The 69,897-nt window shown below is 57.0% G+C and overlaps 1 protein-coding gene and 1 long non-coding RNA gene across 4 annotated transcripts; one reads left to right on the plus strand and one right to left on the minus strand.

Annotated features, from left to right (window-relative positions):
- The first annotated feature begins 9,409 nt into the window (after window positions 1-9,409).
- Window positions 9,410-44,074, plus strand: NOVA2 (NOVA alternative splicing regulator 2). 3 transcript variants are annotated; one of them, XM_039510619.1, is made up of 4 exons: window positions 9,410-9,622; window positions 23,090-23,233; window positions 38,413-38,579; window positions 42,839-44,074. In XM_039510619.1, the coding sequence occupies exons 1-4, from the start codon at window positions 9,451-9,453 to the stop codon at window positions 43,853-43,855; spliced, it is 1,500 nt and encodes a 499-aa protein (XP_039366553.1). In that variant the 5' UTR covers window positions 9,410-9,450; the 3' UTR covers window positions 43,856-44,074. The 3 variants fall into 3 exon arrangements, with proteins under 3 accessions (XP_039366553.1, XP_039366555.1, XP_039366554.1); XM_039510621.1 differs by lacking the exons at window positions 9,410-9,622; window positions 23,090-23,233 and adding an exon at window positions 35,713-35,801; XM_039510620.1 differs by lacking the exons at window positions 9,410-9,622; window positions 23,090-23,233 and adding an exon at window positions 38,027-38,321.
- Window positions 44,075-47,683: 3,609 nt separating this feature from the next.
- On the minus strand, window positions 47,684-57,142 carry LOC120388887. The gene is made up of 3 exons (XR_005590663.1): window positions 56,771-57,142; window positions 55,308-55,467; window positions 47,684-47,928 (listed from the first exon to the last, which is right to left on the minus strand). It is a non-coding gene; the product is annotated as an uncharacterized LOC120388887 (long non-coding RNA).
- Between the last annotated feature and the right edge of the window lie 12,755 nt (window positions 57,143-69,897).

Below are 69,897 nucleotides of genomic sequence, written 5' to 3' on the forward strand. Positions count from 1 at the left end.
CAGGGTTGGTCGCTCTAGCTCCACCTCTCCAGGGTGTGGATGTTTCGCACCGCCTGAGTGACACAGCTATGTCAGTGTAAGTGCCCAGTGTAGACCCTCCCTAAGATGGGCACACTCGTCCCATCTGGCCTTGGGACCTGTGAGTCTATGACCCACAGGAGTGGCAGCCGCTGGCGATCACAGGGCAGAGAGAAGAGATTAGTGACACTGCACAGAGGCAAGAGACTGGAAGGTCTTTGCGGGGAGGATGGGGGACTGTGTCCTCCAGTGCGAGGGGCCCAGAACCCTGAGCCCAGGGAGCGGGAGAAGGGGAGACACACGGGATATTCCCTGACTTGGGCTGCAAGCGGCTTTGTTCCCATAAGCTACATTAAGCAGCTTTGCATCTGGCCACGGGAGCTTTCCAAGAAAAATCCTGAGGACTGACAAAATGGGTTGAATTTCCCAGTAAGCGGGGCTGTTAATATTACCCATAATGCCCCAGTGCGGCCCTAGGGGGTGCTGAGCTGCAGGGACCAGGCTGCAAGGAACTCAGCAGGGGGCGCTCTCCCCTCGCAGTCACTGCTGGCCCCAGTGTGGTGCTAGGGGGCGCTGTGCTGCAGGGACCGGGGTGGGAGGGGTTCAGTGGGGGCTCTCCCTCGCAGTCACTGCTGGCCCCAGTGTGGTGCTAGGGGGCGCTGTGCTGCTGGGCCCGGGGTGGGAGGGGTTCAGTGGGGGCTCTCCCCTCACAGTCATTGCTGGCCCCAGTGTGGCGCTAGGGGGCGCTGTGCTGCAGGGACTGGGGTGTGGGGGGGTCAGTAGGGGGCTCTCCCCTCGCAGTCATTGCTGGCCCCAGTGTGGCGCTAGGGGGCGCTGTGCTGCAGGGACCGGGGTGGGAGGGGTTCAGTGGGGGCTCTCCCTCGCAGTCATTGCTGGCCCCAGTGTGGCGCTAGGGGGCGCTGTGCTGCAGGGACCGGGGTGGGAGGGGTCAGTAGGGGGCTCTCCCCTCACAGTCAGTGCTGGCCCCAGTGTGGTGCTAGGGGGCGCTGTGCTGCAGGGACTGGGGTGTGGGGTGGTCAGTATGGGGCGCTCTCCCTCGCAGTCACTGCTGGCCCCAGTGCGGTGCTAGGGGGCACCCCCCACCCCTGTGCACTTTCCCCCAGGCCCCTCTCCCTCCAGCGATGGCTGTGATTACAGGGTGGCCCTGAGGAAGCGAGGGGCTCCCTGCCCACTCGGTGCCCCACGGGCGAGACCCTTTGGCAGCCTGGCCCTGGTACCAGGACACAAAGGGGGCAGGAGGGGGTGTCTGTGTCCCTGGAGGCCGTGCGGTGGGGGAGGGGTGCGCGGAGTCCAGATGTGGCGGCCGTGGACAATAGCCGCGCGGGAAGGGACAGATGGGGCGGCGCACACAATGCGGGAGCCGTTTAGCATTCAGGAGCCGTGCTCGGCCGCCTCCCCTCCTCCCCCGACGCTATTGAGCCCAGCCAAAGGCTGCAGCTCTGCCTGGCAGGATGAAAGGGCCCATCTGCTCCCAGCTTCCTCCGTTCGGCCCAGGCCGGGACACCTGGGAGGCTCCCAGTGCCCGGCCGGACCCGGCCGCAGCCGTACAAGTGGGCCCTTTCCCTGCCCTCAGACCCACTGCAGGGGGGGCCAGGGAAGGTTTGCCCCTCCCTGGGGTTTCCCCCAGAATCCATTCCAGCGAGGGGCATGGAGCCACTCCGGCTCTTCTCCTCCTGCACCCCAGGATCTATCCCCCGAGGAGTCCGGGGCCGCTTTGCCTCTCCTCAGCTCCCCGGGAACTGGCGTTCCTGTGCGGCACGACCCTCGCCGAGTGTCGGCAGCTCTGCAGGGTGGCACCGACCCAGCAGCTGGCTGGCTGGACTTGTCCCAGGTGGCAGGGGCCCATTGGCACTGGCTTCCCCCAGCCAGGACACTGGGAACTGTAGCGGGGAGCCAGGGCCCTTCCATAAACCCTTGTGTATCCAGCTGCTAGAGCAAAGCCCCCCCCCCTGGCTTTATTTTGAGCTGTTATTTCACGATCGCCCCCTTGCTTCCTCTTCCTCCCTAGATGCTGCTCTAACCCCCAGCCCATGCTCCCTCTCGTTGCTAGGAATAGAACCCAGGAATCCTGAGGCCCCAACCTTCGCTGCGCTAACCCCACAGCTGGGGAAAGATCCCACGAGTCCTTCCGCCCAGCCCTGCCACTCCCACCATCAGAGCCACTCCCCTCCCAGAGCTGGGAGAGAACCCAGGATGGAGTCCTGGTTCCCAACCCCCTCGCTCTAACCACTAGACCCCACTCCGCTCCCAGAGCTGGGGAAAGAACCCAAGAGTCCTGGCTCCCATCCCCCCTGCTCTAACCACTAGACCCCACTTCCCTCCCAGAGCTGGGATAGGACCCAGGAGTCCTGGCTCCCAGACCCCACTCTAACCACCAGACCCCCACTCCTCTCCCAGAGCCGAAAAGAGAACCCAGGAGTCCTGTGCCTAAAACCCACAATGCCCCCCCCAAAACATTTCTGTATCGAACTACCCCCGTACCCACCCATCCAAGCCGAACGTCACTGCGTGATCGCCCTGCCTCACAGCCCAGATTGTCCGACAGAAGCTGCTTGTGGCTGAGTCGACCCTCCTGCAGGGTGAGATGTTGCAACTAGAAACATCCCCCGGGGTGGGGGTGGGGGGCCTCTGCCTCCCTGCTGGCCTGTGGGCCCACACCCCAGCCTCTCACCCCTGGGGGGGCACTGGAGACAGCCGGGAGTGGCTGCAGCCGCGGGGAGTTCCCTCCCTCTGCGAGTCCCATCCTTGCTGCTCTGAAGGACCCCTCGCCACGTCCCACCTGCATGGGTGGGGGGTATAGGAGGTCAGGGGGCGGCTTGGGGCTAGCCAGCCAGTGGCCTGGGGGCCAGGATGGCACTCTGGGGCTGGCCGGTGGCCTGGGGGTTGGTCGGGCAGGCCGGCAGCTGGGGGGCTGGGCTGGTGCTCGAGGCCAGAAAGCAGCCCGGGGGTCGCGGTGGTTTGGCCAGGGCTCGTCCAGTCATGGAGGGCTCGGCCGAAGGGGCAGGGCCAGGTGGGTCTAGCCTCCCCTAAGGGGGCATTCAAGTGCCGCCCATGGCCACCTGCCAGCGGGCAGCGTCTGTCAGCAAAGGTGCAGCCCAGGCCTGAGATGTGAAACACCCGCAGAGTGATAGAGTTTCAGGCCAGAAGGGACCCAGTAGCCTACCTCCCTGGATAGCCCAGGTCATTCCAATCCCCCAGCTCCTCTGTACTGGAGCCGTCAAGAGATGGAGACCCCACCACTTCTCCGGGCCGCTTGTTCCGAGGGCTGATCACCCACATCATTACCAGGCTGAGCCTATATTTCTCCTGGGGATTCACCTGGCCACAGCTGCCGACAAACCTGGGTGCAGCACGCCCTGATCCACCACCGAGCCTGCTCTGTAAGGGGGAAAGAAGGATGTTTTGAAGGATGGTTTTGCACCAGGTGAATTAGAAAAACACCAGGTGGTTCTGTCTATTGCACGCAGCCCTAACACACGCCCCTGTGAGCCTCCGTTTCCCCATCCGTACAATGTCCCTGCGGCCCGTGCTTTGAGATCCGCCCGACGACGGGAGCTAGGGATGGTTCCTGCCGGAGTTGTTGCTCTTGTCTTTGGGCCCGCGGCTAGAGGGGAAGGTGGCCTGCAATTCCTCCAGCACACGGGCGGTCAATGACTGCCAGATGTCAGCTGAAAGCTGGGGATCAGGGATTGCGGCCTGTGTCCCGGGAGGGCAGTGTGGTGGAGTGGTCATAGATGAGGGGGGCAGGCCACTCATCTAGAGAGCAGGGCCAGGGCTAGGTGGCTGCAAACTCGCTAGCATTTCAACTCAGCGTGCCGCCCCTTAGGGTTGCAGGGGTCTCCAGGGCAAGCTTAGGGCTGGGGTAATTGCTGGAAACACGGTGGCAAGACCAAGTCCTGTTGACACCAGTGGAGTTAATCCGGATTCACACCTGGGTCAGTGAGAGGGGAATCAATCCCGCTGACACCAGCTGAGTTAATCCGGATTCACACCTGGGTCAGTGAGAGGGGAATCAGTCCCGCTGACACTAGCGGAGTTAATCCAGATTCACACCTGGGTCAGTGAGAGGGGAATCAGTCCCGCTGACACTAGCGGAGTTAATCCGGATTCACACCTGGGTCAGTGAGAGGGGAATCAGTCCTGCTGACACCAGCGGAGTTAATCCGGATTCACACCTGGGTCAGTGAGAGGGGAATCAGTCCTGCTGACACCAGCGGAGTTAATCCGGATTCACACCTGGGTCAGTGAGAGGGGAATCAGTCCCGCTGACATCAGCGGAGTTAATCCGGATTCACACCTGGGTCAGTGAGAGAGGAATCAGTCCCGCTGACACCAGTGGAGTTATTCCAGATTCACACCTGAGTGAGTGACAGGGGAGCCAAGCTCACCACAGATGATCTTTCCCTGAAAACTCCAGAGCAGGGTTCACAAAATGATGCTGGTTGAAAAATTTAAGTTTTGAAGAAATTGAGGATGGGGGAGGTGGAGTTTAACCGAAAAAGGCTTTTTTGACCAAATGGAAATTTTCACTGATCACGTCCAGGTTTGCCAGAAATGTTTGGTTTTTTGTAGACAAATGAATGGACATGACATGCCGGCCTACTGCAGCATGCCTCCACTAGGCCAACAGGTGTGTTCTGCCTGCTGCTTTACCTAACACAAGGTAACATCACACAACGCTTATCCAGGACTCCTCCAGTTTGCCCTACTGTGCTAGGGAGTCTCAGCTGTATGGGAGCCGATAGGACCGTGCTCCTGCTTGAAAGGGTTCCCTGGATGAGGCGCCAAACAGACACTAACGATACCTGAGATCGTTAAAAGGGGAAATCGATTAAAATCCAGTTCGCTTGCCTTCATTTCCCTTTCACTTTTTACTGTCATTAGCACTTTCCATACCAAAGTTTCATTCCTACCTACACCTGTCACCTATAGAAGACCCATTTGTGCTCAGCTGCTACTTCGACTCCAAAGATGCCAGCCTTCTAAAACCTACCACCCCTGGTGTGAAGCTGTCTGCCATTTCCCCCACAGTGACAGGGTTCCCCATATTTTATTTCACCAGGCCATTGATGTTGGAGGATCAGGCCTTTTTCAAAAAGGAGTTACCACACACACATGGCAGTGACTGATCAGCTGAGCCTTTCCCATGGCAACAGCGTGTTTATGGTCAGTTTCACCTTCAGGGTCCTTATTACTGCACGAGATGGGTGTCCGGCACTCCAGGGGATGGGTGTTTTCACTCCTGGGGATGGGTGTCAGGAACTCCCAGGGATGGGTGTCCAGCACTCAATGGATGAGTGTTGTCACTCCAGGAGATGGGTGCCAGGCACTCCAGGGGATGGGTGTTGTTGTTCCAGGAGATGGGTGCCAGGCACTCCAGTGGATGGGTGTTGTTGTTCCAGAAGATGGGTGTTGTCACTCCCAGGGATGGGTATTGTCACTCCAGGAGTTGGGTGTCAGGAACTCCCAGGGATGGGTGTCCAGCACTCAATGGATGGGTGTTGTCACTCCAGGGGATGGGTGTTGTCACTCCACGGAATGGGTGTCTGGCACTCCCAGGGATGGGTGTCCGGCACTCCAGGAGATGGGTGTCTGGCACTCCAGGGGATGGGTGTCGGTCACTCCAGGGGATGGGTGTCAGGCACTCCTGGGGATGGGTGTCCGGCACTCCAGGGGATGGGTATCTGGCATTCCAGGGGATGGGTGTTGTCACTCCAGGAGATGGGTGTCAGGCACTCCCAGGGGATGGGTGTCAGGAACTCCCAGGAGATGGGTGTCAGACATTCCCAGGGATGGGTGTCAGGCACTCCAGGAGATGGGTGTCAGACATTCCCAGGGATGGGTGTCAGGAACTCCCAGGAGATGGGTATCAGGCACTCCAGGAGATGGGTGTCAGGCACTCCAGGGGATGGGTGTTGTCACTCCCAGGTATGGGTGTCAGGCACTCCAGGGGATGAGTGTCAGGGATTCCCAGGGTATGGGTGCTGTCACTTCAGGGATGGCTGTTGTCAATCCAGGGGATGGCTGTTTTAAGATACATCAGTTTTAAGACATTGGTTTTTCACAGGTTTTGGTTTCTTGGTTTGTTTTTTCTTTTTCTTTTGTTTTTAAATTGTGGCAATATTTCCTACTAGGCTCAGATTATATAAACAACATTAAATGCTTGCTGGCATGTATTTTATCAGAGCCCCCGAATTAGAGAAAGAGCTTGGGGAGGCACTGGCCAGCCAGCCAGAGAGAGAGACCTGAAGAAGACCTTGAAAACTTCTCTCTCTCGTGAACAGAAGAGGGTCAAATAAAAGATATTTCTTCACCCACCTTGTGTGTCTAATATCCTGGGACCAACATGGCTACAGCAACACTGTGTAGATAGCTTGATGCAGAGTGTATAGGGCTGGATAGATAGATTGGGGTGTTTGGGGATAGATCGATCGATTGATAGATGCATGGATAGAGATGTGTATAGCAATAGATGGGTGAGTATGAAGGACAGATCAATCGACAGATAGATTGATGGGTGTCTGTGGGGATGGATAGATGGATCAGGACTAGGGGGACAGGCAGATGTGTAGGAAGGGATAGATCAATGGATAGATAGACAGATAGGCGGGTGTTATGGGGATAGATAGATAGATAGATAGATAGATAGATAGATAGATAGATAGATAGATAGATAGATAGATAGATTTGTGTGGGGCCAGGCAGATGTGTAGGAAGGGACAGATGGGGATGTATAGATGGATCAGGGTGTGCGGGGCCAGGCAGATGTGTAGGGATGGATGGATGGATGGACAGATGGTTGGATGGAAGGGGGTCTATGGGGATGGATCGGGGTGAGTAGGGGCAGACAGGTGGGTAGGGAGGGGCAGATGGATGGATAGATGGGGGTGTATGGGGATGGATCGGGGTGTGTGGGGGCAGACAGGTGTGTGTGGAGGGGCAGATGGATGGATGGAAGGGGGTCTATGGGGATGGATCGGGGTGAGTGGGGGCAGACAGGTGTGTGTGGAGGGGCAGATGGATGGATAGATGGGGGTCTATGGGGATGGATCGAGGTGTGTGGGGGCAGACAGGTGGGTAGGGAGGGGCAGATGGATGGATAGATGGGGGTATATTGGGATGGATCAGGGTGAGTGGGGGCAGACAGGTGTGTGGGGAGGGACAGATCGATGGGTAGATGGGGGTATATTGGGATGGATCGGGGTGTGTGGGGGCAGACAGGTGTGAGGGGGAGGGACAGATGGATGGATGGAAGGGGGTCTATGGGGATGGATCGGGGTGAGTGGGGGCAGACAGGTGTGTGGGGAGGGACAGATCGATGGTTAGATGGGGGTATATTGGGATGGATCGGTGTGTGGGGCAGACAGGTGTGAGGGGAGGGCCAGATGGATGGATGGAGGGGGTCTTTGGGGATGGATCAGGGTGTGTGGGGGCAGACAGGTGTGTGGGGAGGGACAGATGGATGGATGGAAGGGGGTCTATGGGGATGGATCAGGGTGAGTGGGGGCAGATAGGTGCGAGGGGAGGGACAGATGGATGGATGGAAGGGGGTCTATGGGGATGGATCAGGGTGAGTGGGGGCAGATAGGTGTGAGGGGAGGGACAGATGGATGGATGGAAGGGGGTCTATGGGGATGGATCGGGGTGAGTGGGGGCAGACAGGTGTGAGGGGAGGGACAGATGGATGGATGGAAGGGGGTCTATGGGGATGGATCAGGGTGAGTGGGGACAGACAGGTGTGAGGGGAGGGACAGATGGATGGATGGAAGGGGGTCTATGGGGATGGATCAGGGTGAGTGGGGGCAGATAGGTGCGAGGGGAGGGACAGATGGATGGATGGAAGGGGGTCTATGGGGATGGATCAGGGTGAGTGGGGGCAGACAGGTGGGTGGGGAGGGACAGATCGATGGGTAGATGGGGGTATATTGGGATGGATCGGGGTGTGTGAGGGCAGACAGGTGTGAGGGGAGGGACAGATGGATGGATGGAAGGGGGTCCTTGGGGATGGATCAGGGTGAGTGGGGGCAGATAGGTGTGAGGGGAGGGACAGATGGATGGATAGATGGGGGTCTATGGGGATGGATCGGGGTGAGTGGGGGCAGATAGGTGCGAGGGGACAGATCGATGGGTAGATGGGGGTATATTGGGATGGATCGGGGTGTGTGAGGGCAGATAGGTGCGAGGGGAGGGACAGATGGATGGATGGAAGGGGGTCTATGGGGATGGATCAGGGTGAGTGGGGGCAGACAGGTGCGAGGGGAGGGACAGAAGGATCGATGGAAGAGGGTCTATGGGGATGGATCAGGGTGAGTGGGGGCAGATAGGTGCGAGGGGAGGGGCAGATGGATGGATGGAAGGGGGTCTATGGGGATGGATCAGGGTGAGTGGGGGCAGACAGGTGTGTGGGGAGGGGCAGACAGGTCTGTTGGGGAGGGGGTGTAGCGGGATAGACAGATGACAGTAGCCCACGCCCAAATCCACCCCCTTCTTGCCCCCCTCTGCCAGCCCCGCCCCCTCCCCTGACACGTCCCCCCACCTGCCCCCCGGCTCCGCGCGGCCCGAGGCAGCTGGGCCGGGCTGGCAGCCAATGTGCTGGGGGCGGGGGGAGGGGCGGGGGCGTCGCTCCGACGTCAGGGCTGGGCTCGGCCGAGCCGGCAGCTGGGGCGAGGATGCTGCACTGGGGACCGGCGGCCGCGCTCTCCGCCTCGGGCTGCAGCGATCGCGGGAGGCTTTAGCCCTTCGCCTGTGCCCGCGGCCGGCCCCGCCGCCCCAGCTCCCGCCAGAGCCGCTCAACCCTTCCGCCGCCTTTCCCCCCACCTCCCACCGGGGGGCAGCCCGCGGAGCCCTTCTGCCCGGGGGGAGCGCAGGGTCCTTTGCGCCTCCATCCCTCTCTTCCTGCCTCCTTTGTGCTCGTTCCTCCCCAAGCCCCCGCCGCCCGCCCCCGTGGGGGGAGGGGGCGAGAGGGAAGCGGGGGGGGGGCTGGTATTACCCCCTGAGCCCGGCTGCTCGAGCTGCCCTCCTTTGTCAATTGCATCTGGAGGCTCCCCTCCTGCGGTGCCCCCCCCGTGCACCCTCTCAGCCCCCCCACCCGTGCCCCCCTCTTCCCCCTCTGCCCCCCACTCCGTGCACCCCTAGGCTCTGCCCCACGCCCGTGCACCCCTCTGTCCTCCGCTCCGTGCACCCCCTTTGCCCCACCCGTGCACCCCTCTGTCCTCCGCTCCGTGCACCCCTTTGCCCCCACCCCGTGCACCCCTCTGTCCCTACCTCAGTGCACCCTGCCCCCATCCCGTGCAGCCCACCTCCCCTCCCTCCTCTACTCCCGCCCCGTGCCTGTGCATCCTCCTCCTTCCTCCTCCTCCTCCTGGCGAGGCGGCCGGATCCCGAGCAGGGGGTGGGAGATTCGCCCTGAGGATGAAGATGATGGCAGGCGGCTCGGTGCACCAGAACGGCATCTTCTCGGCCTCCCACCAGCAGCCCCAGCAGCCGCCGCCCCCCCACATGGAATCGGACCCCCCCGACTCCAGAAAGAGGCCCCTGGAGACCCCCACCGCGGCCATCAGCACCAAGCGCAGCAACACAGGAGGGGAGCGGGGTGGGGGGAGGGGGGAGTCTGCAGCACCCCACTTCCCACTGCGGGGACCTGTGCTGCCAGGGCAGATTCTCCATCCCCCCGCCCCCCGAACGCCAGCCTGCCCCCCCGCTCCACCCCCAACCCCTGCCCCAAGGGCAGGGGGGTCTCCTGCTCCACCCCACCCCCCGCTCCCCACGCCAACCCAATCTACCCCCCCCGACTATCCCCTTCCCTGCTTCCAGCCCACCACACCTGAGGGGGATCCCCACCCCCATCCCACCTCCTCCCGGATGGTGATCCCCTCATCCTGCCCTGCCCCTCCCACAGATGGGGATGTGCCCCATCCTGCCTCCCACAGATGGGGATCCCACCCCATCCTGCCCCCACCCCACATATGGAGATTTCCCCTCCATCTTGCACACACACCCCACCCCAAGGATAGACAATTGCCCCCATCCTGCCTCCCACCCTATAGATGGGGAACCCACCTCTCCATCCTGCCCCCACCCCATGGATGGAAATTTCCCTTCCATCCCCCCCCCAACAGGCTCCCCCCATCTAGCATGTAAACCCTATTGCTTGGATTCCCCACCTGGGACTGAACACAACACCCCCCCCGCCCACAATCCTAGCGTTAAAAAATAATAATCCGATTGCTGTGAAACGCTGGGCACTGGCAAGCATCTGCAGCCTTCGGCGGGGGGGGGGGAGAGATGTCAAATCCCAGCCCTCTCCTCCCTTTACCCTGTGTGCCCCCACCCCACACCAAAAATAATCGCAACAGACAGATCTATATCCAGCTGCAGTGTCAAAATGGAGGCGAGAATAACTGTCCATTTGATAGCGGCTTGGTGGGGGAAGACGGGAGGGGGTGTGTGTGACACACAAACACACACACAAACACACACGCAGGATGGCAAAGCTGTCACCTCTTCCCAGCCTTTGCTGGAGGATGTGAAGGGGGCAGAGGGCAGGAAGGAAGCAGTGTGGATGCCGGCAGAGGGCGAGGGAGGGTGGCAGCTGGGGTATTTGAAAGACACTGCGTGCGTGGGGCGGGGGATGGCTCGGCAAACAATACGTCTACAGCGAGAACCTTGCAAAGGGCCAAGATGCCGGAGCTGTCTGTCTTCCCCCACCAGGGCCCGAACGCAAACAGTAAGCGGCCCGGCCGCATCCAGCGGGCCACTAGCCCCATGCGAACGGGCCCTTTCTCCAAAGCCGCCCGGAGCCCTGTTTTCCGAAGCGAAGGTGGAAACTGGCGGGGGTTGAAATCCTCTGCACCAGGTGGAGGACGGCGCTGAAATTTCAGGCGCCGAGGGCCACTGCTCTGGGTCTCGGCCTTGGCATGTCTTTGTTGCCCGGGATGGGGCCGGTGTGCGGGTGTGAACTGGCGGCCGCGCTCGCCCACCATCACCCTCATGATGTAATTAACATTTAGAGCTGTTTGCATTTGGCCTTTTGGCGAGGAGCGATAAATAGTGCAGCTGAACGCAGATTCCTCCAGGGAATCGGCCCGGCGGATTATCATCGCTGTACTGATGGGGCTAATGTACCGGCAGGGAGGAGATTTCCAAAAGCGAGGCATAAATTAGAGCGATAAAAGACCAGACACCGGGATAAAAGAACTGGGGCATCTTAGCTCTGTGGGAAGGGCTGGAATGAGGGGCCGAGGGAAATGACACTGAAGCAAGGATCTGGGCTGTTACCCGGATATTTGGCCGTTGGTTTTTCGGTCCCGGTTGCATTTTGTGGTGTCTCTGTTTTTTCACCGAGGATGGACGTGGGGGGGGGGGGGTCGGATTGATCTCGGCGGTGCTGAGGTGTGTGTGGGGGGATCTCTGATTGGGGGCCGTGATGGAGAGATGGGTCGGGTTGTTGGAATCCGGCCTGCATTGGCAAAAGGAGGCCGGTTGCCAGGGCAATGCGCAAGAGCAGACGTGGGGTGGGGGAGGGATCCCGGTCAAAGCGCCAAGCCAGCTGGGATGGGGGATGCAAGGGGCGCTGGGGAGTCCTAGGTCTGAGTGGGAAAAGATCGGGGGCAGGGGAGAGTGGAAATGGGGTGGGCTTTGGTGTTGTAAAGCCCCAGCCTGTTTGAAGAGAGGGGTCCCCTGCAAACCCAGGCTCCATCTTAGCTGAACCCCTCAAAGCTCCTGGTCCGAGCTGCTGCCAGGGGATGGGGCAGCAGGATGCCCTCTGGCCCGAGGGTCCTTCCCCTCCGGCGTGGCTGTCTCTCACTGGCAGCCCCCGTGCATGCTGGGGCAGGGATCTTGGCCTGGTTTGCAGCGAGGCGGTGGGTTCGGCTGGTGATCCTGGGCAAGGAGGACCGAAGCCAAGGGCAGGAAGGTGAGCGAGGCTGGCACGGGGCCCTGGAGCCAGGCTGGAGCAAGGCTCCAGTTGGGATCAGCCAGAGCTCCCGGTTCCCATCCCCTCAGCCCACAGAACCATCATCAAGGGCAGCCTTGAGCGTGGGTCCATCCAGACTGGCTGGGGGGTCCATGGGGCCCAGCTGGGCCATGCTCTCCAATGATGCGCTTGGGGAATTTCCCAAAAGTCTTTGCTTCGGGGCCCTGCCCAGCAGCGAGGCTGGTCTGACTGCTCCCCCCAGGATGGGCTGGGCGGTTTCCCTCAGCCCACGCAGTGCGGGCAGCGGTGCTGGGCACTGGAGGGGTGGCAGGATTCCTGGCGTGCACTGGCACAGCCGTGGCGGCACAGGCCCTCCAGAAGGGGGTTGACGTATAACATGGACAGAGCCCAGGACTGGGTCTGCCTGTCTGTCCCAGCAGATAGCAGTGAGTCAGGGGGACCCTCTGGTGGGGATTTGTAGGGCTCTGATCTCGGTCACTGTGTGTCTGGGCAGCACCTGGCGTGAAGGGCCCCGATCTCGGTCACTGTGTGTCTGGCAGCGCCCGGCCTGACGGGGCCCTGATCTCGGTCACTGTGTGTCTGGCAGCGCCCGGCCTGATGGGGCCCTGATCTCGGTCACTGTGTGTCTGGGCAGCACCCGGCATGACGGGGCCCTGATCTCGGTCGCTGTGTGTCTGTGCAGCGCCTGGCGCGACAGGGCCCTGATCTCAGTCGCTGTGTGTCTGGGCAGCGCCCGGCGAGACGGGGCCCTGATCTCGGTCACCGTGTGTCTGGGCAGTGCCCGGCGCGACGGGGCCCTGATCTCTCGTGTGTGTCTGGGCAGCGCCCGGCCCTGATCTCAGTCACTGTGTGTCTGGGCAGCGCCCGGCCCGACGGGGCCCTGATCTCGGTCACTGTGTGTCTGTGCAGCGCCCCGCGTGACAGGGCCCTGATCTCGGTCACTATGTGTCTGGGCAGCGCCCGGCCCGACGGGGCCCTGATCTCGGTCACCGTGTGTCTGGGCAGCGCCCGGCGCGACGGGGCCCTGATCTCGGTCACTATGTGTCTGGGCGGCGCCCGGCCCGACGGGGCCCCGATCTCGGTCACTGTGTGTCTGGGCAGCGCCCGGCGAGACGGGGCCCTGATCTCGGTCACTGTGTGTCTGGGCAGCGCCCGGCCCGACGGGGCCCTGATCTCGGTCACTGTGTGTCTGTGCAGCGCCCCGCGTGACAGGGCCCTGATCTCGGTCACTGTGTGTCTGGGCAGCGCCCGGCCCGACGGGGCCCTGATCTCGGTCACTGTGTGTCTGGGCAGCGCCCGGCCTGATGGGGCCCCGATCTCGGTCACTGTGTGTCTGGGCAGCGCCCGGCCCGACAGGGCCCTGATCTCGGTCACTGTGTGTCTAGGCAGCACCCGGCCCGACGGGGCCCTGATCTCGGTTCCTGCAGGGCCGCTGGAACAATTTGTATCGTGGGGGTGCTGAGAGCCATTGACCCAAACTATAAACCCTGGATATAATGGAAAGCACTTCAAGCCTGGCCATGCAGCAGCACCCCCAGCACCCCTGGTTCCAGCTCCTGTGGGTTACTGTGTGTCTGGGCAGTGCCTGACACTAGGGGCCCTGAGCCCTAGGAGCTCCTGTAATAGCCCTATTCATGATGAGCAGAAACCCCAACCCGCCTCCCCACACACCCATGCACTTCCCCCCGTGTAAACGCAATATGGTGTCTTTGCCTAAAACGAATTGAGGGGGGCTGAAAAATATCAGGGGTGCCCGACCACCTGCACAGTGGCAGGGAATAGGACCTAGGCGTCCTCACTCCCAGTCCCCCTGGCTCTAACCACTGGCCCCGACTCCCCTCTCGGGGCTGGGAGTAGGGCCCAGGAGTCCTGATGTGAAAGTTCCTTCTTGGGATGTACCTTGCACACCCAGAGGGGTGCGGGCCCATGCCTTAAAGGGACAGTGGCCCATATCTGTCTCCCCTGCCTCCATCCTGCCTCTGGGGCTAAGCGTTGGGTTTCTGTGCTGAGTGGTGGTTCTGAGGTCCGCTCCCTCCAACTGGGCCGGGGTCAGTGCTCTCCACAGGCGAGGGCTGGCGCCCAACAATATTGACCTAGGATCCTTGACCTGACATAGCAGAACCCCAATCAGGAGGCCCCTAAATCCTGGGGGAGGGGCGGATTCAGGTTAAAATCTCCCAGGGATCAGGGTGCCCCTTGATGTAGAGCGGGGGGTCCCGGTCGGTGGCCAGGGCTCTGGCGGAGGCAGATGCTCCGCGCGGATCGGCTTGGAATCCATTGCCTCCTGTAATGACTTAACTGGCTTAATCTACCCCAGAGGTGCCTCTTTAAGTGGATTTGGGCTGAGAAGCCTCCCTGTCAAGCCAGCTCTGTGGCAGCTCAGAGAGGCTTCAGCTGGAGATGTGCCAGCACCTCAGAGCGGGGCAGACACCTGCTGGGGGATGGGCGACGTGGGGTCTTGCACCTACACCCCCCGTATGGGCCCCAGAGTCCCAGCTCTGAGTGGTGTTCTGGACAGGGGCTGGCATGGGCCCTGCTGGTGGCTGGGAGACAGGTGATCACAGCCCTGCAGGTATCTGGGGCTGGGTGGAAGGGCCAGGGTATTCTCCTGCTACTTCCAAGTGGCAGAACTAGGAGGCACCTAGCTTATAAGGGGAAAAAATCGGGGTGACGTCACAGTAGTGGTCTACTATGGCGGTGGATGGCGGAGTATCCAAAACACAAGACCTGGTAGTAACGGGGGAAAGTCACACGGCAAACCTCAAACTCTCCAATAAGTTCTTGGACTGTACCGGGGACAGTGTCTTGTTTCAGAGAGTGGAGGATGTAACCGGAGGGCAGCTGTTGGATTCTGACCGACAGGGTAGCAAATCTGAAGGTGGAAGACAACTTGGGTGAAAGTGTCCGTGAAACGATAGATTTCATGATTCCAAGGAAGGCAAGGAGTGAGTGAGAATAAGGATGGTAGACTTCCAAAAAAACATTTCTTAACAACCTCAGAGAGCTGGTAGGTGAGGTCCCTTGGGAAGGAAAACTAAGGGGTGAAAGAGGTCAGGAGAGCTGGTGGCTGCTTAATGAGACAATAGTAAAGGCATGACTGCCAACTGTCCCACTGCAAAGGAAAGCTAGGAAGAACAGTAAGAGGCCAGTATGGCTCCATCAGGAGCACTTTAATGCCCTGGAAATCAAAAAGGAATCCTACAAGAAGTGGAAACGTGGACAGATTGAGGAGTACAAAAGAACAGCACAATCACGCAGGGACAAACTCAGGAAGGCTAAGGGACAAAATGAGTATCTCCTAGCAAGGGACGTCAGCGGCAATAAGAAGAGGTTCTTCAAATGCATTAGGGGCAAGAGAAAGCCGAAGGAAAGTGCAGGTCCTCTGCACAGAGAGGAAGGAGAGCCAGTAATGGACAACATCGAGAAGGGGTAGGTGTTTAATGCCTACTTTGCTTCAACTTTCACTCAAAAGGTTAATGGCAACCACAAGATACTCAGCACAATTAACAGTAACAAGCGGTGGGGAAGGAATTCCAGCCACAACAGGGAAAGAACAGGTTAAGAATATTGGAACAAGGTAGATGAATCCAAGCTGGCAGGGCCTGATGAAATTCACCCGAGGGTACTTAAGGAACTAGCTGAAGGTGAATCTCAGAACCCGTTAGCAATTATCTCGGAGGTTTCACGGAGAACGGGTGAAGTCCCAAAGGGCTGGAGAAGCGCAAACGTAGAACCTAGCTTTAAAAGGGGGAACAAAAGGGACCTGGGGAATTATAGACCAGACTAGCTTTGACACTGGGAAAGCCACTGGAGCCAATTTATTAAACAATCATGTTTCAAACCTGGAGGACAACAGGGTTAGAAGGAACTAATCATGCCAAACAAACATAATTTCCTTCTTTGACAGGGTTACGGGCCCAGTGGATGGGGGAAGCAGTGGGACCCTGGGTCAGAGCAAGTCTGGGGGGGCCCTCCCCTCTCCTTCTGCCTATGGTCCCGCCCCTTCTGCCTGCAGCCCCGCCCACGGCCCTACCCCATTCTGCCCCTTCCCTCCACAGTCCCACCCCTGTTCCACGCATGGTCCTGCCCCATTCCGCCCCCCCACCACACACCCGTTTGCTCCTTTTTGCCACACCAAGACCGGAGAAGCTCTGTCCCCGCCGCCATGGCCCCGGCCGCAGCAGGGAGCGAGAGCTCCTCCAGTCCCGGGGCTGCCGCTGGGGCTTTGCCCGGTGCTTCTGCCAGGGAGCGGGGTCAGGGCACTGGGGCTTCTCCCGCCCCAACCGCCTGGCGCTTCTACTGAGGAGCAGGGTCGAGGTGCGGGGGCTCCCCCACCATGCCCTTCTGCTGAGGAGTGGGGGCAGGGCGCAGGGATTTCCCCTGCCCCTCCCTGCCCGCCTGGTGCTGCTGCCGGGAGGAGAGGGGTCAGGGCCAGGGGCTTCCCCCACCTGCCTGGTGCTTCTTCTGGGGCTCCGGGCCTCCGCTGGCCAGCGGTGGATTTTTTTCCAAGGCCCCCGAATTGGCCAGGGCCCCTGGGCACGGGCCCCATCAGCCCAAGGCTAATCCGCCACTGGATCTATCTTGGTTTTAGAATGGATTTTGACACACTCCCTTCACAGCGTTCTCATTAGCAAAGCAGGGAAAGGTGGCGCTAGATGAAATGACTGTGAGGTGGGTGCACAGCTGGTTGAAGGATCGGACTCAAAAAGCAGCTATCAATGGTTCGCTGTCCCACCGGGAAGGCATCTGGGGGGTCGGTCCTTGGTCCGGTCTGGTACGAGTCAATACTTTCATGACTGACTTGGATAATGGAGTGGAGAGGATGCTTATAAAGTTTGCGGATGACACCAAGCTGTGGGGGGGAAGGGCTTTGCAAGCATTTCAGGGGAGGGCAGGGACAGGATTAGAATTCAAAACGACCTTGACAAATAGGAGAATTGGTCTGAAATGAACAAGATGAAATTCAATCCAGACAAGTGCAAAGTACTGCACCGGGGAAGGAAAAATCGACTGCACAGATACAAAGGGGGGGTCTAACCGGCTAGGCGAAAGCGCTGCTGGAAAAGAGCTGGGGTGATGGCGGATCACGAATTGAATAGGCGCCAATGAAGTGACACAGCTGCGAAAAGGGCTAATATCATTCTGGGGGCATTAACAGGAGTGTCCCGCTCTGCTCGGCACTGGGGAAGCCTCAGCTGGAGTCCCGTGTCCAATTCAGGGAGAATGTGGATAACCTGGAGCGAGTCCAAAGGAGAGGCAGGGCCAGGAGAACTCTCTGGGCGAGCGGGCAACTCAATGGCGGAAGAAATTCAGTGTCGATAAATGCAAAGCGATGCCCATGGGAAACCTTAATCCCAACACTGCATACAAAATGATGGGGTCTAAATTAGCTGTTACCACTCGAGAAAGAGATCTTGGCGTCATCGTGGGTCGTTCTCCGAAAACATCCACTCACTGTGCAGGGGCCGTCAAAAATGCAAACGCAATGTTGGGAACCATCAGGAAAGGGGGAGATAACAAGAAATTAAATATCACAACGCCACGATATAAATCCATGGTACACCCACATCTTGAATCCTGCGGGCAGTTCTGGTTGCCCCATCTCAAAACCCATATATTAGAATTGGAAAAGGTTCAGAGAAGGGCAACAAAAGTGATTGGGGGATGGAACCGATTCCATATGAGGAGAGATTAGAAAGACGGGGACTGTTCAGCCTGGAAGAGAAATGACTAAGGGGGGAAATGATGGAGGTCTATGAAATCATGACTGGGGTGGAGAAAGTGAATAAGGAAGGGTTATTTACTCCTTCTCATAACACAAGAACCAGGGGTCACCCAATTATATTAACAGGCAGCAGGTTTAAAACAAACAAAAGGAAGTATCTCGACATACAACACAGAGTCAACCTGTGGAACTCCTTGCCAGGGGATGTTGTGACAGGCAAAACTATAACAGGGTTCAGAAAAGAATGAGATAAATTAATGGAGGATAGGACCATCAATGGCTATTAGCCAAGATGGTCAGAGGACGCAACCCCATGCTCTGGGTGTCCCTAAGCCTCTGACTGCCGGAAGCTGGGAATAGGCAACAAGAGATGGATCACTCCATAATTGCCGTGTTCTGTTCATTCCCTCTGCAGCACCTGGCACTGGTCACTGTCAGAGATAGGACACTGGGCTACATGGGCCATTGGTCTGGCCCTGTATGGCTGTTCTTATGTTCTAACTGGAGGCTCAGGGAGGCTAAGAGAACAACAGAGCTTTGACCTGCTGTGTAGCACGTGTCTCTGTCCATCTCTGTGTCCATCAGTCCTTCCCTCCCTCTGTCTGTTGAACTCCCTGCTACTGGATGCAGTTGGGGCCAGGAGTGCAGCAGGATTCCAGATGCTGGCCTGGATAATGGGAACAGCCCAGGTTAGGTTAGTTGGGGAAAAGCCCCTTCCTCTTCCCAGGCCATGAGCCCTGGGTTCAGGTTATCTCACAATTGTCTGCCAGGGGGTTTCTCCCTCAGCTGCAGGTGGTGGCCACTGTGGGAGATGGGACGACAAGCTAGATGGGCCTGTGGTGGGATATTGACTCCTGTGCTCCCTGCCAGTCCATTGCAGGTTTCAGTGGCTGCACTGGCATGGCCGATCCCCAGGCATCACCACTACTATTGTGGGGTGAGGGGCACCCCACCACTCACTCTCTGTGTGGGGTGAGGCCTGGAATAAGCTCTGGGCCTGGACAGCCCAGACTTTAGCTGGAGTGTGGACCTCAGCTCCACAGAGATGTCTTGGTGGGCTGTGCGGCACCTCCCCTCCCATTGGCGGCCTCATGGCCACACCTCCCCTCTGATTGATAATCAGCTTCACACCCGAGTCAGCCACAGCTGTGGCTGATGTAACCCAGTGACCAAGCATGTGCCACGCCCCCCTCTTCTACTGGACGATCTGTATAACAACCCGCTACTGCTACCAGTTGTGGAGTGACTCCCTTAGCCGAAGTGGCAGAGGGCCGTGTTGTGGTCCCCGAATCCGAAGCCTGCTGATGACTCGGAGGAGGAGAGGGGGTCATTATGCCAACCTGGAAGAGTAATGAGGAAATTGTTTAACGAGGAGCTGGGATGATGGGTCAGCACCATGGGAGCAGCCCATTCTGCAGGGACCATCAGATCTGGGAGCTGCTGGTCCAGGCTAGAGGGGAGGAGGCCCCAGGCAGATTGGGGGACAATGGCTTTAGCTGTGGGGCTGACGGGCCTCCTTAACGAGGAGAGCACCAGGCCGGCCACTCTGGGGATTCCTCTTGTCCTAGGCCTCAAAGCTCAGCAGGGCCAAGCTCTGGGACAGTGCTAGCCAATTGGATGGCGCGGGCAGAGGCTGCATCCTGATTGGGTCCCCAGCAGCCAATAATAGAGTTATGTGAAGTCAAGTAGCAAAATATACAGATCTCTGCGTCCTGATTGGCTCATCAGATGTCTCATAAAAATACACACATACAATGTATGCACAATATATCACACATGCACTCAATACACATGTATGCTGTCACATGCAATATACACTCAATACACACACAAACTCAATAGGCACATATACACTCACATGCAATGCACACTCAATACACACAGAAACTCAATACACACCTATACAATTACATGCAATATACACTCAACACACACAATACACATTTGATACACACATTTACAAACACATGCAATATACACTCAAAACACACAATACACTCACACGCAATGTATACTCAATACACGCACACACTCAATACACATACATACAATATGCACAATACACACATATCCACTCCCATGCAATGTACACTCAATACACACACACACACGCAATACACATGTATACAATCATATGCAATATACACTCAATACGCACAATACACTCACATGCAATGTATACTCAATACATGCACACACATGCCATACACACGTATACAACCACGTGCAGTACACATTCACTACATATTCAATTCACAAATATAATCGCATGCAATATGCAGTCAATACACACAATGCAATCACATGCAATATACTCTCAATACACACACTATGCGCACACACTCAGTACACACATATACAATCACATGCAATCTATGCAGTCACACACTCAATAAACACACATGCACACTCAACACACACTCACGCACTCAGTACATATGCGCACCCATGAACTGAAGACACACATGCAGTATCCACATGGGCTGTAATTTCCCTGTGGGATTTCAATGGCCAGTTCTTGGCACCATTAACCTTGAGCGAGGAGAGTAACAGTGACTAGGAATCGAAAACTCAAATCCCTAAGCCGCTTTGCAGAATGTGAATGCTGGCTGCCATGATGCCCGGGGCCCCCTGCGGGTGGATGGATTGCACTCCCCGTTAGCAGTGACAGAGGCAGAAATGGGAGCTAATGGCTGCAGCAGACATGAGGGAAATTCACACCGGAAATACGGGGCACACTTTACCCAGGCAAGGGAATTAACTTGTATAACTGCAGACCCAGGGACAAGGGGATTTCTCCGTCGCTTGGACGCTGGGTGTCTCTTTCAAAAATCTCTGCTCTAGCTCGACCACCAGACCTGGGCTCAGTGTAGGAATCACTGGGTGGATTCTATGGCCTGCATAATGCAAGAGGTCGGATGAGATTATCCAAATTAGTGGTTCTCAACCAGGGGTACACATACGCCTGGGGATACGCAGAGGTCTTCCAGGGGGTACATCAACTCATCTAGATATTTGCCTAGTTTCACAACAGGCTACACAAAAAGCACTAGCAAAGTCAGTACCAACGGAAATATCAGACAGACAATGACTGGTTTAACCCGCTCTATGTACTGTACACTGAAATATAAGTGCAATATTTATATTCCAATTGATTTATTTTATAATTACATGGTAAAAATGAGAAAGGTCAATTCTAGTGTGGCTGGGACACTTTTGGATTTTTATGTTCTGATTTTGTAAGCAAGTTGTTTTTAAGTAACTTGGGGGTCCACCAGACAAATCAGACTCCTGAGGGGGGTACAGTAGTCTGGAAACGCTGAGAACCACTGATCACTTCTGGCCTCCAAACCTATAATTACACCCGCAATATCCATGTGTGTATAAACGCATCGTTTACACCCACTTGCTGCTGTGGCGAGAGTACATCTGTGCGAGTATTACACGTCTCGTCACGCGCACGTGCGTTGCACATGCAACCTACCAGAGGGTGGTGCAAAGCAGAGAGTCATTTGCACGTGGCCCCTCGGTCATTCGCCCCAGCACCAGTTGCCTCGGATCTGCAGCTATTTCAGAAAGCAGCATTCTGGGTGGGGGAGAAAGGCCACCATGGAGCCGCTCCAGCTGAAATGTTCACGAGCACAATGGAGAGGCAGGGACTGTGTCCAGCGCTGTTCGAGACAGAGGAGTTCCCACTGGAGCAGATGCAGAGCAGGGCTACTAGGCCGATCAGGGGACTGGCGAGCCAATCTCGCGAGAGAAGACTGAAAGAGCTGGGCTTGTTTAGCCTACAGTGCAGGCCGAGAGAAGATCCGATTGCTCTCTAGAAACATATTGGGGTGGGGGCGGCTCGTCCAGTCCTGTGTCCTAAGTTCCGAGGTAGTTTAGCTTTTTACCAGATGCTGATTTCATTTGATTCCCCCACGCCCAGCCCCCCACATCAGGCAAGAATTCTTCACTCTGCATCCTTCATTAATGAGCCGTGTTGCTGGTGGGGAGGCGGGGCTGGCGTGTGCCCAGAGGCTGGGTGATGGGCGTAAAGGAATGAAGTGAGTTGCTGCTGAAGGTTTCCGGGATGCAGGTAGCAATACAGACCCTGATCTTGTGCTTGAGTGGGGGCATCACGGCTCATGCCCTGCCCCCAAAATAACTATCCTGTGTGACGTCAGCGGATTTCGCTATTTCCCCCACCCTGAAGAAGACAATATCAGTGTGGGTGCAGAGCGCTTATTGAGGCAGTGTGAGCTAGTGGGTAGAGCACAGGACTGGTATGCAAGAGACCTGGCTTCTCCCAGGCCTGCTGGGAGACCTTAGGAAAGTCTCCCCATGCCTCAGTTTCCCCATCTGTACTATGGGGACAAAGATGCTGCCCTCCTTTGTAAAGCATGTTGAGCTCTACTGAAGACAGATTAGTCTATAGCTGAAAGCATGGCCCCCGCCCCACCTTCCCAATGAGTCGACAGCAGCACCTGTCTTTGCGACGTGTTTGTACAGAACCGGGCCCAAATGCAACATGCTGGTTAAGTGCATGGGTGGGCATGTCTCCCACTAGTGGCCAGGTACTGCAACTGCAACAGCTCCCTTAGCGCCAATTCTATTCTTATCCCGCACCAGTCACTGGGGGACCTGACCTTCCAGTCGCGCACTGAGTGGTGTGACTGACGTCTGTCACACGTGTGGTTTGTTCTCTCCCCGGGGGTCCCTGGATAAAGCCCCATGGTGGTTTGAATGCGCCGGTCTGTGTAATGCCTGAGCAATGGTTTTTCTTCTTAGCGGAGCAGCAGACCAAGGACACCCATTGTGCTGGGTGCTCTATGAATCCAGAAGAGGGCTGGGAGCCAGGACTCCTGGGTTCTCTCCCCACCTCCAGGAAGGGAGTGGTGTCCAGTGGTTAGATCAGCGGGGGCTGGGAGTCAGGACTCCTGGCCTGGGTTCTATTCCCAACTCTGGGAGGGGAGTCTAGTGGTTAAAGCAGGGGAGGCTGGGAGTCAGGATGCCTGGGTTCTATCCCCAGCTCTACCGCTGAGCTTGGGCCAGTCCCTTCTTGGGCCTCAGTTTCCACTGCTGTGAAGTGGGGGCAATGGAACTGTAGCTTCGTTGGAGAGTATTTTGAAACTGACAGATGAAAAGCCTGGTTAAGAGCTAAGCACTGCTGGCATTATTACTCCAGCACTCCCCAGTAATGGCCTGATACGCTGCAGGGTCAGGGCAGATGCTGCAGTACCCTTCCAGGGAATATTCAGTGGGCAGGTTTGGAAAAGTGGGGGGCCTCCAGAGGAGGTGTCTAGCCCCACAGAGCTCTGGTTGGGGGCTGATCTCCCCCCTCCCCCGGCAGCTCCATCCTGGCATGGCATCACTAATGCGTCTCTTCTCTCCTCTCTCTCCTCCAGAAGAGGGTGAATATTTCCTCAAGGTCCTGATCCCCAGCTATGCGGCCGGCTCCATCATCGGGAAAGGGGGACAGACCATTGTCCAGCTGCAGAAAGAGACGGGTGCCACCATCAAGCTCTCCAAGTCTAAGGACTTCTACCCAGGTGAGGTGGGCCTGGAGCTCCCGTGAATCCCTGCAGACCTGAGGGTTGATAACTGAGGCGGGGGGGAGGCTCGGATCTTCTCCCCCAGTGATAGTCTCCTGCTGTGGCGGCTGGACAGGAGAGGACCAGGTTTGCCTTGATGCCTGGGCTCCGGTCCCCTGTGATCCGTCCTGGGGAGGTGGGCAAAGGGCGCTGGCTGGGGTAGATTCATGCCATCCGGGCAACCAGCCCATGCCTGGGTTTGAGAGGCCAGGGGGAAAATGCCCCTTGCATGTAACAGCCAAATGCAGGTCGTACATTTTGGAGGCAAGGCTGCCGGTCTGGCTTGCAAGGCCGGGGACTGTGTCCCAGGCAAGCAGCAGCTCTGGAAAGGGCTCAGGGGTCATGACGGGAATGTGCTGAGTATGAGAACAGAAATGGCGGTCACCAGGCTCCAGAGATAATGGCTCCCTCAGGAGAATGGGAGAATTCAGCCCTCTTGGAGCAAGTGGTTCAGGCTCTCTGCAGACTCAGGCAGTGTCACTGTGTCAACTACACCAGGGGCGGCTTCCCCCTCTCAGATAACGCAGCCGTTGGGTATGTGAGCAGGGGATGGCGAGGGGGAGCCGGGCGCTGGCCCTGCGGAGGCCAGTTACTGCAGCCAGTTCTGGCGTCCGCCCTTCAAGGATCCTGACATCTCGGCCGGGGGTCAGAAAAGAGCAACAGGCCTAAGCCGAGGGCTGGGAATCTGCCTCAGAGCCAGAGACTGGAGAACTGTAGCTGGCTCTAGAGAAGATTCAGAGGTACCGGCAGCCAGCACAGCCCTGGTGGGGGGTGGGGGGGAGTTTCTGAGAGCAGAGGCAGAGAGCAAAAGCCAATGGCTGGAGCTGAGGCGAGAAATTCAGATTGGGAACAAGGCACCGAGATTTAACGGGGAGCAGGGGGGAAGGGAAAGCAGCCACTCGAATGACTGATCCAGAGCTGGGAGTGGATTTTCCATCGCTTGGAGTCTTTACGCTGAGATTGGACGGCTCCGCTCTAGCTCGACCATCAGATCTGGGTTGGATGTGGGAACGACCCTGCGGGGGGGGGGATTCTCTGGCCTGTGCGATGCAGGTGGCAGGATTGGTCCCTTCTGGCCTTACCATCTCTGACTCTCTGACCATTCAGCACCGGGCTAGCAGCCAGGCCTGCGTCGCAGCCCCAGGGGAAAGGAGCCCCCCGCCTGGCCTTCCCCAGTGCGTCCCATTGCCACGAGCCGAGCGTGTGGCAGAGCATGTGGGATCCATGTGTGTGTGTGTGGAGGGTCCCATACTATGGGGAGGGGGCCTCAGAGGTGGAGGGTGGAGAGTACTGCAGCAGGTGGGAACCCAGGCCCCGCCCACTCACAAGGCTGAAGGGAGACACCCCTTTGACCCCGATCCCTGTGAAACCCTCCTCCGTCTCCGACCCCCCAGGATCGTTACTTTGGGAAGTGGCTCCACCCCCTCTTTCCTCCAGGGCAGGACTGAGACTCACCGGTGCGGGCGGGGAGGTTAGCCCTGCCTCACCCCCCCTGTGAGGTACACGGAGGCTGTCGGACAAGGGGACGGGGGGAACAGGACCTCCCATCCCCCCCAGGCCAGCGCAGGACCACAGCCCCACAGCCAGGCCATATTCGGGTCAACCCCCTTGCGGGTACTAGGCCACATCCCCCATAACTGAGCTGGGGCAGGCAAACTCCTCCAGAACTAGGACTCCTGGGTTCTCCTGGCTTGGGAGGGGAGTGGTCTCTAGTTGTGGACAAAAGGGCTAGCCCCGTCCTGGGTTGCATGAACAGGGGAATCTCAGGGGGAGCAGGGAGGTGATTTTCCCTCTGGATTTGACCCAGGTGCGACCGTGGCTGGGATCCTGCTCCCGAAGGATGTTGATAAGTTGCCGAGAAGAGCCCCGAGAACAATGGAAGGGTTAGAAAACCTGCCTCATAGCGAGAGACTCCGGAGCTCCGTGTTTTTAGCTTGACAAAGAGAAGGGTCAGGGGGGACTTGGTCCCTGTCTATCAGTGCCGACATGGAGAACAAGGATCTAATAATGGCTCTAGCAAAGGTTGAACATGAGCCATGGCTTGGAGTTGAAGCCGGACAAATTTAGACCAGAAATAAGGTGTAGTGAGTGCGATTAACCCTTGGAACAATTTACCGAGGGTCCTGGTGGCTTCTCCATCCCTGGAAATGTTTAAATCAGGATTGGATCTGTGGTAAATATCGGCTCTAGTTCAAAGAGGTGTTGTTTCTGGGCAGTTCTCTGGCCTGTGTCATCCAGGAGGTCAGACCAGATGATCACAGCGGTTCCTTCGGGCCTTGGAATCTGTGAATCTGTGAGGGGAGTGGTGTGTAGTGGTTAGAGTGGGTAGACTCCTGGGTTCTGGTCTCAGCTCTGGGATGGGAGCCGGGTAGATTAACACAATTTGTTGGGGAAGAGTCAACATGGTTTTTGTTGGGAAAGGGAAATCATGCCTCACCAGTCTATTAGAATTCTTTGAGGGAGTCAACAAGCATGTGAACAAGGGGGATCCAGTGGATATAGTGTACTTAGATTTTCAGAAAGCCTTTGACAAGGTGTAACGGACTTACAGATCGTGCCCACACACAAGGTCCCTCACCAAAGGCTCTTAAGCAAAGTCAGCTGTCGTGGGATAAGAGGGAGCGTCCTCTCATGGATCAGTAACTGGTTAAAAGATAGGAAACAAAGGGCAGGAATAAATGGTCAGTTTTCAAAACGGAGAGAGGTAAATAGTGGTGGCCCCCAGGGGTCTGTACTGGGACCAGTCCTATTCAACATATTCGTAAATGATCAGGAAAAAGGGATGAACAGTGAGATGGCAAAATTTGCAGACGATACAAAACTACTCAAGATAGTTAAGTCCAAAGCAGACTGAGATTTTAAAAAAATGAAAAAAACCAACCAAACAAAAAAGCAGGTTTAAAACAAACAAAAGGAAGTATTTCTTCACACAGTGCACAGTCAACCTGTGGAACTCCTTGCCAGAGGATGTTGTGAAGGCCAGGACAATAACAAGGTTTAAAGAAGAGCTAGATAAGTTCCTGGAGGATACGTCCATCAATGACTATTAGCCAGGATGGGCAGGGATTTTGTCCCTGGCCTCTGTTTGCCAGAAGCTGGAAATGGGCAACAGAGGATGGATCAGTTGATGATCACCTGTTCTGTTCATTCCATCTGGGGCACCTGGCACTGGCCACTGTCGGCAGACAGGACACTGGGCTAGATGGACCTTTGGTCTGACCCAGTATGGCCGTTTTTATGTTCTTATGGGGTGTAATAGTTTCAGCAGCGGTGTGGGAAGTCAGGACTCCTGGGTTCTGTCTCTGGCTCTGGGAGATAGGTGGAGTGTACTGATTTCTGCCGGAGGGGCGGGAGGGTCTAGGAGCCAGGACTCCTGGGTTCTGTTCTGCAGCACTTAGCCACGGCCCCCGGGAAATGCACTGTGCCAGCCCCGCTAGGTTTCATTCTCAGGTCAAACATGGAAGATTAGCAGGTGGTGCTGGGTGGTGGGGAGGAAGCCGGTAGCCCCAGCTCAGCTATAATCTGTGCCCTGATTGCAGGGCACACAAAGTCAGGCCATCCCAGCTAAGCTGCTTTTCTCTGCATCTCCTGCTCTCGATTGGGGGATTATTGGGAAGCAAATCTCCAGGGATGGGGGGATGTTGCCAAGAGCCTGGAGAGGGGAGGGGGCAGCTTTTAGCTTAGTACTTGCCCCAGGAGAAAAGGGGGTGTTCCAATCCCTCAGGAAAGGGGGAGGCACCATCCCCCATCACCATGATAAGGAGGGAAGTCTGGGGTCTGCTCCTGGGGGGGTTCCTAACCCTGAGGGCATGAAGGGCTTGATCAGGACTGTGTGGAGAAGGCTGGGGCTCCTGGGACTGCGAGAAGGTAGCCTAGTGGTTAGAGCAGGGGCCTGGGAGTCAGGACTCCTGGGGTCTATCCCTGGCTCTGGGAGGGGAGTGGGGTCTAGTGGTTAGAGCAGGGGGCTGGGAGCCAGGACTCCTGGTTCTATCCCCAGCTCTGGGAGGGGGAGTGGGGTTTAGCAGTTAATGCAGCAGGGACTGGGAGTAGGGTTGTCACATCTCAGTTACAAAGCCACCATGATATGTAGGATGGTCCTGAGCCTAGGCAACTGGACAGCTGTCCGCATGCACTGAGGACCCTGACAGATTTCCCAGGACAGCTAGCTCAACAAAGTGATGAGCCTGGGAAAAGCTGGGTGGGTGACAACCCTGAGTGCATGCCAGGACTCCTGGGTTCTATCCCTGGCTCTGGGAGGGGAATGGGGTCTAGTGGTTAGAGCTGGGTCCCAGGACTCCTGGGTTCTATTCTCCCCTAGTTAGCAATGGCTTCACGGGAGTCACCTCCAGACATTCCAACTCTCACGAATTGACATGAGTGAGGCTTAACTTTAGTTAAACATCGCTGTCAGCCCCGGGCCGGGGGCACTGCTGGGTCCCACTGTCAGCCCTGGGCCTGGAGAAGCCACTGGGTCCTGCTGTCAGCCTGGGATGGGGGCTCTGCTGGGTCCCACTGTCAGCCATGGGACCCACCTTTTCCCATCGCCCTGGGGTGCACATTGTTTTGGGGAGACTCTTCAATACGCCTCCTCTGCCCGGGCTGTACATCGCCTCCCCTGGCAGCTGCTTGGCGCTGTGCTGCCCGGGTTTCTCAGCTTCCTCCGGCACCTCCTCTGGGCACTGCTGCTGCTTCTGACCCTAAGGATCCCAGCATCTTCAAGTGCATCCCCCCCCCCCCATCGTGAGAGAGGGCTTCCGGCAGGAGCGCAGCAGGATGGGAGGCAATAGTAGGGCCGCAAAAGCTTGGGGGCGTCCATTGATTTTGTGCAGCTCCATGCGTGATGTTCCTCCTCAGAGAGCGAGTCTTTAACGTTGCATGCGGTTGTTCCCCCTCCCCTCCAAACAGGGGCAGGGGACCATTTAGGGGAGACGAGTGACTTTTTCATGCTGCAGCATGGGAACAAGTGAGTGCCCCGTGGCCTGGGCGGGCAAGAGACGGGGAGCGGCACCTGCAAGCCCTGCTCCAGAGTGTCTCTTTGCATGACTGGGAGAGCTCCTGCCGCAGGACCCCAGCGCCTTTTCCTTCCCATACAGCTGCAAGAGGAGGCAGCCCTGGGCGGAGGCGGGGGGGAAAGCAAATCTTGTGGAAGGATCTCCTGATTTGTAAGCCAGGCTCGCGACTTTCGGGGTCTGCCTGGTGCTGTTGGGGTTAGCGGTGCTGCTTATCGGTGCCCGTTTCTTCAGTGGCTGGCTGAACGCCCGGCCGGGCCTGCCCAGGATACCTGCAGGGGCTGGGGGGGGGGCAGTTCCAGGCCACAGGAAGGCTCGTGGAGAGGGGTGGCAGGGTCCCCCCGCCTGCTGCCAGGGAGGGGAGGGAGAGATCCCCTAACCCGCGGGCAGGGGCTGGTGTGGCCGATCCCGGGGGCCTGGAGATGGAGGAGGGAGTCACACGGACCCCACAGTGGTTCTCTGCAGCCAGCAGGGCCCTGGGTGCCTCCCCTGCCCCCAGCTGCAGGGCTGGGGAGGAAGCAGGAAGCTGGGCAGGGCTGGGCCAGGCTGGGAGGGAAATGGCTTCAATGGCAGGAAATGCTCCCCCTTGATAAGTCAGGCCAGAGCTGTGCCGGCCGGTCCCTCCCCCGGCCTGGCTCTGTCCGGGGACCCCCCGCCCCTCCCCTGGCTCTGTCCAGGGACCCCCTGTCCCTGCCCCTGGCTCTGTCCTGGAACCCACTGTCCACCGGCTCTGTCCTGGGACCCCCCCGCCCCTCCCCTGGCTCTGTCCAGGGACCCCCTGCCCCTCCCCCAGCCTGGCTCTGTCCTGGGACCCCCTGCCCCTCCCCTGGCTCTGTCCAGGGACCCCCTGCCCCGCCCCCAGCCTGGCTCTGTCCAGGGACCCCCTGCCCCTCCCCCGGCTCTGTCCAGGGACCCCCCGCCCCTCCCCCGGCCTGGCTCTGTCCGGGGACCCCACCCGCCCCTCCCCCGGCTCTGTCCTGGGACCCCTGCCCCTGCCCCGGGCTCTGTCCTGGAACCCATTGTCCACCGGCTCTGTCCAGGGACCCCCTGCCCCTCCCCCGGCCTGGCTTCGTCCTGGGACCCCCCGCCCTCCCCTGGCTCTGTCCAGGGACCCCTGCCCCTCCCCCGGCTCTGTCCCGGGACCTCCTGTCCCTGCCACCCGGCTCTGTCCTGGAACCCCTGCCCCTCCCCCGGCTGAGTCGTGGGACCCCGTGTCTCCTGGCTCTGTCTTGGGACCCCCTGTCTCTGCCCCCTGGCTCTGTCCTGGGACCCCCCATCCCCCATCTCTGTCGTGAGACCCCCCTGCCCCTACCCCCTGGCTCTGTCCTGGAACTCACCTGCTCCCCCCGGCTCTGTCCTGGCACAAGCCCCCAAAACTCCCCCCTCCCCCTTGTTGCACTGGCACAGCCTCCACATACACACGCTCGTGCCCTGCTCACACTTGCAGAATCGTGTGCCAGCCTGTGGAACCGCCACATCCCCTCGCACGCCTGCCTCCCCACACCTGCCCTGCCTCCTACCCTGCCCTCCTTGTGCCCCCTCGCACCTCCGCTCCCTTGCGCAACCAGTGACCGTCATCCACCCCTGCCCGGGAACTCTCCACTGCCCCCCCCATCCACCCCGCTCCTCCAGGGGAACCCCAGGTTAGCAGGAGGGAAGAGCAGCTGGTACCAAGAGGGGGTGACAAAAATGATTCCCAGGAACAGCCCCCCCGCCCCATTCGACTGCCTGTGATCTCTGCCCCAGCCCCTGGCCAGGGGCCAGCACTCACCACACCCTTTCCTATTTATCCAGCCTTTATGAGGCCTTGGCTGGGACAGGCCCTATTGTTTTCAGGGAAGCCAGTGGGGCTTTGTCACAATCTGGGGAAGCCTGATCCTGGAGTGCAGGGGGAAGAGCGCTGAGGGGGGCCTTCCTGAACCCCTGCCCAATAAGCAGACAGTCGAATGGATGCTCCCAACAGCTCATAAAACTTTCCTCATGCCCCTTGAGGAGTCCACAACTCTCCCACCACCATGAGGCAGGGGAAGAGGTCATGTCTGCAGCCACTTCTGGGGTGGGACACAGCAGATGTTTAACAATCAACAGCAACCCTGTGCTTTAGGATAGAAGTGAGGAAGGATACAATCTCTAGATGAAAGTGGGAATAGAACCCAGGAGTCCTGACTCCCAGCCCCGCCTGCTCCCATCAGTAAGAACATAAGAAAAGCCAGACTGGGTCAGACCAATGGGCCAGCTGGCCAGTGCCAGACGCTTCAGAGGGAATGACCAGAACAGGGCAATTATCGAGTGATCCATCCCATGTCGTCCAGTCCCAGCTTCTGTCAGTCAGAAGCTTAGGGACACCCAGAGCGTGGGGGTGTGTCCCTGTACATCTTGGCTAACAGTCATTGCTGGACCTATCCTCCAGGAACTTATCTCATTCCCTTTTTTAACCCGGTTATAGTTTTGGCCTTCACAACATCCCCTGGCAGTGAGTTCCACAGGTTAACTGTGCACTATGTGAGGAAGAACTTCCTTATGTTCGTTTTAAATGTGCTGCCTGTTAATTTCATTGGCTGATCCCTGTGTCTTGTGTTGTGGGAAGGAGTAAATAACACTTCCTCTTCACTTTCTCCACCCCAGTCATGATTTTATAGACCCCCATTGTATCCCGCCCTTAGTTGTCTCTTTTCCAGGCTGAACAGTCCCCGTCTTTCTAATCTCTCCTCACATGGAAGCTGTTCCAGACCCTTAATCATTTCTGTTGTCCTTCTTTCTACCTTTCTCAATTCTAATATAGCTTTATTGAGATGGAGCGACCAGATCTGCACACAGTATTCAAGGTGTGGGCATGCCATGGATTCATAGAGTAGCATTATGTTCTTTATCTTATCTATCCTTTCCCTAATGGTTTCTAACATTCTGTTTGCTGTTTTGACGGCCGCTGCACATTGAGAGGATGTTTTCAGAGAAATAGCCACAATGACTCCAAGATCTCTTTCTTGAGTGGTAACTCAAACTAATTTGGATCCCATCATTTTATATGTATAGTTGGGATTATGTTTTCCCATGTGCATTACTTTGTCTTTATCAAGTGTCAGAGGGGGAGCCGTGTTAGCCTGGATCTGTAAAAGCAGCAAAGAGTCCTGTGGCACCTTATAGACTAACAGACATATTGGAGCACGAGCTTTCGTGGGTGAATACCCACTTCGTCGGATGCATGGGTATTCACCCACAAATACATGCTTTGTATTTATCAACGGTGAATTTCATCTGCCATTTTGTTGTCCAGTCATCCAGCTTAGTGAGGTCTCTTTCTAATTCTTCACAGTCAGCTTTGGACCCTATCTTGAGTAGTTTTGTATCATCTGCAAGCTTCGTCACTTCTCTGTTTACCCTCATTTCCAGATCATTTATGAATATGCCGAACAGCACTGGTCTCAGTACAGATCTTGGGTGGACTGTGCTATTTACCTCTCTTCACTCTGAAAACTGACCATTTATTCCTACCCTTTGTTTCCCGTCTTTTAACCAGTTACTAATCCTGGAGAGGACCTTCCGTCTTACCCCATGACATCCTAAATACACTATATCCACTGGATCACCTTTGTCCACATGCTTGTTGACCCTCTCAGAGAATTCTAATAGATTGGTGAGGCATGATTTCCCTTTACAAAATCTGTGTTGGCTCTCCTCCAAGATATTATGTAGGCCTCAACTGCAGTATTGTGTCCAGTTCTGGGCACCACATTTCAGGAAAGAAGTGGACAAAATTGGAGACAGTCCAGAGAAGAGCAACAAAAATGATAGAAACATGACCTACGAGGGAAGATTGAAAGAACTGGGTTTGTTTAGTCTGGAGAAGAGAAGACTGAGTGGGGACATGGTAACAGTTTTCAAGTGCATAAAAAGTTGTTACAAGGAGGAGGGAGAACAATTGTTCTTGTTAACCTCTGCGGATAGGATAAGAAGCAACTGGCTTAAATTGCAGCAAGGCCGGTTTAGGTTGGATGTTAGGAAAAACTTCCCTGTCAGGGTGGTTAAGCACTGGAATAAATTGCCCAGGGAGGTTGTGGAATCTCCATCACTGGGGATTTTTAAGAGCAGGTTGGACAGACACCTGTCAGGGATGGTCGAGATAATACTTAGTCCTGCCATGAGTGCAGGAAACAGGACTGGATGACCTCTCCAGGTCCTTAAGTCCTACAATCCTATGATTCATCTATGTGTCTGATAATTCTGTTCTTTACTATAGTTTCAACCAGTTTGCCTGGTACCAAAGTTAGGCTTACCAGCCTGTAATTGCCAGGATCTCCCCTGGCACTTCAAAAAAAATCAGCATTACTTTAGATTTTGGTGACTTGTCACTTTTTAATTTATCAATTTGTTCTAAAACCTCTTCTACTGACACCTCCATGTGGGACTGTTCCTCAGACTTGGCACGTAAAAAGAAGGGCTCAGGTGTGGGAATTTCCCTCGTGTCCTCTGCAGTGAAGACCAATGCCACGAATTCACTTTGTTGCCCCACAAACACCTTGTCTACCTTGAGTGCTCCTTTAGCACTTCCATCGTCCAGTGGACCCACTGATTGTTCAGCAGGCTTCCTGCTTGTGATGTACTTGAAAAAACGGGTTTTGCTAGTTGCTCTTCACAATCTCTATTGGCCAGCCTAATTATACTTTTATAGTTGACTTGCCAGGGTTTGTACGCTTTTCTATTTTCCTCTGTAGGATTTGACTTCCAGGTTTTAAAGGATGCCTCTTTGCCGCTAACTGCTTCTTTTACTCTGCTGTTTAGCCAGGGTGTGTGTTTTTGGTGGTTGTCCTACTGTTTTTTATTTATTTATTTATTTTTAAATTCGGGTTATACATTTAAGTTGAGCCTCTATTATGGTATTTTTAAATAGTTTCCATGCAGCTTGCAGGCATTTCTCTCTTGTGACTGTTTTAGTTTCTGTTTAACTAGCTTCCTTATATTTCTGCAGTTCCCATTTTTGAAGTTAAATGCTACTGTGATGGGTTTCTTTGGTATTTTGCCCCCTACAAGGCTGTTAAATGTAATTACATTATGGTCACTGTTGTCAGGGCCAGATTTAGGAGCAGGAGACCCAAGCGTCTACCTGGGGTGCAGGGCTTGGGGCGCGCCAGGCTCGGGGTGCTGGTTTTGTAGTTAGCGACAAAAGGGAGAATAGAATGTTTGAAGTGACATGTCTCTGGTATTCTGTACGTGGATTCATTTTTCACTAGCCTTCCAGAATGTTCTGGACCTGTGTAGAATATAAATACAGATTTACAGATCCTAGCATGCAAATTTATCATCTTATAGGACAGGGATAAATCCGGCATGCAAATCGTGTATCAAAGTCATGAAATGGGCTACAAATGCAGTAAAAATAAGGTATTCAAAAGTTTAACAAATGGGGAGGGGTGTGCCAAAGACGTTCCTCGCCTGGGCGCCATTCGGTCTAAGGCCGGCCCTGGGTTCAGCTATATTCACCTTTTGGACCAGATCCCGTGTGGTACTTAGGACTAAATCAAGAATTGTCTCTTCCCTTGTTGGTTCCGGCAGGACTAGGTGCTCCAAGAAGCAGCCATCAATGGTGTCTAGAAATTTTATCTCTGCATCCCATCCTGAGTTGACATGTACCCGGTCCCTGTGGGGATAGTTGAAATCCCCCATTCTTATTGGGGTTTCTATTTTTGTAGCCTCTCTAATCTCCCCGAACATTTCACAGTCACCATCACCATCCTGGTCAGGTGATCGGTAGGATATTCCTACTGCTATACACTTATTATCCAAGCATGGAATTTCTATCCATAGAGATTTGATGGTTCAGTTTAATTCATTTAAGATTTTTACTGTGTTTGACTCTATGCTTTCTTTCACATGTAGTGGTGCCACACCCCGACCAGCATGACCTACTCTGTCATTCCTATGTATTTTGTACCCTGGTATTACCGCATCCCACTAATTATCATTGTTCCACCAAGTTTCTGTGATGCCTATTATAGCAATATCCTCATTTAATACCAGGCACTCTAGTTCACGCATCTTAATATTTAAACCTCTTACATTTGTATTTAAGCACTTACAAAATTTGTCTGTATTTAGTTGTCTGCCTTCCTGTGATGTAATTGAATGGGTCTCTTTCTCCTTCGACTGTTTCTCTACAGTTCCTGCATGTACTTTACCAACTTCTACCCTCTTCTTTACTAGGACTTAGATAAATCCTCCCCTAAGGGATGTCTCTGTCTGAGCCGTGTGCTCCTCTGCACCTGTCAGCCTTCTCCCAGCCCTTAATTTACAAACTCCTCTATGACCTTTCTAATTTACATGCCAGCAGTCTGGTTCTGTTTTGCTTTAGGTGAAACCCATCCTTCCTTGTATAGGCTCTTCCTTTCCCAAAAGTTTCCCCAGTTCCTAATAATCCTAAACCCCTCCTCCCAACACCATTGTCTCATCCATGCATTGAGACCCTGCATCTCTGCCTGTCTAACTGGCCCTGCGTGGAACTGGAAGCATTTCAGAGAATACTACCATAGAGTTCCTGGACCTCTTACCTAGCAGCCTAAATTTGGCCTCAAGGATCTCTCTCTCCTACCTTTCCCTGTGTCACTAGTACCTACATGTACCACGACCACCGGCTCCTTCCCAGCACTGCACATAAGTCTGTCTAGATGTCTCATGAGCTCTGCAGCCTTCACACCTGGCAGGCAAGTCACCATAATAAATAGATAATAATATATGGAGCTATACCTATCTCAGAGAACTGGAAGGGACCCTGAAGGGTCATGGAGTCCAGCCCCCTGCCTTCACTAGCAGGACCAAATACTGATTTTGCCCCAGATCCCTAAGTGGCCCCCACAAGGATGGAGCTCACAATCCTGGGTTTAGCAGGCCAATGCTCAAACCACTGAGCTATCCCTCCTCCTGTGTGGCTTGCCTACTCACCACAAACCCAACTATCCATATTTCTAACAATCGACTCCCCCATTGCTATTACCTGGCTCTTCCTAATAATTGGGGTCCCCTCCCCTGGAGGGGTCTCCCTCAGTGTGTCTGGAAGGAGGGTCCTAACGATGGGATCAATTCCCTCCACTTCAGCTTAATGCAGTCCTTCCCCCCTCCTCAGCAGCACAGACTGGGGGTGGGACCCACTGCTGTGACCCAGAAAATCTCCTCTCTGTACCTCTCTGTCTCCCTCAGCTCCTCCAATTCAGCCACTCTGGTCTCCATAGCCTGTGCTCAGTCTCTGAGGGCCATGACTTGCTTGCACCTAACCCACTCCTCTCCCAGAGCTGGGGATAGAACAAGGAGTCCTGGCTCCTGTCCCCCATCCTCTGCCCTCCCAGAGCCAGGATAGAACCAAGAGTCCTGACTCCCAGCCCCCGCCCCCCACTCTAACCATTAGACCCCACTCCCCTCCAGAGCTGGGATAGAACTCAGGAGTCCTGCTCCCGACCCCCCCGCTCTAACCACTGAGAGATGTGGGATGACTCTGGTGGTTTGTGCATTGGTGGGAGTGGCCTGCCTTAGTGTGTGGATGGCTGTTGTGGTTTGTGGGGTTGGTGCTTTGGGGAAGGCAGTGGGCAGCGCTGGTGGTGGTTGGTGGTCTGTGCTCTGGTGCTAGCGATGGATTGCAGGGAAGGAGGTGTGTGGTGTAGTGAAGGAGGTTTGCGGTGCTGTGGGCTGTGGTTTGGCGCATGTGGACTATGATGCCACAGGCTGTGGTGTTGATGGTGTATTGAGCGTGGTCTGTGGTTTGGTGAGCATGGGCTGTGCTGCCGTGGTGCTGTGGGCTGTGGTTGGCGAGCATGCATCGGTGGTTGGTGAGAATGGACCATGGCGTCGTGGTTGGCAAGGGTGGGCAGTGATGCCAGGGGCTATGGTTCATGAGGGTGGTCTGTGGTGTTGATGGCTGTTAAGGGTGCACCATGGTGCCATAGCCCATGGTTGGCGAGGGTGGGCACGTGCCATGGGCTGTGGTTAGCCAGGCTAGGCCATAGTGTCAGTGTCTGGCGAGGGTGGGCTGTGGTGCCATGGGCTGTGGTTGGTGAGGGCGGGCTGTGGTGCCATGGGCCATGGTTGGTGAAGGCGGGCTGTGGTGCCATGGGCCGTGGTTGGTGAGGGCGGGCTGTGGTGCCATGGGCCGTGGTTGGTGAGGGCGGGCTGTGGTGCCATGGGCCGTGGTTGGTGAAGGCGGGCTGTGGTGCCATGGGCCGTGGTTGGTGAGGATGGGCTGTGGTGCCATGTGCCGTGGTTGGTGAAGGCGGGCTGTGGTGCCATGGGCCATGGTTGGTGAGGGTGGGCTGTGGTGCCATCGGCCATGGTTGGTGAAGGCGGGCTGTGGTGCCATGGGTCATGGTTGGTGAAGGCGGGCTGTGGTGCCATGGGCCATGGTTGGTGAGAGTGGGCTGTGGTGCCATGGGCCATGGTTGGTGAGGGTGGGCTGTGGTGCCATGGGCCGTGGTTGGCGAGGGTGGGCTGTGGTGCCATGGGCCATGGTTGGGGAAGGTGGGCTGAGGTGCCATGGGCCGTGGTTGGTGAGGGCGGGCTGTGGTGCCATGGGCCATGGTTGGTGACAGCGGGTGTCTGCCATGGGCCGTGGTTGCCGAGGGTGGGCCAGAGCACCAGTGGTTGGCAAGGGTGGGCCGTGGCGTCACTGGTTTGGCTGGCTCGGAGTTGGTCCTAGGATGGGGAGGGGGTTACATTTTGAGCCAGCCTGAGGATCCCTGACTCATTCCGGGCCCTCCCCCATTTCCCTCCTGTCTTCTCCGAACCTCTGACTCTGTGTGGGGGTGGGGGGGATGGGGCCAGGCCTCCTGCTGTCCCCCCCCAGCGGGATCCTTGAGCCCCTGATGCCAGGCCCTGCGCTGGGCCTCAACCCTCGCTGTGGGGCAACTGGGGCCTCCCTGCCAGCTCTCCTCCGCCCCTTCCCGCCTGGGGCCTCTCACCCCACCCTGGGTGGGGGAGCTCATTGCTGGGGACAAAGGGTCCCTCATCGCCCAGGTAACCGGCGGATGGCAGATGAGGGGGTGCAGGTTGCCATGGCAACAGGCCTTTAAGCCTCCATCACGGCTGCGGGGGGGGGAGGGGGTTTCAAAACGCTGCAGGTTGCCATGGTAACCTGGCTTTGCCTGTTTTGTTGAGGCAGCAGCTGAGGGGGGGAGGTTGGGGGGATACCGGAGTGGGGCATAGCAAGGGGCGGGGGGTAATGAGAGGGCCAGGGCTGCCTGGGGGGAGGGGAAGTGGGGCAATTTGCCCCAGGTCCTGCAGGGGCCCCCATGAGAATATAGCATTCTATAGTAGTGCAACTTTTTTTTATGGAAGGGCCCCCCCGGAATTGCTTTGCCCCAGGCCCTCTAAATCCTCTGGGCAGCCCTGGAGGGGGATGGGGGATGTGGGGAAGGAGGGAGAGTGGGGCCGTGTGGAGGAGCAAACTGGGAGGAACGGGGGGGGGGATGTAGCGGGAAGGAAGGAGGAAGAGAAGGGGGATATAGGGAGGGGGAAGGGGATGCAGGGAGAGGAGGGGGTCTGGGGAGGAGAGCTGGGAAGGGGGATGTGCGGAGGGGAGAGAGCAGGGAAGGGGAAGGTGGGGAAGGGGATGTGGGGAGGGCTAGGGAGAGGGGGATGTTGGCCAAGGAGGGGGACGTGGGGAGGGGAGAGGAGGGGAGGGGATGAGAGCTGGGGGGGTTGGAGGGGGATGGGACGCAGGCGACAGCTGGGCAAGGGGAGGCCAAGGCAGTAGTGGCTGGTCAAGAGCTAGGTGTAAATACACCCGCTGGCCCACTGACTCCTCTCTTACACACGCATCCGCCTCATGCCTGCTTGCACACTTGTTCCTCTGCAACCAGTTGTCCCCTTGCACACCCACTCACACACTCATTCCTCTGGCACCAATTGTTGCTCTCTTACACACTTCCTCTCCTCTTGCACACTCACCTTCCTCCATCACCCCCATTCTTTTGGTCTCGGTTCCCTTACACACTCACTTCCCTTTTGCACACTCACCCCTTTGGTGTCAGTTGTTTTCCCCTTTTGCACGCTCCCTCCCTGTAAGCTCACATCAGCGCATCCTTCTCCAGCTTGGTGCCCGCCGTGCCCAGAACTCTGGGTGCTAACCTGCCCATGCTCTCCCCTCCCCAGGCACCACAGAGCGGGTGTGCCTCGTGCAGGGCACAGCCGAGGCCCTCAATGCCGTCCACAACTTCATCGCCGAGAAGGTGCGCGAGATCCCCCAGTCCGTGGTGAAGCCCGAGTCCGTCAACATCCTGCAGCCGCAGACCACCATGAACCCAGACCGCGCCAAGCAGGTGAGATCCGGAGGACTGGACACTCTTCCAGGGAGTGGTGGATTAGCCACTGGGCCAACGGGGCTCCGGGGGGGCTCTGGAAAAAAAAGCCCGGAGCCCAGGCCGCTGGGCAAGGTGGGGGAAGCCCCAGTACCCCGAACCCACTCCCTGGCAGAAGCTGCGGGGTGGCAGGGGAAACCCCCAGCACCCCAACCCTGTCCCTGGAAGAAGCACTGGGCAGGCAGGGCACGAGAAGCCCCAGCGCCCCGACCCTGGTCTCCCACAGAAGCACCAGGGGTTGGGGGGGAAGCCCCAGTGCCCGGACCTGGCTGTGGCCCCGGGACTGGAGGAGCTCTCGCTCCCTGCCACGGCCTCAGGGCTGGGGGAGCTCTCACTCCCCGTTGCGGCTCTGGGGAGACAGAGCTTCTCTAGTCTTGGGGGGCAGGCAAAAAGGAGCAAACAGGTTGTGGGGCCACAGTGTGGGGGCAGAATGGGGGGACCCTGGGTGGGGCCCAGGGAAGAGACAGAAAGGGGAGGGGCCATGGGCAGGGCCGCAGGTGGAAGGGGCGGAACGGGGCTGGGACTGCAGGCGGAAGGGGTAGGCAGGCGTCCCTCACTTGCTCTGGCCCAGGGCTCCAGGAAACCTTAATCCGCCTCTGCCCCCAGGGAGCAGCCAGGACTCTGCGGGGGCGGCTGGACTCGGGAAGTTCCTGTGATTGTCCTGAGCTCCCCAGATCAAGCCTGCACTGCCCAGTGTCACCACGTTGGGGCTGTCAGCAGCACACACTGCCCTCAGCAGCCAGGGCAGGGGCAGTACGCACCCTCCTGCACACCCACTGTAACACACCCATTAGCCATCAGCAGCCACGACTGCCTTGGTGTCTCTGGGATGCTGTAGCATGGGGCTGGGGCAACACTGGGGTTAGTGCAGAGATTGCTGGGGGGCAAGTGGAGTTTCACAGTCCACCCCCCCCCCCAACCTCCATTGCTGGGGTTCTGAGTTCAGATCCTGCCTCTGGCCACACATGACGTGAGTTGGTTGGGTCTCTTTTTTCAGTGGGGAATTTGCTGCATTCTGGGGTAGCCAGGGACTGCGGGTTGGGAGAAAGGGACACCGGCAGAGCTGTGTGTGTGGGGAGCCCAGGGCTGGGATAGTGACGGGCTGCGGGTCAGGACTGAGGGACACTGGGAGAGGTGGGGGCAGTGCTGAGCTGGGGGATTTGGGTCAGGATTGAGGGGCACCGGCAGAGATGGGGGGAGCCTGGGGCTGCGCGTTGGGATTGAGGGGCATCAGCAGAGCTGGGGGGAGCCTGGGGCTGCGCGTTGGGATTGAGGGGCACCAGCACGAGGGGCGGGGAGCCCAGGGCTGGGCTAGCAGGAGTCTGCAGGTTGGGCTTGAGGGGCACTGGCAGAGCTGGGGGGGGGAGGTGCCTGGGGCTGTGGGTTGGGAGTGAGGGGCACCAGCAGAGGCTGTGGGGGAGCCCAGGGCTGGGCTAGCAGGGGTCTGTGGGTCTGGACTGAGAGGCACTGGCAGCACTACAGGAGGGGACGAGCCGCAGGCCCGGGTTGTGATCCAGGATCGGGTCCAGGGGTCTGGTCCAGTATCCCTGCTGGTCACAAAGGCCCCAGTAGACTCTCCCCAATCCCCACCCCCTCCCTCAGGTCCTCGTGTGACACCTTCCCATGCGAGGATGAGCCATGTCCAGACTGGGGCCCACGTGGTGGCCTTTGCCCGGACGCCGGGGTCCCCTCGGGTCAGCACTTGTCATTCCCAAGAAGAAAGTGCGCAGAGATGACTTCATCTCTCCTTTGGCCCACCCTGTCCATCCCCATGGGGCCAGGGAGGGAACATCCCCTCAGTCCGTTCCCCCCAGGCGGGGGGAGGTCGTCCCATCCAGGACATTCCCCCCAAGGGCAATAGCCAGTCTGGTCTGGGTTCGCTCCCCAGCTCTGGGAGGGGACGGGCTCTCTTGGGTTGGAGCAGGGGGGCTGGGAATCAGGACTCCTGGGTCCTATCCCAGCTCTGGGAGGGGACGGGCTCTCTTGGGTTGGAGCAGGGGGGCTGGGAGTCAGGACTCCTGGGTTCTATCTCAACTCTGGGAGGGGACAGGGTCTCTTGGGTTGGACAGGGGGGCTGGGAGTCAGGACTCCTGGGTTCTATCCCAACTCTGGGAGGGGACAGGGTCTCTTGGGTTAGAGCAGGGGGACTGGGAGTCAGGACTCCAGGGTTTGCTCCCCAGCCCTGGGAGGGGACGGGGTCTCTTGGGTAGAGACGGGGGGCTGGGAATCAGGACGCCTGGGTTCTAATCCTGACTCTTGGCTTTAACTCCCCTTCCCCTCCCCCCAGGGAAAGGGGATTGACACCGCCCATGTCCTCGCTCCCCGAGGCCCCTTTGCCCTAGTAACCTGCATCCTGTTGTCCCTCCTGTCCGCTGGGAACTAGGTCTGATCACAGCCTGCAGCTGCCCCCACCCCACCCCTCCAATCTCCCCCCACAGCACAGGTCACCCCGGGAAGTCCCTTGACAGGGACGGAGCTGTGGGGGCACTGGGTTGGCAGCCCCCACCCCCGCCCAGCCCTGGCTGCTTCAAAGGCAACAAGGGCTCACTTGACTTTCCTGACTGTGTCAAAGAAACGGGGCAGGAATGAGTCCGACACCTCCCTCTTCCCGGCACACTCCTGTGCCGCTCCCCACAACGCCCCCTGCTGGGAGATGCTGGGGCTGGAGTAGCCGGGAGCTCCCCTCCACAGCCGGCTCCTGCCCCACTCCCCACAACGCCCCCTGCTGGGAGAGGCTGGGGCTAGAGTAGCCGGGAGCTCCCCCCACGGCCGGCTCCTGCCCTGCTCCCCACAGCGCCCCATTCTGGGAGAGGCTGGGGCTGGCATAGCCGGGAGCTCCCCCCACGGCCGGCTCCTGTCCCGCTCCCCACAGTGACCCCTGCTGGGAGAAGCCAGGGTTGCTAAAATCTCCCAAGAAATCTCCTGTTGAACAGGACGCGATGCGGGTCTCTTGCCCCTTTGGGCCCCTGGGGACATGGCTCACCCTGTGCCACATCATCACTCCTCCCCCCCAGCCTCCTGCATGCCTCGAAACAGCTGACTGCTGCAGGCGGTAGGCACAGGGAGGGAGGGGGAAACACGGATCAGAGCACTCACGGAGTCAGCGCCTATGGCTGTGGGTCAGGGCTGAGCCAAGCTGCAGCTCTCTCCTGTGGGGTAGTCTGGCCCGACGGTGGGGTCGGGGCCTGCATCAGAGCCTGTTACGCAAGAGATTTTCTTGGCTAAGTGGCCGTGGTGTTTTCCTTTGCTCCTGGGCTGCGGTTATATAATAGGGTGAGCAGGCTGCGTCCTCCTCCCTTCCCAGGCAGAGCCCCCTGATCTGCCCCTACCCCCAGGCTGTGTCACTGCAGGTGGCCAGTCTGGGGCGGGCCCAAGGACAGCCTGATTGAGGCCCTCCAGGCCAAGATCATCCCCCAGCCCTTCCCTGACCCCCTCTTAGGCCTGGGTTGTACCCTAGGGCTGGGTGTGCTGAGCTCTGGGTGTGCCAGGTGTCCAGGTGCTGGTGCCTAGGGCTGGGTTTGCTGGGTGGTGTTTGTACCAAGCTCTGGGTGTACTGAGCTCTGGGTGTGTCGGGTGCTGGGTGTACTGAGCTCTGAGTGTGCTGAGCTCTGGGTGTGCAGGGTGCTGGGTGTACTGAGCTCTGAGTGTGCTGAGCTCTGGGTGTGCAGGGTGCTGGGTGTACTGAGCTCTGAGTGTGCCTAGGGCTGGGTGTAGCGAACTCTGGGTGTGCAGGGTGCTGAGTGTGCCTAGGGCTGGGTGTAGCGAACTCTGGGTGTGCAGGGTGCTGGGTGTGCCTAGGGCTGGGTGTAGAGAACTCTGGGTGTGCTGGATGCTGTCACTGCTCTCCATGGTGCTGAAGGGGAACCCAGCTCTGGCCAGCAATGTCTGGGCAGCCCCCCTTCCCAGCTCAGCCCACGTGTCGCTGGGAGTCACCCAGCTCTCTGAGTGGGTACGACACCCCCGCTAGGCCCCTCCATGGAGACTTGAGCACTCTTGTCTCCACGCGGCGCTAGGAGATGTGCTGCAGGGAGCAGGGGACGAGTGATCCTTGTGTCATAGAGAACCCCAGAAGGGGCTGAGCTCAGTCCCTGTATAAACAGCCCTATGCCCCACCCCAGAGGGGGCTGCAGCTCAGCGCTGGCAAAAAGCAATGGAAGCTGCTGGAGCTCATTCCCCACTCCGGCTAACACCCCCCCCCCCCCGTCTCTTCCCCTCGGCAGGCCAAGCTGATCGTCCCCAACAGCACAGCTGGGTTGATCATCGGCAAAGGGGGCGCCACGGTGAAGGCCATCATGGAGCAGTCAGGGGCCTGGGTGCAGCTGAGCCAGAAGCCGGAGGGCATCAACCTGCAGGAGCGGGTGGTGACGGTCAGCGGGGAGCCCGAGCAGATCCGCAAGGCGGTGGACATCATAGTGCAGAAAATCCAGGAGGACCCGCAGAGCAGCAGCTGCCTGAACATCAGCTACGCCAACATCACCGGCCCCGTGGCCAACTCCAACCCCACCGGCTCACCCTACGCCAACTCCACGGACGTGCTGCCGGCCGCTGCCGCTGCTGCCACCGCCTCGGGCCTGCTGGGACACACCAGCCTGGCCGGCGTCGGGGCCTTCCCGGCAGCCCTGCCGGGCTTCTCCGGCAGTGACCTCCTGGCCATCAGCACGGCCCTCAACACCTTGGCCAGTTACGGATACAACACCAACTCGCTGGGGCTGGGGCTCAATTCTGCTGCCGCCTCTGGTGTGCTGGCCGCCGTGGCGGCTGGAGCCAATCCTGCCGCGGCCGCTGCCGCCAACCTCCTGGCCTCCTACGCCAGCGATGCCTCCGCCAGCACCAGCACGCCAGCCGGTGCTGTGGGGGCCTTCACCCTGGGCTCCCTGGCGGCCGCCACCGGGGCGGCCAATGGCTACCTGGGCACAGCCTCGCCGCTGGTGGCCAGCTCCTTCCTGGCCACGGAGAAGTTAGTGGAGAGTGCCAAGGATATGGTGGAGATCGCGGTGCCAGAGAATCTGGTGGGGGCCATCTTGGGCAAAGGGGGCAAGACGCTGGTGGAGTATCAGGAGCTGACGGGCGCCCGGATCCAGATCTCCAAAAAGGGAGAGTTTATCCCTGGCACCAGGAACCGTAAAGTCACCATCACCGGCACGCCGGCAGCCACGCAGGCCGCCCAGTACCTCATCAGCCAGCGAGTGACGTACGAGCAGGGGGTGCGAGCCACCAACCCGCAGAAAGTAGGGTAGGGCCGGAGGGAGTCACCAAAGGGAGAAATCCATTTTAAAAGTCAAACAAACAAAAAACCAGGCCCCCTCCCCCACCCTGCCCATCCCCCGCACGCCCCCAGACATGCATCCCCTCCAATAGGGAGGGGTTCCCCCCAATCTAATGACCAGCTCCGATCCAGACGCGATCTCCGGATCGGCCCGCGGACCTTGCCGTGCGTTCTGTCTGATATGTATATATTGCACTTCTTTTTTTTTAATAGAAAAAGAAAATGGGTCAAATTTTCTCTTTATTTCCTTTCTTTCTGGCCCCCTCCCCCCAGCCAGACCTCCCCCACCCCCTGCTCTCTCTATTCAGGGAGCAGATCGCACTTTGGGGAGTGGATCCATTTAAGACTGGGGGGGGAATTGGATTTTGATCCATATTTGGGGGAGGGGTGATTGGCGCTGATCTGGACCCATGTTGAGACGACGGGGGGTGGGGAACGGGGTCTTGGCATGAGCCACAGATGCCGTAAATCCCCCACATGCCCCCTCTGTAGCTGGGTCTTATTGAACTTCAGCTGCGACACGGCATTTCACTGATGCATTTTATTTTCGGCATGTAGATAGTCAAATTGTGTTGAACTCGGGGCGGGAGGGGTGTTAAGTTAGGATTGGGGGTGGTTTTTGTGGGCTGAGGGGGTAGTTATTCATATCTTCAGCAAAAGTGGGGGGATGCACTCCCCCTCTTCCTCCAGAAAGAAAGCAACAAGTTTTTAAAATATCTCTAGGTGCGTAACTGGAAAGGTGGCTGCGTTGTCCCTGTGGGGAGTTGGGGTGGGAGTCTGTCCACGGCGTAGCCACAGGGCTGGGTTTTGTCGTCTCACTTGGCAATGTCTGCCAGACCGGATGATTGGAGGGTGGGGAGATAAGGAGCAGAACATGAAGCTGTGACAACATGCATGGTGGTCTGTGATGTAATGTGGCGTAGGGGGCTACTTCCTGTGATGTCATAGGCTACTTCCTGTGGCATCACAAGTGTCTATCAGTGATGTGGTATGCTACTTCTTGTGGTGGAGGAGGCTACTTCCTGTGTCATCACAAGTGTCTATCAGTGATGTAGTATGTTACTTCCTGTGGTGTAGGAGGCTATTTGCTGTGATGTAAACGCCTGCCTGGGGCATGTCAGGCTGCTTCCTATGATGTCATAGGCTGCTTCCTGTGACAGACGGAGCCAAACCATTCGGGTGTGGTTTTATTTTCCTTCGGGGCTGTTCTGTAAATGCTGGTGTCACATCCATCTAGGGAGGAATCTCTCCCCCCACACCCCCAGGGAACGTGAGCGGTCGAGCCCGTCCCGACGGAGCAGCGATGGGGCAGGGAATCCAGCCATTGCCGCCGCTCACACAGGCCCCGGGCGGCTGGCATGGCCAAGAAAGTGAAGCACTAGGCTGCCCTCCCCGCAGCTACCACTCAGTATTAAAGCCCGGCTGGGACGATGGCTATTTTCTCAGCCCCGGGGGCTGATATCGGCATCATCTCAAGCCGTGGACCTCACGACTGCCCCCATTGCTCCAGGGAAGGGACATTGCTCCTCTCCCTCTTCCTTAGAAAGCCCCATCCCACCCCCGCCTCCCCCAGGATCTCTTTGATGCCTCAAGCAGTATTATCGCCTTGAGCCGGCCAAGGGCTCCCCCTGCTGGCAGCGCGGCCTGTGGGCAGCGTGGAAAGGACCTTGCTTCACATATCAGTGACTCAGGGCAGTCCTGGGGAGCCGGATGACCAGTAGCCCTGGGCTAGTGCCATGGTATCCATTAGCCCCTGGGCTAGCTCTGGGGTCAGGCCCAGTAGCCCCTGGGCTAGTGCCAGGGTATCCGGTAGCCATTCTGTGATCAAATCAGTGGGGCCATTCTCCGCCCCGTGTTTACAGCTGACCCCTTATTAATGCACCCTCCAGGGCTTCTGGAAACAGGGATGTTTTCCTTTCCACCCACTCCCACCCCTGCCTGCACTGGCTTACGATTGTAGGATCCTTTGGAAGCTTTTGGCTGAACAGGGAGGCTTGTAGTGTCATGTTGCTCCTGTGTGTCAGGCTTTTTACATTGGTGTGTTATTGTAGGGTTGCTCATGAGCCCTGGGTTGTATGCACTGGCTTGTTATAATAAGGTCATTCAGGAGCCCTGGATTATATACACCAGGTTATTATTGTAGGATTGCTCAGAAGCCCTGAGTTGTATACACTGGCTTGTTATTGTAGGGTTGCTCAGGAGCCCTGAGTTGTATACACTGGCTTGTTATTGTAGGGTTGCTCAGGAGCCCTGAGTTGTATACACTGGCTTGTTGTTGTAGGGTTGCTCAGGAGCCCGGGGCGGGTTTGTTATTGGAGAGTTATTCATGAGCATTGGAAGAGGCAGGAGTGAAATAAGCATATCACCAGCGGCGGGTGGTGGGTGGTGGGGGTGAGCGATTCTGCACCAGTGCTGTGCTCGGAGGGACCCCACCAGAGCCGGGCCCCTGTGCCTGAGGGAACGGGCCGCCAGCTTAAGTGCTTCATAGGTCCAAATGCAATCACAGCCCCTAGAAGACCCCTCCCCACATCTGACCCCTGCAGGAACCCCATTGCCTCCCCCGCCTTAGGGACCCCCCCAATCTGACCCCATAACCCCCCAAACCCCAGTTAGCATAGGCACTTACCCAATTATCCTCCCCACCTGACACTGGCACTTACCCCATAACGCCCCCACCCCAGAGCCCAAAGGAGCCCTCTCCCAATGTGACACCGAGCTGTGGATTTGTGCAATATTTTACCCTGGGAAGGAGAATCTCTCCCTGACCCCCAGCTGGCCGTCAGCCCTGGCACAGGCGGGTTTGCTTTGCATGGCCCTTTGCAGGCTCCAGAGCTCACCAGGAAGGTGCATAAGAGGCACCGAGAGTGCAGCCATGTCCACGTTGCTCCAGCAGGTAGATGGTCGGACAGCAATTGGGGACAGACTCAGGGGAAGGGGCTAGCAGTGGGTCTGGGATCTGGGGAGGGGGCCCTCCCATGTTAGCTAGCAGAGATCAATCATTTTCCATTCGTTAGCCGGGGGCGGGGGGGCTGAGGGAGGGGGGTTTGTAACCTTTTAAACTAGGGAACAAAACAAATGTGAAACTATTTACTACTAAAAAGGAAGCAATATTTAAGTAGCATCTTGCACTGAATCTCGGAGGTGAGATGAGAGGCAGAGGGGTCCTTTTCCATGGGTCGGGCCAGATCCTGCGTTGGGGTCAATAGGCCTTGCTCCGCCCACGTGGGGAGCTCCGCCCATTCCTGCCAGCTGTGGGAGCGGCCCGAATGGTTCTGGGATCTTTTGTGTCGAACAAAACGTGCTGCTGCTGTAGCCTATGGCGGGGGTGTTGCATATCAAACTTTGCAAAGGGAGGTGGGAGGAGGGGTAGGGAGGTGGTTTTTGTGCCAAAATATTTGTCTGTCTTTTTCGATACATGCCTGCATAGAGAGTGTGACCCGGTGTGCCTGGGCCAGCCCCCATTGGAAATGCCAAGGTCAGAGCAGGCTGCAAAGGGGCACACCAGGTCACAGAGGGATTACCTGATTTAACCCCAAAACTACTCTGGTGGCCCAAGGCAATTCAAGAAAACCTGCCCCATTGCTGGGTAATACAATGCTGGGGTGTTTTTAACATGACATCCTCGTTAAAAATACTACCACCATATCCGAAAACACCACAGTAACACCACCACAGTAACGCTAGGATAACGAGTAATGTTTTCATAAAGATACCCGAATAAAAGTACTTCAGTAATATCCTGAAACACTAGTGACACCCCGAAGTACTTAAGTATGATAAGTCAGGGTATGTTTTCATAAATATACCCTTTTAAAAGGACTACAGCAATATCCTAGAATACTACAACACCCCGAAATACTTCAGTAACACTACGATAACCTGGAGTGTTTTCCTACAGGCACCTGTCCAAAAATGCTACAGTAATAGGCTAAAATACTTCAGTAGCATTAACCTGAGCTTTCAGTCACTGTTGTAGCAGGATATGAGGATACCTTTGTAAAGTGAAATGTTCCAGCATTCTTCAATACAGCACGGTCACAAATACTGTAATAAATAGAATCAGTCACCGTTGGTTAGAACCAAAAATCGGAGTTATTTTTAAGTCCTTAACACAAAACCATTTTGGTTTTCCTGACATGTCTAATTTTTGGGGAAATTTTTGTAAAGAGACTTTTCACGAACCCCCTTTCCCCCAATTTCAGCTTGCCATGTTTTCATCCAGCCCCTTTGGACTGGCCGGCTTCCTGGCAAGGTGGACTAGATTAGGCAGCATCAAAAAATGTATTTTCCTGAAATTGGCCATTTTTAAAAAAAATACCAAAAATGATTATTATTGTTATTTGCTGTAGAGCCCAGTTGTGGCCCAGGACCCCCTTGTGCCAGGTGCTGTACGTTTTTATTACTATTAGGTATATGATGGGAGCATCTGGGAGTCCCAGTCATGGACCAGATCTGCCGTGGACACAGAATAGAAAGACAGTGGCTGCCACTATTAAAAACACTACCCAGGCAATTAGGAAGATGAAAAATCTGTCAGTTTCCAAATGTGACTGGACAATAACACCTTCCAAATTTTCCAAATCCCAGTGAAATTTACACAACATTCCCCCGCCTCCCCTGTCAGAGCTAACGCTAGAGTGAGATGTGGCATTTGGGGCTAACACGTTACAGTGCTGTGGTGTTTTGGATGATGCTTGCAGAATGCTAGGATACCCGAATCAAAAATACTACAGCATCCCTCACCAAGCTCGCCCCAAATACTGCAGCAATGTTACTACGAAGGGCACCATATTCAGACTATTACTCAACAACGCTGGAGTATTTTGGATCCTCCCTGTACAGTGCTAGGAGGTGCTTCTAAAAATACCATAGCATTGTTCATTGACCCAGCAAAACGCTGCAGTAACGTTACGATGAATTGTAGCGTGTTAGGACTAGTACCCGACAGTGCTGTAGTGTTTGGGATCATCAACAGAATGCTTTAAGTCTACTGTTATGCTCCGCTATTCGTCAGTGATACTGGTGTATTTGGGGGTCATTCCTGTAGAATGTGGCAAGATGCCCTCATAAAAGACCCCTCTTGCAAATCATTACTCCAGCACTCGCCAGTAAGATCGCAAAATGCTGTAGTAAAAGGTGCAGCATTTGGCGGGGTTGTTACTCAAATACCGGAGTGTTTGTGGCTCATCAGTAAAGGCAGTGAGGCCGAATGGATAGAGAATTGGAGTAGAACTGGGCTCTGTTCCCAGCTCGGCCTGCTGGGGGACATTGGGCTGCCCAGCCCTGTGCCTCAGTTTCCCCATTTGTATAATGGGCATAAAAGTAGCGACCGCTTCTGCAGAGCACTTTGAGCTCTACAGAAGAAATGGGCTATACAAAAACTAGGTGGTATTTACTGTGCAAAGCAAACCCTTAGAAAATACTAGTGTTCACCAGGACGCCCCAAAATACTGCAGCAAGGTGTAGCATCTTGGGGCTAATATGGAGTATTCCAGGCCATTCCTGAGGGGATCCGTTCCCTATGCGGCATCTATCTGAAAAAGACCCGACCGTTTTTTTGAAGTGCCAAACTTTTTATTTATAGAGAACATGCAGCTATTAAAAAAGTGGGGTGGGTGACGTTTTTAGATGTTCTACAAGATTTAAAAAAAAAATTAAAAAAGGGAAAAAAATAGAATAGAAAAAGAGACATAAACGATAGATCGTGTTAGCGGATCTGAACCCTGGGTCCTTTCTTAGCGGCTTTTAAAGAAAATTAAATAAAATAATAAAAAAAATAGCATAATAAACTAAAAGAGAGAGTCCTAGGGCCAGGCTGTCCAAGGGCTTTATGCACCTATCGGCATCTTTAGGTGCCTAAAGCCCTTGGGCAACCTGGGCCCAGGTCTCTCAGCGACTAGGAAGTGAGACATCTCCGTCGACAACGGTTTGCTGGCCCCGTTGCGTCCCGCCTCGTGGCTCCAGTGTCTTGTATCCTGCCCCCCCCGGCCCTGCTGCTACCTTGTGGCACAGGAGGTGGGGGCCAGGGCTGCACTCTGCGGGCTGCACTTTCACTCGGGGTGTTGAGCTGCCGGAGGGGAGTTGGGGCCACTCTTAACTCGGGTGCCTCAAGGGTGCGGGGACCGGAGGAGGGTGGCAGAGGCTGTAATTTATGAGTCGGGGAGATGAGCGAGGGGCCCTTGGAAATCAACCTGGGGCTGCTGTCGGTGCTGGCCGGGGGCTGCTTGGAAGCGGGAGAGCTGGCCTGCCTGCCACGCATGGGGCGCCAGCTGGCCCCTCTAGCCATGAGGTGAGCCCCTGGCGGCCCCTCTAGTTTAGGCTTTGTCTAGTCCCGATGCCTCCATGTGCTTCAAATCCAGGACTGGGGGGGGGGGGCGGAGGGGGAAGGGAAGGTTCCAATTCCCCATTGGCATGTGGGGGGGCTTTGGGGAGATCAGCCCCCTGCCCAATCAGTGCAGAAGCCACCTCTTCCTCCCCAGGTCCCTCCCAGGCCAGACGCTGCCGGCGGACGGAGGCTGGGCCCCCCCTCTCCCATTTCCCACCCTTCCCCCCATCTAAACAGCAGCGGTTCTTGAATGTGATGGTTCCCTCCTGGACCCGCTCCCCCCCCCCACCCCATTCTGGCTCCAGGAGCCTTCGCAGTGCCAAATGGAAGTCGTCTTTCCTCTTCCCCATCCTGCTCAGAAGGGCAGCAGCGGTGGAGGCAGAGCCAGGCTGTCCCCGCTATCCCCGGCCTCCACCCTCAGCGGAGCGTGGGGGGGCGCTCTCGGGGCAGGAGGGCGAATCTGATTGGCTGAGCCCCGGCGCCCTCCCCTCCTTACCCCTCTTGTATTTAAAGGCAATAAAGTCTGAGACTCAAACAGGAGGGGCAGGAGTTGGGGGGGGGGAAGCTGGTGGGATTTGCTCTGAGCCCGATCCGGGTCCCCCTGTGCTGTGCGTGAACTCTTTAGGACACGGCATCTCTCTGGGAGTGTACCACGCGCCCCGGGGTGGGGGGGGGGCAGGATCTCAGCTGGGAGGGGGGGACAGACACCCCTGTCTTGTTTCCATTTGCTCACCAGTACCTGTTCCCTCGCATTTACCATGTCACTGTTTGAGCTCCCAGGACGTGATATTGACCAGAGCAGAAGGAGGCACCAACACCTTTCTCCCCGACCCCTGTGTTTGTCTCTCGTGCCTCCTCTCTCCAGTGCCAAGCAGCTCCCGATCATCCTAACTCCCTTTTAATTTCTGTCCGGACATCCATTCGGAGCACCCCTCCATACACATCGATGAGTTCAGACACACTCGCAACACACAAATCTCTATAAATATATATAGGCCGACTATATATATCTATATATCAAAAAGCTAATCAGCGAGGGACTAAAGACACAGTAGCCGGCTACCTCGGGACTGCTTTTCTAAATCCACACTCATCTTCTGTGCATCGAGAACATTTCTAAGCTGGTTGCTTTTCAGAGACAACCTGTCACCAAACTCTGCCTCATCTGAACGGGATTCATCTCGAATTTTTGTCGCTGCTGCGGAGAGCCATCCTGTTTCCAACCACCGTCTCCTGAACTTCTGACCTCCACCCCACCCTCATCTTGAACTTTTTAACGCCCCACTCCTCCCCACCCCCCTTTTCTGTGTCCATCAAATCTGTTTTCTGGATTCCCCCCCCATCTTCCATGTTAAAAAGACCAACAAAGCAATTCTATATCTCATAATTCTCTTTCTAGAGCTATAGATATAGAAAGGAAGTGAAGCAAAGACTGTTGAATGGCCGCACGTCGGCTATTAACCTGGACGATCAGAGATCATCTCATTTTTCCCAGGGGTGGGGAATGTTTTCCCCCCTTCCCTTTAATCTCATTGCTTCATTGTAAATACTCAGTTTTGTTCAATTGTCAGAGGGGGAAACATTTTGTGTTCGATGTCCAAGAGGAGCTGGTGCATAAAAATGTTGGTGCTTGGACAGCGAGTGTGGGGCGAATCTGGCTCAGAGAGATAGAGGCTCCCGAGGGAAAGGAAGCTTGGCCTGTGACCCTAACCGTCAGCCCCACAGTCATTCCTGCATCAAGTCACTGCAAATGGACTGACGCCAATTTACACCGGCAGCCCTGAGCTCAGCTAGAGGGGTGTCTTGTTCAGCTCCCTGGCGCATCAATAAACCAGCTTCTCAGCTGGGTAAATCCAGCGGGTCTGCTGCTGCCCAGGCGGCTGTGTTGACGGGCCCCAGCTGAGGCTGGTGTATTTATTCTGGGAAAGGCCGGAGGCCCAGGAAGAATAGCTGCCTTCATTTCTTCTCAAGGGGACAGGGAAGCGAGGCGAAGCAGGGACGGCAAAACCCGGCAGGCCTTGCTGACACTCTTCCTGCACCGAAAGTGGGTGGTTTGAGTGGGCGGGGGGCTGGGAGGCAGGACTTTTGGGTTCTGTTCCCAGCTCCCGGAGTTAGGATAGCCTAGGCACTAGACGAGTCGGCGCAGGAAGCCAGGTGTCCGGGGATCTGCTGCCCCTAGGAGGGCAGCAGGGTTTAGTGGATAGAACAGGGGGAAGCAGAGAGGATTCGGCCACTGGGTGACCACCCCAATAGCCATTTCAGCGCCCAAACAACAGACAGATCTAGATGCTTAAGTCAAAGTCAAATGCAAGTTATTTGGCTCCGTAACGGGGCGAAAGTGAAGGGCCTGAGATCTATGATCTCTTCTGGCCTTCAACTCCCTGAATTTTTCTTGGAGGGCAAAGCCCGTCCCAAGGAGACAGCTGATCGCTTCCCCGGCCCCACAGCAGAAGAATTCTGGAACCCTCCAAGCCCAGCACGTTTTATGAAACAGCCTCTGGTCATTTTTTCTCCCTCTCCATTGACTCTCTCTTTAACGACCTATTTATTTGAATCATTCTTTTTTTTTTTTCTGGGTATGGGTGGGGGGTGGGAGGGGGGTGATCTGCTAAAGGGAAGGGTCGAGACTATGTGTCATTGTTTTAACGAGCCAAGACCTCCATTACCATGGCTAAGTAGCGAAATCTGAGTGTTCCGGTAGGTTTGTGTGTGTAAAGTTGTGTATTAACTTGTGCTTAGTGGAGTCAGCATTTTTAGTGCTTAATACTATTAACTCATTTCTGTCATGATAAATGTTCATTCACGGCATCACTTCCGTCTTCTGTTGTCGTTTTTTCTTTGCATTTCACGACACTTTTAACCCATTACTAATGGAGCGAGGCTGGCAGGGTTGGGGGGTGGGGGGAACCGGATCCCCATCCCAGGCCAGGATGTCACTGGGTGGGAGGGGGCGGAGAGAGCAGAGGTAGGCAGTGGGGAGGGGCAAAGCCCCACAGCGGTATTGGTAGCACTCGGGGACAGATTGAATAATGTGTTTCATGCTGCTGATTGGTGCTGTATTGAGGACTCCAGGCCAGATCCTCCATGGGCGGGAATCAGCAGAGCGCCAATGAAGTAGATGATCTGATGCCGATTGACACCGGCTGGGGAACTGGCCCATTGACTCCAACAGCGCTACAACCCATTGACCCCAGCTGGGATCTGGCCCATTGACTCCAATGGAGCTATGGCCCATTGACCCCAGCTGGGATCTGGTCATTGACTCCAATGGAGCTACGGCCCATTGACCCCAGCTGGGATCTGGTCATTGACTCCAATGGAGCTACGGCCCATTGACACCAGCTGGGATCTGGTCATTGACTCCAACGGAGCTACCAACGATTGACACCAGCTGGGATCTGGTCATTGACTCCAATGGAGCTATGGCCAATTGACACCAGCTGGGATCTGGCCCATTGACTACAATGGAGCTATGGCCCATTGACACCAGCTGGCTCCCTCCTCAGCCCAGCAAGGACAGATCCCAGACAGCAGCAGGGCAACCCGCCCCTGCCCTCGCTCCCAGCCATGTGCCCCATGGAACCCCTGTGACGGCTGCCTGCTCTGGGGCTGGGGTTTGTCGCCTGCTGTCTCGGCCTTGGCTGAGGACTCCGCCCCCCAGCTGGTTTTGACCAGACAGAGAGGTGGGTTTTCAGCTGCAGGGCTGGGATCTGAGAGCGCAGGGATGGTGGCTCTGTGCTTTGGTGCCATCCCCATGGCTCTGGCCACAACACAGCCTGGCAAATCCCTGCGTGGGGAGCCCTGATCAGGGCTTCAGTCCCCACCCCTGCCCTCGCCTTTTGTTTCCCCCACATCCCTCCGCCTCCACAGGTACCGCTGAAAACCCAGGGCACCAGTGCCCCTTGGGACAGAGCGGAGAGGAGCCATGCTCCAAGCTCACTCAGCAGCTCCCCCTACAGGTGCCCAGAGGGAGGGGCAGCCCGGTGCTTAAAGCACAGACCCGGGAGGCAGAACTCCTTGGGTTCTCTCCCCAGCTTTGGGAGAGGAGTAAGCCTGGGCTCCAATGCTAGGAGCAAGGAGGGCTGGGAGCTGGGACTCCTGGGCTCTCTCCCCAGCTCTGAGAGGGGAGGGGGGTCTAGTGGTAAGAGCAGGGGGCTGGTAGCCAGGACTCCTGGGTTCTTTCCCAGTTCTGCCACCGACTCCCCATGTGACGGTACCAAGTCACTTCCTTTCTCTGGGCAGGGGCGGGCGGAAGTCATCGCTGATGCTCGCGTGCGTTGGGGAGGCTCAGGGTGGCATTAGAAGCGGTGGGCTGGATAGCTGGTTCCAGTCTCACCTGGTTCATGTCTGGCACGGCTGCCCCCCAGGCTGGAACAAGGAGAGCATGGGCTCCCGAGGGGTGTCACAGGGAACATGGCGGGCAAGGACTCGAGTGAGGGGTACAGGGGCCCTGCCCATTGCTGCTGTCACCATGTGCCACATCCCAGAGCCCTGCAGGGTAGCTCAACCTTCAGCCATGCTCTCTCCCTGGGGACACAGCCTGGTCTAACCCAGCACCCCAGGGGTTTGGAACGGCACCGTGCCCAATCCCCCTGGAGCACAACTCCCAGGTGATCATGTGTCTCTGTCCAGTTACATGTGCAGCCGTGCCAGCCCCCTGGGGTAGGCAGGTGGCAAGTACATCCCTTAGCGCCCGGTGGTGCTGGGGGATCCTTCCCAGCCAGGTCAGCTGGGGTCTTGGTTTGGGGATGCTGGCAGTGGGAATCCAGAGAAGGCAGCAGCCTCGGCGGGTGGGAAAAGCAGGGTCCGGCTCCCCCACCCTCCAGTCCTGGGGGACGGGGGCTTCTGATTGGCAGGAGGGGGGTGAGGAGGAGAGACACCCTCTTGGATGGCAGGCCCATTCCCTCCCGCCTTTGTTCATCCTCATGACTACAATCCCGATTGAGCCCCCTTCTGACACCCCCTCCCACCATTGTTTTTCCATCCAGCATGCAGGGCGGCTCCATCAGCACCTCCCCTCCCCATCTCTGCTGTCTGTGAGCCATCCCGCCCCCCTTCCCCTGCGGTGCCAGCGGGCCGCACCAACACTCACCCCCACCTCGTTTGGGTGCTTATGTCAGACCTGCAAAGTGGGGCGAGGGGGGAATCTCTGACTTCCTCTGCAGCGCCCTGGGGGCTGGCACCCCAGCTGGGCTCTCGATGCCCTGGTGGATTCCATTGCCGTGCAGAATTGAGCCCAGCCAGGGCCGTGCCGCCCCCTGCAGGGCAGAAGGGGAAGACACCCACAATGGGGTCAGTAAAGTGGCCATGGGGGATGTGGGTTATAAAGTCACCAGGCCATCCTGTGACTGGAGGGAACCATAGGTCAGGGGTCGGTGTGGAGATGGAGGTGGGGTGCGGGTGGGTATTTGGGGTAGGATTGAGACTCAGGTGCCATCAGGCCAACGGGCCCAGGGCTGGATTCCCGAGCAGCGGAGAGCCACAGGACAACTGTGCCGGCAGGTGAGTGAAAAGACGCATCCAGGGCTCTGTGGTGCCAAAGCACATGCCCAGCTTCAGACCCACGGGAGTGCAGCTGCCACCGGGGGGCAGCCCACGCCGAGCAACCAGGCCGGAATTTGCCCTAAGACACCAGAAGGAGCCCCTGGGTTTTATGGATGGTGACATTGGAAGTGTCCGGCTCTGTCCCAAAAGGCAGTGCTGGGCCAGAGGGCACTGGGTGGGGAGGTTCTTGGCACCCCTTTCAGCTATGAACCTGGCACTCTGGTGCCAAGATGCCCAGCAATGGGGAAGGGAGCAAGAGACACAGACCCTGCTAAACAGAGTGACCCAGGCCTTCATCTGGGGTAAACTGACTCCACTGACTCCAATGGAGCTACGGCCCATTGACCCCAGCTGGGATCTGGCCCCATTGACTCCAATGGAGCTACGGCCCATTGACACCAGCTGGGATCTGGCCCACTGACTCGAATGGAGCTATGACCCATTGATCCCAGCTGGGATCTGGCCCATTGACTCCAGTGGAGCAAGGTCCATTGACCCCAGCTGGGATCTGGCCCCATTGATTCCAATGGAGCTATGACCCATTGACCCCAGCTGGGATCTGGCCCCACTGACTCCAATGGAGCTATGACCCATTGACCCCAGCTGGGATCTGGCCCATTACTCCAACTGTTAGTCTCAGCGGTGTCGGGTCAGAGCCTCCTCACAGCCATCGGGAGAGACCCCTCCCCCCTCTCCCTGCCCCTGAACTCAGTGGGGCTAATGGGGCATTGGCCATGGTAGGATGGGTCCATTTGGGTGGGAAGGCGGTGCCTGCTGCCCCCTAGTGGTGTCACTGCACGTGGACAAGGCCCAAGTGTTTGGGGGCTGCTTCCTCCCTGCTGCATGGGAGGGGGCTGCAGAGGGGGTCACTCGCATCCTGCTGGTGGGGTGGGGTGGGGTGGGGGGGAGGGCAGGAAGGCAGCCAGACCCCAGGGCTCAGCTAGCCCATTTGGAGAGCCAGGGATCCAAGGGGGCTGGGAATGGACCTAGGAATGCCCCCGGCGGCTTGGCTCTCACCTGGCTGCTGTCTCCATGAAATGAATTCACTGGGGCTCATCCCAAGAAACCCTGGGTGGCTGCCCCCCACCATGGAGAGCAATCTCCAGCGATTGCAGGGAGGGGGGGTCTCCCAGGCCTTGGGGCTGGATTGGGAGTCCTGGAGACTGATTCTTCTGTGTGACCTCCAGACACCCTCCCCTGCCCTCGGGCGCCCCTTCCAGCATGGTGGTGGGGAGCCCAGCCTGCGCTGAGGCTGTCAGAGATGGGGGGGGGTTAAGTGGCACATTGTAAAGTCGGTGCCTGTGGTAGGGACCCCTGTCCCTGGGCCGAGAACCCCCCCAAATTGCTTTGTACATGGGGCACCAAGCGGCTGCCCCTCAGAACCTCACACTGCCCCCTGCTCTTTACCACCCCCCAGCTCACCCCCTGCCCGTGTCCCCTCCCCTGCTCCCCCTCCAGGGAGAACCACCAGCCACAAGCTCCCTCTGGTTGCCCTATGACATCATGGGTGACATCACAAGGAAAGGAACCTTCAGAGGGGGGCCCTGGACACGGAGGGCGACCACGCAGAGGGGCTGGGTCAGGGAGGTGGCAGCTTGGTGGGCAGGTAATAAATTGCCTTGCAGGCCCTGGGGGGAGGTTTCATGGGAGCCCCATCACCTGGGCTGTTCGGAACCAGGCTTGGCCCAGTCCTGGGGAATAGGCTATCAGGCCCTGAGGGAGGGTGTCTCCAGTTCTGCTGGGATCCTGCTCCAGGAGTGGGGTGGGCCCTGAAGGGACATCTCCCTCTCATTCACGGGGATGAGGCTAACGGGGAGGGACCCAAGCCATGGGGGCGGGATGGCCCAATAGGCCGCCTCACCCTCCAACGTCCCTGGTTCTGTTGGTCTCAGACAGGGAGTCACTGGCGGCGGCTGGTCTCGGTGATACGGACATTTGAACCCCAGGGAGCTGGCCCAAGACCCACCTATGTCCTGTCATAGGAGTGGCCAACTGGCCACCAGATTACAGTAGTCTGGGGCCCAGCCGGTGGCCTAAGGGAGAAGAGCTCTGTCCCTGTCCCCACATCAAGCTCAGTGACGTAGGACAGCCAAGGGGCTGGAGCAGAGAGCAGCCCTGGCCTCCCTCCTGGGCAGGAATTCCCATCATTGAATTATTACAGGATCCGAGTCAGCACTGGCTGGGAGGGGAACTCAGCCCCTAGCACCACAGGGTGAGGGAGGGGGCACACACAGGAGAGCACCCCCTACAGCACAGCTCCCCTCTACCTGCAAATCAGGTTCCAGCACCTGGGCTTTTCTTTAAGGTCACCCCTCCACCTGCCAGCCCAAGTAAGCACTGCTTAGCTTGAGAACTGAGAGCTAGCAACTACTGAGGCAAACTCAGAGATGGGCTTCCAGCAGCTCCCTGCTGTGTCCTGGGCCCTGCACGTTTGCTGAAGGATTAGGGGAGACTCGCTCACAGCAGAATAATTGTGGGGGTTCAGGGCTGATCTGACACCCCCCACCTCACCCCACTGTTCTCTGCACAGTGCTCCGGCATGGCTGGGAGGGGCAGCAGCAGGGTGGTTTCCTTGGAGCGGCGCAATCAAGCCCTCGTGAGTATTCCCCCCTCCTGCTCCGGATCCACCGGTGTCCTCAAAGAACCTCAGTTTCCCCTTCTGGCGATAATGGCTCAGACATGGCGGAGGAGGGAGTTATACGGGAACTTTTAACCCGGCTCCCCTACAGCCCTACTTACCTCTGTTCTCTCCCTCCCGGACGACCCTCCCCCAGATGGAGAAGATTAAATCCCTGCAAGTAGCCAACGCCAACCTGCGGTACATGGTGAGTTCTCCAGCCTCGTGGACGCCTGGCTTCTGCCCCGGGAGCAGCCCAGGCTCCCCTCACCCTGCTGGGGGTGGGGTGGGTTTGGTGGGCTCTAGGCTGGCAGCTTTAAGTCATATGCCTGAGTTGTAGCCCCAGAGTGCCAATGCCCAGACAGTTCCGTGGCCAATGCCCAGGCTGGGGGTCAGATCTGGCAGAGCCGGGTGCTCTTCAAGACCGGTAGCAAATGCAGTGGCCGTTCCCCCTGTCGCTAAGCTGGCCTGTCTGCCCTTGTCCCTACAGAATTTGCGGTTGAAGGAGGAGAACGAAGGTGAGAGGATGCAGCCCGACGGGGTCTCCTGGGCCTAGCTGAGGCCTCCAGGTTGGCATGATCAGTAGGCAATGGCCCTGTCTGGGGTGAGAGACGGCGTTGGACTCTGACCAGGGCACCAGACCTCCCTCTGCCTGTGTCCTGGGCTCTCCGGCCCTGCTGTCTGCCAGCACCCACCTGGGGCAGAGACATCAGTGGCCAGCCTGGGTTTGTGGGACTACTCTGGGGGCCCACACAACCACAGCCGTGCCCTGGGTTTGGGTGACTGTCACCCACTGGTGAGTGGGCGTTGCAGGGCACGCGCTGTGCTGATCCGCAGAGGCGAGGAGTCTGTTACACCTCCCAGCTTGAGAGGCTTAGCTGAACTTGCAGCTGCTAGTGCGTTTGGCTCTGGAAGTCCCTGGTCCAAGCCCTGGTATGATGGTAGCGATCATATTCCTACTGAAGGGCCTGAATAACCTTAACTCTGCCCTGGGTTTGGGTTACTATTTCTGAAGCCTACACAACCTTAACTGCAGTTAAGTCTATACATTTACAGTTTATAAGTATCTACACGGGGAACAAATATTTACTAATGCGCTCTTCAGTCTAGCAGAGGAAGGTCTAACACAATCCAATGGCTGGAAGTTGTACTAGACAAATTCAGCCTGGACATCAGGCATCAGCATTGAGCAGTAAGTGTGATTAATCCTTGGAACAATTTACCAAGGGTCATTGTGGATTCTCCATCACTGTTTAAATCAAGATTGGAGAGACAAGGTGGGAGAGGTAATATCTGTTATTGGACCAATACGGTCTCTCTAATACTGTGGGACCAATATGGCTATAACAACACTACATACATCAAGCTGGGATGTTTTTCTAAAATATCTGCTCTAGGAATTATTTGAGGGGAAGTTCTCCTGCTGGGTTATCCAGGGGGTCAGACTAGATGATCACAGTGGTCCCTTCTAGCCTTGGAACCAATGAATCTATGAAGTCTGCCCTTGGGTTTGCATTACTTGCATTACATTATTTTTGGGGCCTCCATAACCTTAACTCTGCCCCTAAATTACTGGCCCATCCCACAGTGGTCAATGGTAGCCTTTCCTTTGCCTCTGACGAGAGCCAAGCCGGGCATCCACCTGCAATTGGATGGGGGATGATTTTGTACCATTAGAGACCTGTACAGAGCACCCTGGAATTCACAGGTGGAACAGATGGAAGTTTGGGATTTCCCTTCCACAGGAGATGCCGACATTTCAAAATTTGAAAACAAACTTTTTTGAAATGTCCCATTGTGTGAAATTTTTAAAAATATAATCACGCCAGGCCAGCCAACGTGCTCCTTTTGGGTAAAATCAGCAGGTTTTGTTCCGATTTTGACCTTTACAAAAATCCATCATGTCAAATATCTCTAAAAAATGGAACGGGAACATTTCTGAAAGGCCCTTGTGGCAACGGGACGAGGTTCGTCTCTTCCGCTCCACAAATATTGTTTTATATTGCAGTATGTTGGTAATTCACAGCTACTATAAAATCAGCCCTGCTGCTGTAAGGACCTTGTCAGAACGTGGCCTTTCCATTTTCTTCTGAAATGAAAGTCTGTCACAATGCGGAGGAAAGGTCCGAGGTGCGAGGGGATTTTCCAACAGACAAACTCTGAGTTGGAAATTTTTTGTAGATTCCTAGATTCTACGGCCAGAAGGGACAGTTGTGATCATCTAGCCCAGTGGGTCTCAACCTTTCCAGACACCTGTACCCCTTTCAGGAGTCTGATTTCTCTTGTGTACCCCAAGTTTCACCTCACTTATCATAGAATCATAGAATCTCAGGGTTGGAAGGGACCTCAGGAGGTCCAACTCCCTGCTCAAAGCAGGACCAACCCCAACTAAATCATCCCAGCCAGGGCTTTATCAAGCCTGACCTTAAAAACCTCTAAGGAAGGAGATTCCACCACCTCCCTAGGGAACCCATTCCAGTGCTGCACCACCCTCCTAGTGAAAAAGGTTTTCCTAATATCCAACCTAAATCTCCCCCACTGCAACTTGAGACCATTGCTCCTTGTTCTGTCATCTGCCACCACTGAGAACAGTCTAGATCCATCCTCTTTGGAACCCCCTTTCAGGTAGTTGAAAGCAGCTATCAAATCCCCCCTCATTCTTCTCTTCTGCAGACTAAACAATCCCATTTCCCTCAGCCTCTCCTCATAAGTCATGTGCTCCAGCCCCCTAATCATTTTTGTTGCCCTCTGCTGGACTCTTTCCAATTTTTCCACATCCTTCTTGTAGTGTGGGGCCCAAAACTGGACACAGTTCTCCAGATGAGGCCTCACCAATGTGGAATAGAGGAGAATGATCACGTCCCTCGATCTCCTGACAATGCCCCTACTTATACAGCCCAAAATGCCGTTGGCCTGCTTGGCAACAAGGCCACACTGCTGACTCATATCCAGCTTCTCGTCCACTGTAACCCCTAGGCCCTTTTCTACAGAACTGCTACCCAGCCATTCGGTCCCTAGTCTGTAGCCGTTCATGGGATTCTTCCATCGTAAGTGCAGGACTCTGCACTTGTCTTTATTGAACCTCATCAGGTTTCTTTTGGCCCAATCCTCTTTAAAATGACTTGCTTACAAAATCAGACCTAAAAATACAAAAGCGTCAGATCCACACTGTTTCTGAACGATGGCCAAGTGTCTCATTTTCCCATTTAGTTCTAAAAGAAATCGACTGGAATATAGATATTGTACTTACAGTTCAGTGCGTAGTACATAGAGCGGGATAAAACCATTGTCTGTATGAAATTCTCGTTTGCACTGACTTCGCTAGCACTGTGTATGTAGCCTGTTGTAAAACGAGGCAAATATCTAGATGAGTTGATGTACCCCCTGGGAGAGCTCCGCGTACCCCCCAGGGGGACGTGTGCCCCTAGTTGAGAACCACTGATTTAATCTGAGCTCCTGGACAACACGGGCCAGAGACGTGCCCCGCAATAATTCCAACAGCAGGTTTTTTAGAAAAACATCCAATCCTGATTTTAAAATGGTCAGTGCTGGAGAATCCAGCCTGCTCCTCGGTAAATTGTTTGGGGTGGATTCTCCAGCGCTGGCCCTGTTTAAATCAAGCTGGGATGTCTTCTAACAGATCTGCTCCAGGAATTATTGGTGGGGGGGGCAGGCTAGATGATCAGTGCTCCCCTCTGGCCTTGGAATCTACAAACAAAACCTGTGTTGGCCACTAGACCCTGCTCCTGGCCGGAGACAAACCCGCTCCTGGGTCTTGGCCATGTGACCAGCGCTGGGGATACTGAATGCAGCTGGCTCTGTATGATACCACACATGTTGGTAACAGCTTCACTCTTTCATCCCCTTGCCCCAGTCTTCAAGTCAACAGAGGAAATCCTTCTCAGGTACGTGACCCCCTGTCAACCCGATCCCTGGGCCGGATTCCCCCAGGTTCACCCCTTTACCCCCAGATCTGGTCCCCATCTCTAAAAGGGGCTGAACATTACAGAGATGATGGTGGGGGGTGGTGTGTGGAATCATGGCCAGTCTGCCCTAGTGGCCAGAGCTCTGGACTGAGACTCAAGGGACTTGGCTCTGCCTCTGGCCTCCTGGACAGCCTTGGGCAAGTCATGTCCCCATTCCGTGCCTCAGTTTCTCCCTCTGTAAAATGGGGACAATGACACTGCCCTCCTTTGGAAAGCCCTATATGGGTGCTCGGGATTGTCATTATTTAAGGTCCAGATGGCAGTGGAATAAATATGATACCCAGGGGCCAGTTCGGTGTGTCCCAGAGATGTGAGTGGTCTAGGGGATAGAGCAGTGGTGGGCTGGGAGCCAGGACTTCTGGGTTCTATCCCCAGTTCTGGGAGGGGAGTGGGGTCTAATGGTTAAAGCAGTGGGGGGCTGAGAGTCATTAGAACAGGCATCTAAGCTTGATGGAAGCTGAGTCAGGAGTGTGAAAACTTCCTGGGTATCATCTCAAGGGAAGAATGGGGGGGGGGGGGTAGCAGAGAGCACCCTTGCCCTCAGGCATAGAGCGTTCCAGCTACACCATCCCATATGCACTGGGGGTCAGCACTGACTGTCAAGGGAGAGCGCCCCCTGCTGAGCCCCCCTCCCTGCAGCACAGCACCCCCTACGGCAATGCCGGGGTGGGCCTGCCCAGTCCAGGCGCCAGGGCAGAGCAGGAGGGACGTGATTGTGGACGTTTGCACTGAATTCCAGGGACAACGACAAGATCAAGCAGAGGATCATCCAGCTGACGGAGCTGCAGGAGAGCCTGGTGAGCGGGGCTCTGTGGGCGGGCAGAGGGTCTGCCCCTGGGCCCAGCGCGGGTGGGAGGCTGCACATCCTACCAGCTCCACACACCGATCCACCCCATCCCCCCAAGCCTGATCCTGCCAGGGGGTTGAGGGCAGCCCTATGCTGGCCCTAACGCACCATCCTGTCACCCTCAGGTCTGCTCCCAGCCCCACTGGATCTGCTGCGTGCCTGCCCCTTTAAATGCCCCAGCCCTGAGCAGGGGTGTTCCTTGCGCCCTGCGATTCCTGCTCTAGGACCCTCTATGTAGCCCCCCTGCGGAGACACCAACCCCTCAAGAACCTGGATGAGAGCTCGCGCCAGACGGCCTGGGGGCATTTACTGAGATACCGGGGCTGGTTCCCAGCTCCCCCATTCTGCTCCTGCCTTAGGGGGTAAAGTGACTTTGACCTACCTGTATTCTGGGCCCTGCCCCCCATGTCACTTAGAGCAGCCCTGAGGCTGCCCTAAGTTATGCTCTGCCCCCTATGGGCCCTGGGAGGCAGAGAATAGCCACAGCGCAGTGCAATGAAGCGTGTTGCCACGGGGGCGCTCTGCTCTCTGTGCCCCATTGTCCTGATGCGCTGGAGGGGCAGAGAACTCGGGTGGCTAAAGATCCTGAAAGCCCACTTGCAGGCTTGGTGATGGACAGCGGCTCTTTCTCCTCTTCCAGCAAGACGAAATTTACATCCTGGAAGAGCAGCTGTGTAAGTACCCGAGGCGGGGGCCAGCCCCCCTGCTACTGGAACTCAGATGAGCACTGAAGCCAAGGGGATGAGGCCCAGTCACACCAGCTGAGGACCTGGCACACTAGCGCCTACCAGAGTGAACTGGGGAGGCGGGAGCAAAGGGTTGGATTTTATGCGCCCTCCCTAGAAGCCAGAGGCCTTTCAGTTTCCTTAGTCCAACCCAGCCATGTTTTGTGGGGCAGGCTGGGTATTTGGTGGGGGTCAAAATCTAATTGTCACAGGTCCAGCAGGAGTCAGAGTCTGAAATTAACTTATTCCCAGGACTAGGATGACTTGTTTCATTGTGCCAGGCGCTGCCCAGACACACAGTGACCGAGATCAGGGCCCCGTCGCGCCAGGCACTGCCCAGACACACAGTGACCGAGATCAGGGCCCCGTCGCGCCGGGCGCTGCCCAGACACACAGTGACCGAGATCGGGGCCCCGTCGCGCCGGGCGCTGCCCAGACACACAGTGACCAAGATCAGGGCCCCGACGCACCGGGCGCTGCCCAGACACACAGTGACCGAGATCAGGGCCCCGTCGCGCCAGGCACTGCCCAGACACACAGTGACTGAGATCAGGGCCCCGTCGCGCCGGGCGCTGCCCAGACACACAGTGACCGAGATCAGGGCCCCGTCGCGCCAGGCACTGCCCAGACACACAGTGACCGAGATCGGGGCCCCGTCGGGCCGGGCGCTGCCCAGACACACAGTGACCGAGATCAGGGCCCCGTCGGGCCGGGCGCTGCCCAGACACACAGTGACTGAGATCAGGGCCCCATCATGCCAGGTGCCACGGACACATAGTAACCAAAATCAGGGGCTCACTGTTCCGGACACCAAATAGACACATAGTAACGAGATCAGGATCTCACTGTGTCAGGTGCTGCCCGGATACAGGGGCCTGTTATGTACACACATTTTGTACATGGGTTAGCGATGTGATTTTTTTTTTTTTACCCATCTTGCTACACGGATACAACCCCTATTAGAGACACAGCGAGGCCTGGCCTACACTTAACATTTAGAGCGACAGAGCTACCGAGCTCAGGGGGTGTGAAAAATGCAGCCCCTGAACGCCGCAGCTCTGCTGACCGAACCCCCAGTGGAGGTGGATTTCCTACAGCGCCGGGAAACTCCCGTCTGTCGGTGCAGGCAGCAGCTACAGTGCAGGGCTACCACGGCGGGATACCTACCGCACCGGAGCTGTGCCACTACCGCCTGCAGCGTAGACAAGCCCTTGCGCTGGTAGAAAAGTTCCTTATCCCCAGATCCCTGATCCCCCCTTCCCGTATGGAGATAGCTGTCCCAGGGGAAGCACGTTTCTACCAGTATAACTAGGGAGTTTGTATCATAGAATCTCAGGGTTGGAAGGGACCTCAGGAGGTCATCTAGTCCAACTCCTTTACCTGCATCAGGTGAGGTAGTGTGTGGACAAGGTCACAGTGAGAGAGCCCTGCCCCAAAGAGCTCGCAATCAGAATGGACAGAGGGTGGGGAAACTGAGGCACGGAGCATGGCTGTGGTGTCCCCAAAGTCTGGGGCAGAGCCAGCTCTCCCGCGTCGTAGTGCAATGACTGATCCAACCACAGACTATTTTACATTGATACTGGCCAGTTTCGCTGGCCTGGCCCCTGCAAGGGCAGGCGACGGGCCCCTCACTCAGGCATTGGGCGCTCCCCCATGCGAGGGGGCCCACGGACTCCAGTGCCGAGCTTGGCGGCCTGAACCCCTGAGGCTGTGACGCTGCGGCTGCCGGCACCAGAGAGCCGCGGACATGACCTCAGGCCGAAACGTTGCCGTTGGAATTTGAAAGCTCCAGCCGTTCTGCAGCAATGTTTCCGGTCGGTTTTCGAATCCCTAAAACCTTGGGGGTTGGTTCGGTTTTTTTCCAATCCAGGGCTAACTCGCCCTGCCAGCACCTCTGTAAATATCATGGGGACCTTCAAGGAAAGGGAAACCGTGGCGTGCGCTTCACTGCTGCTTGCGTGGGAAGGGTTCCCTCCAGCGAGCCGCGGCCGCAGAACCCGGAGGCAGGACGGAAAAGGCCAGAGCATGGCGCTGATTTCACTGAGCCGCGGGGGCAGATCCGCAGCTGGGGTAAAACTGCACGGTGCTATTGGCGCCTGTAGGGCGGCGCCAGCGCACACCAGCTGGGGATCTGACCATGGTGAAGTTGCAGGGCACCTGGGGAGATTGGAGGAGTGGGACAGGCAGGGGGACAAGCTGGGATGTAGACGGGATTGGGGGTTCTAGGATGGGGGAAGGGGTGGAGAACTGGTGAAGGAGACGACACAGCACCAAGATCCCTGCAGCCAGCTGACCCCTGCTGTCCTGTGTGTCCTCTTCCAGGTGACTGCACTTGCCGCGAAGGAAAAAGGTTTGAACTCCCCATTAAGCTCTCCCCACCCAGCACTGAGCCGGCAGCAGCCCCGCTCCCCTCTATTTCTGTCCCCGCAGCCCACCTCCTCCCCGTCCAGCCCCACACTGCCCCATGCACTGCCTCCTAGGGGTGGGAGGCCGGGAGCGCAGGCCAGAGGCCCCAAAGGAGCAGTCCTGCCTGCACTAGCGACAGATGGGAGACTCGGAGCTGGAGTTTCTAGATCAGTGCCGAGGGCTACAAGCCGGAAAGCGTCTCCCCTGGCTCAAACCCGCCGGATCCAATTAGCATCAAACTCCCCCCTGAATCCTCTGCCCTCAGGAGCCCTTGCAACGCACTCTGCAGGCTGGCGGGAGCGTCTCCCCCAAAGGCGTGGTGGCCACTCTTGGCTTTCGCGTGTCAACAATCTGGGGCTCCCTAATTAACCTTCCCTGTGAGGGAGATGTAGGGATGACTTGCCCACCACAGAAATGCAGCCACCTCTGAGGTGGGGCCCAGCAGCTGTTTATACCGGGAGCCCTGGCTCAGGCCTGAGATGCAGCCACCTCTGGGGTGGGCCCCAGGAGCTGTTTAACAGCCACACGGCGCTTTAGGCCAGGAAGTGCCGAAGCCTGTGTCCAAGTGGAACTGCAAGAGGGCAGGTGTGGACTCACACAACGTGAGAGCTGGCCGCAGGCGGGAGAAGCTATGTTTGATCAGGCAGATTCGCTGCTGGTGTAAATTGGGGTCGCGGCATTATCATCTGGGGCTCGGGCTTTATGCCACACTGGGGTACACTGGGAGGGGAGAGTGCCCCCTGCTGAGCCCCCCACCCTGCTCCCTGCAGCACAGCGCCCCCTGGTGCCACGCTGGGGCATTGGGGCCGGCACTGACTGCGAGGGGAGAGCGCCCCCTACTGTCCCTTTTGGATCCTGAATCACAGCCTGTGAATGGGACATACTTTAGTAGCCTACGAGCCCCACTGGCTGCTGCAGCAGAGCAGGCACAGGTTGGGGAGGGGGGTGCTGCAGGGGACGTCTCCGGCCAACCCCTGACCCTTGTCCCCTTCTCCCTATGCCCCCCATGTCTCTCTGCAGAGAAGAGAATATAGAGCCTTTCCGCACATGAGGGGTGAGCCGCCTGCTGAGGGAGCCGGGAGCCACAACCCCCTCTCCACGATGGACAGAGCCAGCGGGAGCCCCGGCCTGTTCCACCGCCCAGGCCCGGAATAAACTCCCCTCCCGTCTGCCAAGGGTTGTGACGTGCATTGTGGGGCGGCTGGTTATGGGGCACCCTGGGGCCGCTTCTCAGACCCCTCTGGCAGCATCAACGGGGCAGGAAGGGCTCCTGGCGAATCGTCCAGTCATGCTCTGTGCCCTGGTCTCTTTGGGGCTGGTTTATGCTCAAAACGTACCCAGGCGTAGCTCTGTTGGCCAGATATTGCCAGGGGGTGGGGGGGTTGTTCCTACGCTGGCAGACAAACTCCCTTTACACGAGGGGACTAGCCGAGCACGGGCGCTGGCATGCAGCCATAGCCTCTGGCTTCGGGGTGCGTCCGCCAGGAGGGTGACTCCCCAGAGGTCTCCTAGAGCTGGAAATGGCACCCCGAGCTCCAGCCTAGACGCACCCTGTGTGGCGGTGAGCCCAGTTCTCAGCACCTCGGCCCTGCGGTCTCCAGCCACGCTCAGAGGCGCCAGTCCCATGGCCACTGGCCCTGACCCAGCCTCACGGTCACCGATCAAGTGACAGGGATGGTTGGGTGTGTGTGTGTCACGGCTCCACGGGATCTGTGCTAGGCCTCGGCTTTTAAGCCGTCTTGTGGAGGAATCCTCTCAGTGTGCCCCCTCCTCGCCTCAAGTCCTGCACTGCCCTCCAAGAGCAGACTTAGCCCTTTGCCCTCCACTGGGTAACCATGGGTCGTATAGGGGAAACTGAGGCACACATCGGCGTCATAAACATATTACAGAAAATTCCCACTTCGTCACAGAGGGCATTTCGTCCGGCTTGTTTACACTTTGAGCTTCACCCCACCTGCCCAGACAGAGCAGGATGGCAGCCCTTGCTCACTCAGCCAGGGCCGGCTTTAAGCCAAATCAACCAATTCCCCTGAATCGGGCCTCACACCCAAGCCCTGCTGGTGCACTGTACTGGGGTGGCCCGGCTTCCCCAGGGGGCAATTTAAAGGGCCTGGGGCTCCCAGCAGGGACTGGAGCCTCAGGCCCTTTAATTGCCACCAGAGACTCATTGCTGGAGCCCTGGGGTAGGGCTGCAGGGCTCTGGGGGCTATTTAAAAAGTTGGGGGCTCCCGTTGCTTCTACCACCCCGGCCCTTTAAATAGCCCCCGGAGCCCCACCACTTCCCCAGGGCTCCCGCGGCTATTTAAAGGGCCAGGGTGGTAGAAGCAGGGGAGCCCCAGGCCCTTTAAATAACCCCCAGAGCTCTGGGGTAGCGGGGGGCTCCAGCTGCCTCTGCCAGCCCAGTCCTTTAAATTGCCTCCGGAGCCCTGCCACTTCCCCAGGGCTCCCGCGGCTATTTAAAGGGCCAGGGTGGTAGAAGCAGGGGAGCCCCAGGCCCTTTAAATAACCCCCAGAGCTCTGGGGTAGCGGGGGGCTCCAGCTGCCTCTGCCACCCCGGTCCTTTAAATTGCCCCCGGAGCCCTGCCACTTCCCCAGGGCTCCCGCGGCTATTTACAGGGCTGGAGTGGTGAAAGCAAGGGAGCCCCGGGCCCTTTAAATAGCCCCTGAGCCCCGGGCTGCTGCTGCTACCCTGGTGGGGGAGGGAGGAGGAGGGAGCACTTACACCACAGGGTGGGCTGCACTCCCTGTACCCGCAGCCCCTGCCTGCAGCCAGCCCCGGTCTGCAGCAATCCCCGAAGCTCCTGCCCTGCCTGCACCAGCCCCGCACCTCCTGCCCTGTCTCCAGCCAACCCCTGCCGCACTCCCCTGCGTCCTTGCCTGAAGCCAGCCAGCCTTCCCCACACACCCCTGTCTCCAGCCAGCCCTGCACCCCTTGCCCTGCCCGCAGCCAGCCCCTGCCTCCAGCCAGCCCCATGTCCACTGGTGCCCTGCAGTTCCCAGGGCAGTAACCCTGCACACCTGCTTCAATAAGGGGGGCAGGGAGCAGCTGGGACCCACACATGTGCACACCCTAGGGTGACCAGACAGCAAGTGTGAAAAATCAGGACAGGGTGTGGAGGGTAATAGGATCCTATATAAGAAAAAGACTCCCAAATCGGGACTGTCACTATAAAATTGGGACATCTGGTCACCCTAGCACACCCCCAGGGAGTGGCGGGGACCCACAGTTGTGAAATGGAGCTCCTTTCTAGTTCAGGCCCATCTGTTTAAAAAAGAACTTTAGGTAGGGTTAACGTACATCTGTATTTTCCCAGATATGTCAGGCTTTTTGGGTCTTAAATTGCCATCCAGGAGGAATTTTTAAAAATATGGACGTATGGTAACCCTCTTGGTACAAAAAATACATACTGTGGCACATCCCTTACATCAGAACTTTTTACAGGGAACTGGTTGCTAAGAAATAAAAGGCTTTTTTTACATGGTTTTTTTTTTAGTCATCCCTGCTGGGGCCCCGCCGAAAATGTTCGAATTGGGCCCCGCGCTTCCTAAAGCCGGCCCTGCAC

The sequence above is a fragment of the Mauremys reevesii genome, linkage group 22 (assembly GCF_016161935.1).
Source record: "Mauremys reevesii isolate NIE-2019 linkage group 22, ASM1616193v1, whole genome shotgun sequence".
Classification (NCBI taxonomy): domain Eukaryota; kingdom Metazoa; phylum Chordata; order Testudines; family Geoemydidae; genus Mauremys; species Mauremys reevesii.

Coding starts and splice junctions, on each gene's coding strand:
- NOVA2 (XM_039510619.1), top strand. CDS start 9,451: ATGAAGATGATGGCAGGCGGCTCGGTGCACCAGAACGGCATCTTCTCG. Junction 9,623..23,089: donor CAAGCGCAGCAACACAGGAG/GGGAGCGGGGTG, acceptor TCTCTCCTCCAG/AAGAGGGTGAATATTTCCTC. Junction 23,234..38,412: donor GTCTAAGGACTTCTACCCAG/GTGAGGTGGGCC, acceptor TCCCCTCCCCAG/GCACCACAGAGCGGGTGTGC.